The sequence below is a fragment of the Streptopelia decaocto genome (genome assembly GCF_964273445.1).
Source record: "Streptopelia decaocto genome assembly, chromosome: 22".
Classification (NCBI taxonomy): domain Eukaryota; kingdom Metazoa; phylum Chordata; class Aves; order Columbiformes; family Columbidae; genus Streptopelia; species Streptopelia decaocto.
In genome coordinates this window covers 5,275,643-5,345,161 of record NC_138677.1, presented here as the reverse complement: position 1 = coordinate 5,345,161, position 69,519 = coordinate 5,275,643, and the positions used below count along the sequence as shown (strand labels likewise).

Genomic DNA, 69,519 nt, shown 5'->3' with positions numbered 1-69,519 from the left:
AAATGAGGTATTTTAGAAACAGAATTTGTTTCCTTGATTTTTGTTTTCCCTAGTTCCATACAAGGAGGACTTTAGCAAGTCTATCAGGAGGACTTGAGCAAGTCTATTTCTGTTCAATACTCCTCAGCCAAAGGCGAGAATGGGTCTGTTCTCAACGAGCATGCGTTATCTTCTTTCTCCTGGTGAAGGTACGAAGCAGAGAAGACTCGCAGGCAGGGAGTGCAGCTCGATGTCGAGAACCTGCGCAAGGAGCTCGACGGCCTGACCATAGTGAAAACAGACCTGGAAATGGAAATCGAAGGCTTGAGAGAAGAGCACATCCTCAGGAGGAAAGACCACGAGGAGGTAGAAAACGTTCCACTTGGTAAAATCCTATCACACGAATCTTCACTACCGTGTAATTAACTTTGAGTAAGATCCACAATCTATAAATGGGATGGATGATTCAGAACCTAATCGTGTTTCTAAGGAAGCCAATAGGAGTCAGATGAGACACAAAGTTTGGGTACTACTTTACCAAGTAAACTGGGATTTCAGGAAGGATAACAAGTGGTTGTATTTATTTTCTCCCACTCTTTTCTAGTCACCTGCCCATCTGTCATACGTAGCTAATAACAACTTACGCATTCAACAGAAAACGTTCTCAGAAATACTTAGATACAAATACACAGATTTCAAGTCAACAGGAAATGTTGCTGGGTGCTGTTGAGTTTTATTTATCACAGACTTTCCCCTCAGCTCTGGATACACCAGTTCACAGCATCACAGAAACACGGAGGGGTTGCGGTTGAAGGGACCTCTCCAGGTCACCTTGGCCACCCTCCCAGCCCAATAGGGACACCCAGGGCAGGTTGACCACAACTGAACAGACCTCGAGTTCTGGAAGGATCCAAATTTAAAAGAACAGTTGGTGAAGTAAAGTAAAATCACTTATCCTTGCAAAAGCCTAAGCACAGTAATTATATTATAATAATAATTGTCAAAAAACATGCTGCTCTGAATCCTTCCGCAGCTCTACCGCAGTGGTGTCTGTTATTCCCACATATATAATACCACTGCTTGACACGGTGCTGTTGTCAGCTTGCGTGATCTGCTGTTGTTTTCAGTTATTACCTAATGCAGAACCAAACATCCTACTCAGTATCTGTGGGTTATTAAAATGGAGAATGGAAACACAAGGGTTCCACAGCAGTAGGTGAAGCTGTTTTGGGTTGACCCCTTCTGGCCAAGGACACCCCTAAAGAGCTGTAACACAGCAGCAACCAGCGGAGCCACCAGCGCGCCCAGTTGATCCCAGTTTGGAGGCCGTGATGTCATTCCCTGCAATGCTGCTTCGCCCGGGCGCTTTGGAAAATGGCACCTCGCACACAAGGCTGTGCTACACCAAAAGGAATGTTACCCTACCTGCTCGACTTGCCCTGTAATTATGTTGTTTACACAGTAATTATACGCTTTAATCCAATTATTGCTTTAACAATTACATAGAACTTTTACATTACTCTCCTGTAAACTTAGTTATAGTTCCATAAATATTAACATACAGGGTAAGAAAGATGAAATTACTGTTAGATTTTCATCAAAGGCTTTGGGTTCCTGATACATAAATCAATAAAAAAGGTTAGTGCTTCTTCATTAAGTCTGTATCTTCCAGAAACATTATATGAAAAGATCTTCCGATGGTTTTTACTAAGTTCTCTAGCACAGAGAAGCAGACATAAGTCACTGGTTTAAGTCACATCACAGTACTATCCATACATGAATATATGTAAAAATTAACCTACCATAAGGAAAAAATATTCGGGGTGTTGTGAGAGGATGGAACTGAAGAAAGCAGGAATTAAAACTTCCCACTTTCATACACAAGTTTGCTTGTTTCCTCTGCTAATATCTCAATAGGACATGGAAGCAAATCGCTCACAAGACTTCAAAGTCAATGTAAAAGTAAACGCGGCACCTCCCGAAGACTTAGCCAAGATTCTAGCAGAAATAAGAGAAGATTATGAAGCCATAATTGAAAAGAATCGTCAAAGCCTGGACAGCTGGTACAGAGAACAGGTAACAGCTGTTTTCTGCTCATTTCAAGCCCCCTGTTGCCGTCTATGAGTGGTCAGAGTCATTTAAGCTCTTCTCCTGGTTTTGGTTCCAGAGCACAGCGATGGCCCTGGCAGCAACGCCGAACCCCGAGCAGATCCAGCGCAACGAGAACGAGATCAAGGACCTCAGGCGCACTTTGCAGTCCCTGGACATCGAGCTGCAGGCGCAGATGAGCAAGGTACCTGTTGTCGGCATCTCTTGGCACTGTCCTTTCACATGTTCTCAGAAACCACCACGGACCAACTCTACATTTAAATCCACAGCCTAGCATAAATTTATTGTAGTTATTAAAGTATCAGTGAAATGGGAATTTGGACCATGCTTGGCTTTGCCAGAATATGCCAAGTAGATTCAGCAAGCAACCCCAAGGAGTGAAAAATATGTATCTCTCCTTAGAACAAAATAAGGGGAGAAGAAAAAGAAGAGATAGGATAGCTCACTGCAGGATCTAGAAAGAAAAAATGTCCAAGAAGACAGACAGGAATACAAATTTCATATTTACAACCCCTGCTATAACGCATGAAATATATGAAGTGTGAAAAACATTGGTAGGGAATCTTCAAAAATATTCCTCGGCTCTTGCACAGGTTAAAGCTCAAATACTCATGACTTGAAGACTTTGGAGCAATTCTGGGCAGTAAATGCAGAGCTGGCAAAAGAGCCAAGAGGTCCAGGAGCGCAGCTTCTGAGCAGACAGAACACACAGGGCTAAATCACTCCGGTTTTGCCTCTCATTATGCACACATGACACAGCTCCATGATCCTGCTGTCCTCACATGAATAGTCATGCACATGCATAAGTGTTTCAACTGCCATGGTCTTAATTTTGCAATCTTCTAGCTAGACACCCAATTTCCTGGCGTTTTTTTGCATTATATCTCCTCATAAATAGTAACCATGGTATTCTCTGCTCTGGCAGAAACACATGCTGGAAGACACCCTGGCTGACACTCGGAATTACTACGCTGTTGCGCTTCAGAACATGCAGCAGATCATCTCCAAATGTGAGGAAGAGCTGAGCCAGGTCCGGCACGACACCAAGCAGCAAAATAACCAATACAAGGTGCTTCTTGGGATCAAAACCCGGCTGGAGAAGGAAATCTCCACTTACCGCCTGCTGCTGGAAGGGAATGTTGACGGGTAAGAAAAAGCTGCCCGGACTGGAATAGATGAGAAGACAGTTCTCATATTTGGGTTGTTTATTTGTTTGTTTGTTTATGCTTAATGAAAGCTTGCGAGTTCCATACTACATCAAGGGTTGGTATTTTAATGTGATGGGTCATAATAAAAAGCCTGAGCCACTTAGTCTACAGAGAAACTTGTACCCATGTAATTTGGATCACCTAAATTAATATAACTTTTTATTAAAAAAAAAAAATCTACATTCCCACAGCATGCCTATCTCAGCAAAGGAAAAACGCCAATCTTAGCAAAATTCACAGTCATTTCCAGCCTTCAAAACAAGTTCCAGACCTAAAAGAAGCCTGGAGATGAGTTCAGATGATTTTTGGCCAGTCAGCTGCAGGTCACGGTGTGGACAGGACACCCCTCCGCTGACGGCTCTCGGCTTGGCCTGAAATCTCTGCATCTCTCTATCCTTATTCTTCTTATTATTCTCTTATATACAGAGTATGTCATAGAAAATCAGAAAAGGGAGGATTAGCAGCCTTTATAACTGGAAATCTCAGGGAGGCAGGACAGTATGGCACTGGGTCAAAGAGGTTCTCCTGCCCCTCTGCTCTGCCCTGGGGAGACCACACCTGGAATATTGTGTCCAGTTGTGGCCCCTCAGTTCCAGCAGGACAGGGAACTGCTGCAGAGAGTCCAGCGCAGCCACCAAGATGCTGCAGGGAGTGGAGCATCTCCCGTGTGAGGAAAGGCTGAGGGAGCTGGGGCTCTGGAGCTGGACAAGGACACTGAGGGGGGACTCATTCATGTTTACAGATCTGTAAACATGATATCATAGTAGCATGAGGTCTTCTTCAAATCAGTGAGAAGAAAGGGAGGAATAACTTCTTGAAATTAGTATAATAATTATTTTTTCTCTGTTTTATTATATTTACAGGACAGCAAGAAAATCTGAATCAAAAGCTACAGGTAAAAGTCCCTTATTTTGTTCTCTATAGTGACTCTTAATTATTGTCACTTCCAACCAAATTTTACTCAGAATAATTTTAATCCCACATTCATGAGCTATGAAGGGTTTGCACAGCAGTTAATTCTCGTGTAGGCCATATTTGAGAATAATTTCTGTGATTCATGGGCCTGGTGAAGGGCTGCACCTCGGAGAACATTCCTGCTGTGTCTGCCCATTTGTGGACTGTCTTCAGACTGCCCTGTTAGTCAAACACATTGTCCAAAGCTCAGACTCGAGCCTAAAGCTTTCATGGTCTATGAGGAGGCACAGAGACTAAGTGCGGTGACTAAAACAGTGTTAGGGCTGGAGAGTAAACAGAAAATCTGCATGTCTGCAAACTCCTATTCTGGCATGAGCATGACCTGCAGACATTCCGGATAGTGTGCTCTGAAGTTGGATTTGCATTGGCTGGGATGCAGCTGGATTATTCATCTGCCATGACCTGGGCAGGACACAGGGTGACAATAATGAGTATTGACTTAAAGGCGAACATGTAAAGATAAATCAGTCGAGGAGGCAGCTGGTAAATTAGTGTAAATGAAGCTTTCCCTGCATCATCTCGTCTCAGCATTGCTTCTTGTTTAATTAACCTGTTTTTTATTATGATTTCTCTCAGAAGGCGCTGCGCTGGCTAATCGGAAGATCAAAGCGATTGTCCATGACAGCGTGAACAGGCAGGTGGTATCATCCACCATCAACGAGATCCACCAGCAGGCGTGAAATCACAAGTTCTGCTGACGACTGGTTTTCTGCGCCACCACCAGCTGCACGTTGGTCTCCCCGTGTGTCAAATGGGGACACTACGGTGAACTCTCTCCTAAAATGATTTGCAGCCTAACAAGGAAAAATGCCATACAGAGCTAGGTGTAGCTAGTATGGTTATTTTAAAGAGCTTTTAGACATCAAAATGCCAAAGAAAAGCTATTCATTGAAAATGACTGGCTGAGCTGGTAATGTATGTATTAAGCACATCTCGCGGGGGCATGAATCTCTACCTGTGATTCATTTATTGCTCTGCAAATTAACTGTAATTTAAAGTGAATAATCTCTCAACTTTTCTCCTGGTCTTATGGCTCTCATCATATACCTCACTGCAGCCAATAAATTCTTTTCAACTACTCGTTCTGGTTGTCGGAATTTCCAATTTTGTTTTTTCTTACATATGCGGCAGCGTTACTGACATCGGTCAAGGCTGCAAAAGCCTCATTGTTGCAGGAGGGATAAAACTGGAAGGACACAAAAGAAGAAGAGAGTCGACACAAGTTAGAGTTGACATTTACATAAGCAAAACTATTCGATTTCCCTGTATACGACTTTTCAATGCCACTGTTTAAAACAGCATCAGCAGGACTGTTGTAAAGTCCACTTTGCTAACAGTCACCCTAGAAACACTTTACTCTTCAGCTTTAATTTTAACTGTCTTTACACACTCCTTCAAAGGTTATAAGTACTTTCCAGATACTGTAATTCTTTCTCAGTGACCCATTTAATTCAAAAAACCATTTGAGCTCAATCATTGACTCAGCAGGAGACCCGGCAGCAAAAAGATGATTTCCAGCAATACGCAAAGCTAAAAACTGAGCAAGAAAGAGAAATATCGCAGAAACACAGAATGTATCACAGAATGTGAGGGGTTGAAGGGCCCTGGAAAGCTCATCCAGTGCAATCCCCCCATGGAGCAGGAACACCCCGCTGAGGTTACACAGGAAGGTGTCCAGGCGGGTTGGAATGTCTGCACAGAAGGAGACTCCACAACCCCCCTGGGCAGCCTGGGCCAGGCTCTGCCACCCTCACCGGGAACAAGTTTCTTCTCATATTTAAGTGGAACCTCTTGTGTTCCAGTTTGCACCCATTGGCCCTTGTCCTGTCACTGGTTGTCACCAGAAGAGCCTGGCTCCATCCTCCTGACACTCCCCCTTTCCATATTGATCCCCAGGAATGAGTCCCCCCTCAGTGTCCTCTTGTCCAGCTCCAGAGCCCCAGCTCCCTCAGCCTTTCCTCACCCGGGAGATGCTCCACTCCCTCCAGCATCTTGGTGGCTGCGCTGGACTCTCTGCAGCAGTTCCCTGTCCTGCTGGAACTGAGGGGCCACAACTGGACACAAGATTCCAGGTGTGGTCTCCCCAGGGCAGAGCAGAGGGGCAGGAGAACCTCTCTGACCTACTGACCACCCCCTTCTAACCCACCCCAGGTACCATTGGCTTCCTGGCCACAAGGGCCCAGTGCTGGCTCATGGTCACTCTGCTGTCCCCAGGTCCCTTTCCCTACACTGCTCTCTAATAGGTCATTCTCCAACTTATACTGGAAGACTGTTTAGTCAAGGAAGACTGTAAAGCAGAAAGACAGACAGAATGGAGCATAATGACTGTCTGTACAGATTTACATTCCAAAGTCAACGTTTGCATATAAACCAGTGTGTTCAGGGCAGTCTCATATTCATGAGCAAAATTGTCATCGCACTCTTCCGTACCTACTCATAAGGGACATCCATACAGGATCCCTCTTGCCTGCTTTGCTTTGAAACAAGGCTCACAAAAGTGACAATTTCAAAGAAGATGCAGATTTAACATAAACAAAGTCCATCTCCATACAATGTTTTCTTACTGGCATGTTAGGACCAGTTCACTATTCCCCTTCCCTCCTCAACTCTCCACCCTTGTTGCAGAAAGAGATCCCAACAGCATTGAATGGATTACCTAATGGTTTCTTTAAATTGGGTAAAACTTGTAATACAGGATTAGTAACTCTTGGCTAATTAACGATGTCCTTCCTTATGGCTTACCAGATGCAACAAGACCTGGTATTTGCAGCATCTGGACAAAATGTGCCTGGGTTTGCTGAGAACAGTTTGCTGTGTTAGTTAAAGCTGTAGTTCTCTTATGAAATTTACAGGGCACAACCGCATTGCTGTGATACAAATAACTACAAAAACTTCTAAGCAGCCCCTTATTTCTAAATCAAAGTAGCTCTGCTTTGTGCGAAGCTTTGATTATGCTGATCTACGAGGAAAGACGGAAGAACGAATAGTTTAAGTGCTGTATAGACCACACGTGTCCTCATTTCACCGGCTTTCCTCATGTCCTGGTGTCCCCACATGCCTGTTGTATTCTATGGTAAAAATTGCTTATTTCTGGAGAGTTTTTCATGTTTTCAGAACAATATGTATAATTGCAGATTTTCTCTTTGTTGAACAGCTGATGAGCCTGTGTCACCGGCCATATGTTGTCATGTATCTACTGGTTATTCATTATTTCGGAATCTGTGTTCTGGTAGATAAGCCACGCATTTCTAAATGTATATAGGGTAGGTCTGCACCCTGAATAATAAACAATGATATTAATATTTACCCCTTGCATGCACTGTCAACATTACATTCTCACGACACGCTGAGAGATGAACTTAGGGAGATAATGAAAGGGGGAAGTATTATTTTATTGCTTGAGAAATTAGAAAAAGAGATGACACAACTTGCTCAAGGCTGCAAAGAAAGTCCCTGATAGCGACTAAATTAGAATTCATCACTTCACAGCTTCTACTTAGCACAGCTATTAGATAACAGAACTTCCGCGCAGTTACAGCAATTCCTTCTGTATCTGATTGCGCTGGAGAGAGAATTAGATGGATTCATCTCCAGTGCGAACTACTGGTCAAGACCCTACACATCCTTCCATATGTTCTTCAATCTACATGTGCCTATAGCCCTATTGAAGTTAGTCCTGTACAGAACACTATGTCTGAGTCTCTTTGGTGATTTTGTAATATTGGGGGAACTTTATTAAAGAAATGCTCCCCAACCTAGGAGACACTCATTGTACTAAAACTGCTTGAACTCTGCCAGCTGGTGTTTATTCTACTTCATTATTAAATATACACAGAAGAGCTGTTTCAACAACAAGGGAATGACTGACTCAGGCCCAAAGAAATCGCAACATCAAAAATTTGGAGTATCATAAAAAAATAACACACTCAAGCGAATATATTCTATTTCCCATAAATGGAATGGGACAGCAAAAAAGGATCAGTAGGAGATAATGTCATTTCTAAGTCTAAGTGAATGATGCAACGATAGTTTTGCAAACTAACAAGCCACAGGAACTCTCAGGCTATAAAAGGAGGCTGAAACCATCGGCATTCGCAAATCACTTCTGGTAGTTTCACCTGCCATTTAAGGAAGTCCTGCACTAAATAATCCTCCAACGTGATTTATAACAGACTTGACTGCACTCCAGAATGCGCGTGAGTCACAGCTCGTTTCACCTGTAGAAACGTTCAAACTTATTAAGGTGCATTACAATGGGCGCTTTGGTAGGTGAATTGTTGATCCTCTGGGAGAAGTTTGCAGTGAGGTAATGCAGTCACGGTCTGTGCTGTTCATCACACATTCTTTCTGGTGATGTGGCCACACGTTGGCACGTTTCTCTCTTATTTGTGAACAAGACATTCGTGCAAAATGCAAAATTTCTGCTTTCTGCCCGCCTTGTTAATACAGAGGCAAAAATAATCAAGTCATTTCAGCAGAAGGGAAAAATCTTGCTTTTATAACACTGCTAAAAACACCGTTTGCATGCTGTTATTGAAGCAGAGAGAATGGGCAGAAGAGCTGGTGAAATATTTCACAATGTCCACACCCTGACCTATAAAGGTTTCTAAAGTTTTGCCTGTTCCTGTGTATGAATCATTAGAAAAGGGAAGATCTATAAACAGGGAAGCAAGGAAAGAATAATGCTGGAGAGGCCAGCACCCCCCGTCCTCCCCACATCCCGAATTATACAGCAAGAGCACCCCAATTATTCACTCTACTCATCCATTTGGCTTTGTGAAATCACAAGTAATTTTTCACTATCTATTGCTTCCTTATAATTCCTTCCTCAGTAAGTTCTTTTGTTTCTCTTCACGTTGGATGCTTGTGATATTTCTAATTGTATGGCTGTGCTAAAACGACCTACTCGGGCCACATGTCTATGGGTTAGCATCAAAGAATCATTTGCAAAAATATCACATTAAACATAAGCGTCAAAATACAGTTTGGACATTCCTTATGGTAGGAGCTCAGAGCTGATGATGTACCAGACATGACCTAATGGTGAAACAGGCGTGTGGCGGCCGCTTCTGGACACCCTCATTTGCCTTTGCAAGGTCTGAATATGCATCAGAAGCTTAAAGGTACAAAACCATAACCCCAGCTGTGGTAAAACCACTTTCAATAACCATCTAGACTTCAGGGGTGACTTTTTTGTTGTTTCCCGGCGTCCTAAGCACAAGTCAATAGGAGTTAAGTTGATAGGCTGTTATTACGGTCTATAGAAAGCAACAAAAATTAGGAACATGTATTTCAGTTTAGATGAATAATAATTTGGAACAGACAGGGAAAAGAGGGGGAAAACAACCAAGCTGAAGTAGCTGCAGAAAATGAACCCACCACATTTTCATTCCTTATTAATGAGACCAATTATCAATTTTTGGAAGGCATTTTGCTGCTTCTTAGTCCATCTCACCACAGCACAGTCTCAATCCAAGACATCCTGCAAATGGACACGTTTCACTGGAAATAACTTTGTTGCTATGCAGGAAAAAATTGCTGTCTAAAAATTAAGACGCTTGAGCATCAGTCATAAAGGGGCGTGATTTGAAAGGATAATGAACATTCCTGTCCTCAAAAACTCCGCTTTCAAGATTTAGAAAGCCAGATAATACTTGTTGCCATTGCTTACAAACTCACCGCCATACACAACGCTAAACTCCTGTAATTACGGCTTGTGGCTGCAAAGCTAAACATTACCTTAAACATTTGGCCACGAGAGTTATGCGAAAAATTTCTCTTCTGGATATAGGACCAGAAAAGTGGGTAATACGTGAAATTTTGTTATGTAATGTGTGAATGGCATTAACCGCGTTCAGGTTCCAGCACGGATTTGCCCGTTGCGGCGCACAACAAGCAGATTTGCACATGTAACTCTCTTAAGACGGCGTGTGGTGGCCTCTAGTGACAAACAGGGATATTATACGGTTCTACACATGGTGTTTTCTGCTCCAAATAGCGACCAAGTGTGGGCTGAGCCCGACCCCAGGAACCGCTCGCTCCTCCTGCCCCCGTGCCCTGTGTGCAGCTCCAATTCCTAATTAGAAACTCCTAGTGAAGCTTTTGTATAATGGACATTCCTAAAAGCGCACAGCTTTCTCAAGAGATGTATTTCCATCCTCTTTTCATTACTTTTCAATACCTGACTGCCCGACACAGATCCTGAAGCTGGAGTTCTATCCCAGGTTTCTTCTCTTTACAAAGCCAACAACCTACACAAATAGGAATACATGCAACACAGTGTGAATGTACATAACTACTATAGCATATTACTGGTGTGCGCATATTTGCACGGGGCCATGAAAATTGTATTTGCCTACTGAATCATAAAAATGATTCAGTTCAGTAACTATTTCAGCATTATGGAACTGAAAAAAAACAGTGAGCTGAAATACCCCCCATCTTACTGGTTTTCTCATTCCACCGACACCTCGCTTACACATCATTTCTACAAGGGAAAAAGATCTGCCTGGTAGTCTTTGGGATTATATTAGAGCTGGTATTAATGATACTTTTAGGGTAGAAAAAAGAGAAGGTTCATTTGTATGGCCTGGAGCTGTTGTTGTTGGCACTGACATCTGATTCTACTCGAGGAGAGCAGCTAAGACAGGAAAGGCAGCTCCCGACTCTCATTTTCACCCTGTGGTTGGGGAAGGATGCAACCAACACATTGACTCCAGCATCACTCCAAGACCCGGAACACTTCTTTAACTACCATACTGTTTAATGTTTTAAATATACCTCTCTGGTCAAAAGCTCAAAAGAGAAAGAAATAAGATGGAGTGTTTTGATGATTAAGATATTTTCATTGGACAAAAGACATAAAGGGGAGGGAAATGAGGAAAAATATATATATACATGAGGAATCCCAGAATGTCAGGGGTTGGAAGGGACCTGGAAAGCTCATCCAGTGCAATCCCCCCGCCCGAGCACGACTCCCCCTTGGTGAAGCCATGTTGACTGCCCCAATGACCCTCTTCTCCCTGATATGCCTTGAGATGGCACCAAGGAGAAGTCGTTCCATCAGTTTCCCAGGAAGACAGCGTAAGATCTTATGCTGCAAATGTTCAGGGCTTCAATGAATCCACCTGAGCTCATTGTCTGGATCTTTTTCTTGTCTGATCACACTCAGCAAAGCACAAAACATCTTTACTCTTCAGGCAGTCTTCAAGGGCGTAGCATGCACATTAACACACGGTGCAAAGGTAGTTTAGTTTGTTTTCGGGGTGGAGAATTGTCCTAAGCACTTTTTTTTTTTTCACTCATTCAGAAAAATCTTAATTTAAAACCTGCTATTGGCTCACACCTACATGAAAAATTCACTTTTACTTTCCCCTCAAAGCTCATCTTACAACCCTTCCCTTGGTTGTAAACCAGTTGTATGGCACGAATTGGGAAGTAACTTCTCACAAACAGGTTAAGAAGGCTGGGAATGTCTCAGACACAGAAATACTGAATACTGGAAAATGGCTGGAATATTCAACAAGGAATTCCTCTTCCCTGAGTGCACTTTGTACAGTAGGAGTCCTTTCAGGACTGCGTTGTAAGAGATCTTTCACATTCAAATTATTACAACACAAAATACAAACTGAGATCAGCTACATAGTTATAGGGACTAATTAACAGGCATTGGATTTCACTGCTCGAACGGATCGTTGCTAGAGACTGAACTACAAGACTTGTCTTCATTTAACTCTCTAGGTCAGCATGTGTACCACCTAAAGGCAGCATAAATGCAGAACCAAAGCTGGGTGTGTCTTTTTTCCTTGGACTCTCAACACTGGTTACCACGACTGGTTAGTAAAGGTGAGTAATACTAAATGGCACGCACACGTTATCTTAACTCCGCACGACTTATCTTCATTACTCTCTAGTACACACTAAACTTCTGCCACACCAGTGGGGTTTCTTCATGAAATTGAACAGTTTATGAGCGTTGCCCTGAATGTTTTATTGCCAGTACACACCAACCACTCCATCCGCACACGTCACTGGAGGAACTATTGAGCATGAGTCGCCAACTGTCCCTACAGAGCATTCCCAGCTGAGTCAACTGCTGAACCAAAGTGTCAGCACCACTTCTTTAACACTGAGCAAAACTACGCTCATTGGGTAATACATTCTTAATGCAATTAGCTTTTGATATTTAAACTACGTAGCTGCTTTACCATATGGAGGTGGGATAGTTGTGACAACAAAGATTAGGAATTTGACCCCCCAAAGCCCATCTAGACCTTCCATGACATCTTTTTGCATCTAGAGGCAAACATGAAAGCCAACAAATAACCTTTGTCGTTTGCTCAGTAACAGAAAAGCTGCAAGTGATGCTTATCAAAAATATCATCAAGGTAACATGGAAACTGATTTTAATAAACACAAAGATGACAATGCAAAATATTTACGCTTAAATAGACCATCATATAACACAGTCAGAGAAACAGACACTGAAATATATCACCAAGACATGTAAATGTAGCAGGAACTCTTGCTGTATTCCTCTTACAGTTTTAAAGGTGTAAGGTCGGCCCTACCAACACAATTAACATGGTCTGACTATTTTTAACAAACAAAAGATGACCCACCTTGGGTTTCCATAGTGACAGACCAAACGATATGGCCACTGTACTTTGGTTTCAACGATCATAAATGTTATTCATTATCAGTTACACCCAAAGAAGGTCAAGGTCCAAAGACAATCCACAGCATCCTCCTGCAAAGAAGTCCTGCCCTGAATGCTGATCATGTTGGTTTGGAGGAGGCATATTTGCAGCATAGTTAGGTAGGACAGATGAACTCTTTACCTTGATCCAATATTATTTAGACTAATCTGTAGCACAGTAACTTTAAAAACTTACCAGTACTGATTCCACAATATCCCAGGTTAAGTGTCCTCAAAAACATGAAGATGCTTCCAACACACTTTTGTGCCCCATGCCCCTTTTATGCCCTTGGTGTCCCACCCAATTCCTTGCCCCAAGGTTGAAGATCAGTATGTAGAGCAGCTGTTTTCACTAATTCAATCAATGTGTTAATTGCTCTACCTGCCTGGCAGCACATGAATAATACACAGAAGTACTGTTGAGCACAATGCCCCAAGGACCTACACCCACGTGTGGTCCCATTGCCCATCTGCTGCCTGCAGCACCAGTAACCCCCAGCAACCAGTTTCTTACCTTGCTTCCCATTTTCCCTCTGCATTTCTGTATCAAAAGTATATACCAGAGTCAGTGCAGGAACCTCGGTACGATTAGAAGCAGGATGGTTGGGTTTCTTCATATGCTGAGCAAAGGCAGCTAACGAGCTGCTAACAAGCACAACATGGGTTTCAGGTGGCTGCAGGGAGGGGCAGAGCCTGCTGCTGCTGGATAACGATGTCAGCATCCCACCTGTGTGAGGTGTGAGCAGGTGCAGGGTCTGCTCTACATGGTCGCACAGCTTAAGGAGGAGATTGAGACGCTGAGGACCATCAGGGAGTGTGAAAAGGAAATGGACTGGTGGAGTAACTCCTTGGCGTGCCACTCAGAGAGGCTCCAGGGAGACACCCCAAAAGATGATGGACCCCTTGCCCTGTCGGGCAGAGGGAGAAGACCTGAGACAGCCCCTGCCCTGTCGCTGTCGGGCAGAGGTAGGGGACAGAAAAGATGGCGAGGGTTGGAAGCTGGTTCCAGTTCGGGGCCGTGGGCAATTCCCTCTCTACCTGCTTTGCTTCCCCAGGTGCCCCTCTGTAATAGGTTTGAGGCCCTGGATCTGGAAGAGGAGGTGGGTGAGGATGTGGTGCAAGGCCCACCTACGAGGTCACAGAGAAAGAGGCAGTTGACCCCACGCCTCAAGACCGCCTCAGATAAGAGAGAAAGAAGGGTAATTGTAGCAGGCAATTCCCTTCTGAGAGGGACGGAGGGCCCAGTCTGCAGAGTTGACCCTCATCGTAGAGAAATGTGCGGTCTACCTGGAGCTGGATCAGGGACATCACCAGGATGCTCCCAAACCTGGTGCACCCAATGGACTACTACTACTACTGTCTGATGCAAAGGGTGGAGGAGCCGACTAGGAGAGGTGCACTGCTGGACCTCATCCTCACTAACAAGGAGGGTCTGGTTGAAGCGGTAAAGGGTGAGGGCTGCCTTGGTTGCAGCGACCATGAGATGGTGAAGTTCAGGATCTCACGTGGCAGGAGCAGGATAGCAAGCAGAATTGCAACCCTGGATTTCAGCAAGGCAAACTTTGGCCTTTTCAGGCCATTGCTGGGGGAGATGCCATGGGCAAGGCTGCTTGAAGGTAAAGGAACCCAAGATAGCTGGTCAGTGTTCAGGGACTGTTTCTACTGGGCAAAAGATCAGAGCATCCCGACACGTAGGAAGTCAAGGAAGGGAGCCAGGAGAGCTGCACGGTTAAACAGGAACTGCTGGGGATGCTCAAGTGGAAGAGGAGAGTTTCTAGATCATGGAAGGAGGGGCTGGCCACTTGGGAGAATATCAGGCTGTTGTCAGAGGGTGTAGGAGGCAACTAGGAAAGCTCAGGCCTCCTTAGAATTAAACCTGGTGAGAGGGGTCAAGGACAATAGGAAGAGCTTTTTCCAACAAGTGGCAGATCAAACTAACAGCAGAGGCAATGTAGACACTGATGAACGAGGTGGGTGCCCTGGTGACAGAAGATCCAGAGAAGGCAGAGTTACTGAATGTTCTTTGTCTCTGTCTCCTCTGCTGGGGGTGTCCTGAGGATCCCGCACCGCTGAGGCCCAGAGGAGGGCAGGACAGTGGAGGAGTTTGCCTGGGTTGATGAGGACTGGGTTAGGGAGCAGTCAGGCAACCTGGACACCATAAATCCATGGGTCTGGATGGGATGCACCCGCGGGTGCTGAGGGAGCTGGCTGAGGTCATTGCTATAGAGAAGGTGGCTGCAGCTGTACTGTTATAAATGATTCAACAGTTCATTTGTGTTTTATTTGTTATTCAAAATAACAACAAAGCCAGCCAAACTACCTGGGGGCCTTTTCTCAAGCACAGACGAACAGATGAAAACCCTTTTACATTATTTGGAGCGTGGGGACAATATGGTGCATGCTATTTGTGCTGACACCAGGTCCACGATGTGTCAACAGAGGTGGGGTTTATAACCATTGTGCTTCCTCTTGGAAACAGGGTATAAAGGTTTACAGAGCACACACGGCTCCTCACACCGGCTGCTCGCGCTCTGTGTAAGTTTGGCTGCTGCACTTCAGAAGGCGAAGAAGACAAATGGCGTTTTCTACCCGAAGCTTCCAGCTGGGTGCAAGCACCCGCTTCCCACCTACTGCACCCAGCATCAGTGGTTTGACCTCCAGGAAAATGAGCATCCAAAGGCTCCAGGCACCCAGTGTCTATGGGGGGGCCGGCGGCTCCGGCACCCGTGTGTCCGCCAGCACTGGCTCCGGACAAGGCTTCGGTGGGAGCCTCCAGCTTAACGTTACCGGTAACGACGTTCTGCTCGCTGGTAATGAAAAGTCAACCATGCAAAATCTCAACGAGCGTTTGGCTTCGTATCTGGAGAAGGTGCGTTCTCTAGAAAAGGCGAACTCGCTGATTGAAAAGCAGATCAAGGAGTGGTATGCGAAGAACAACACAGACGTGAGGCAGGACTATAGCTCATACTTCAAAACAATTGAAGATCTCCAGAGTAAGGTAAGATATCATACAGCCATCAATAAATACACTAATTGCAATTATTGGGGAGATGCATAATAATCTATTGCAGAAAATGTACTTTTCCAAATTACAATTTCTCAGGCAAGAAAAATAAATGCTTTATTGCAATCCGATCCAAATTAGTGACAGATTTCACATGATTTGTAATATTAGATATATGTCTGCAGACGTGAGTAATGTCATACGTGCAAAATCTCTGAATCAAAAGTAATTTATTCTATTCTATTTGCCTTAGGTAATTTTAGTGAGTGAAAATACGGGTGGTAATTTACATATTTAAATATAGTCTAGCAGCTGTGGATTTCAGAGTGGTTTTTTAGGAAAGACTGCCAGCCAAATGCTCAGAAAAAATGGCAGATCACTACTTGAAATAGTCAACTACCACTATAAGCAATAAAATATCCCCACAGCCATCAGCTGACAAATGTGTCAGATTTACTCGTACTTTTCACCAGTTCTGTTTCCCATCCTCTAGAAGCCGATCCCTTCCAGAGACCAGTTCATTCCAACTATTTTATATACCTATTTTATGACCAGGTAATCTGCCTTTTGGAAAACCCTGATTCCTTCTATGTGCTTCAAAGGGAACTTAACTTAAACCTAGATGACTAGTTAAGCAAGATGAAGCCCACATGCAGGATTAATTTCCAGAAATGGATCAAGTGAGTGTTTACGTGCGAAGACCCATTGCTTTCCAACCATTCCTTTCTAGATCAGTGCTGCGCAGCTGGAGAACGCGAGGCTGGTCCTGCAGATCGACAACGCCAAACTGGCTGCTGACGATTTTAGACTGAAGTGAGTTACGTGATCCTTTCATCAATTCGCTTCCATGATCCTCTTATTGATGAAAGCTTCTAGTTATTAGTATCAAAGCTGAGAAGTAAACGTTTTCTAATCTGAAGTTTAATATAAAGAAGAATTTTACAAGTAAGGCTGTAGTTACCGATTGTAACATTTACGTCATCGGTCACATTTCCATGGTGACAAAACAAGCCTTGTTTTACAGGTATGAGAACGAACTCCTGCTCAGGCAAAGCGTTGAGAACGACATTAATGGACTGGTCCGAGTTCTCGATGACTTGACTTTGTCGAAAGCCGATCTGGAGTCGCAGATCGAGAGTGTGAATGAAGAACTGGCTTTTCTTAAGAGGAACCATGAGGAGGTGAGTGCAGCCAAATACTGTCACAGAGAGGGGTTTTTTTAAGTGATATATTTACAAGGTGATTAAGTTCTCTTGCCCCGAGGTGCTGTTTAAGAATGACTTCTATGTCTGTGGATGTTGAGCTTGCTAACACAGTCCTCATTGCTGCAGGACGTCGACAGGCTGCGCAAACAAGTGGGTGGGTCTGTTAACGTAGAGGTGGACGCCGCTCCAAGCATTGACCTTGCAACTATCATGGAAAACATGAGACGGCAATATGAAGAAATGGCAGAAAAGAACCGTCAAGAAGCCAAACAACAGTTTGAAAAGCAGGTGAGGTCGATTACCGAAGTGTCAGCACGAACCTCAGTCATGTGGAGTTGCGGTTTACGGTCCTTTCGCTTTTGCATTTCAGACCGAAGAACTGAACCAGGAAGTCGCAATCAACGTCGAACAGCTCCAGGTCCAAAGGAGAGAGGTCACCGAGCGGAGGCAGATCTTCCAGGGCCTGGAGCTGGAATTACAGTCCGTGCTTAACATGGTAAATAATACAGACTACTTGAAATAAAGACTATGTTTAGTAGATCATGCGGATAAATATACCGAGAGGCTTTTCAATCAAGATGCTATTTTAACACAAAAATGTATCCTCTTGGATAATGCATCTCTCTTCTTTCCATCGGCTGTAGAGGAAGTCCTTAGAAAACACCCTGGCTGAAACTGAAGCGCGTTACAGTTACCAGCTCGCCCAAATCCAGGAGGCAGTTGCCAATTTGGAGGCTCAACTGAGGCAACTGCGAGCTGACATGGAGGGTCAGAGTAATGAGTACAGTCTATTACTGGATATCAAGACTCGCTTGGAAATGGAGATCGCCACGTATCGCCGTCTGCTGGAAGGAGAGGACATCGGGTGAGGAGATACTTTGCTCGTTGGCTTAGTTCTGTACGACAGCAGCCAACATCATAAATACCATGAAAGTGTCAAATCTGCCACTTTCCAACCGGTTTGGGGTGGGGGGAGCCTGTTGCCCAGTTCTCAATTGTGTGTTAGACGCCATATATTTATATTCTTTTCATTTATAATTTGAACAGACATTTCCAAGCGGAAGAATCGGCAGCAGAGATTGAAAAAGGTACGTCACACCAACTCCCTTAGTCTTTGACGGCTGCCTGTTGAAATGTTACGGAACTAAGTGGCACTAAATTAATTCACGGTTCTATTTCATTACCAGAATCAAGTAAAATTAAGAAGATCAAGACGATAGTTGAAGAGGTGGTTGATGGCAGGGTCGTCTCCTCTGAGGTCAAGGAGATCGAAGAGAAGATGTGAATGGCACCAGCCGCTGAGCTTCTTGGAGCCCACGTCAAAACTAAGAGATTAAACTTTACGAGGAAGCCAATCTCATTCTCCCTAAAACCCAGAAGGGCTGAAAAATGCCAGACTATCCAATCTCAAACAATATTTTTCTTTTTGTAAGTTACAAACTACAAGATTTTGGGTTTACTTACATAAAGATCTTGATGCAAAAAGAGTCTGTTATAAATGTTGAACTCTATCACACAGTTCACTCCAACAGCTGGTGCCTTACATTGTCTCATACTTTCAACACATTAACAAAAGCCTTTAGAAGAGAGCTGCTATTTCTGAAACCTTGATGACACCTCATCAAAGCTCTATAAGAAAGAATTTACTAGGTACAGCTTATAGACTCAAATATGTTAGTTTGATTGCAATCCGAAGTTTAGTAATCTGTTTTTTCTCTTGTGTACTAGCAGATTTAGAGTAGATTTCTTTCCAAAAACACATTAAAATGTTGATTCAGTGCACCTCTTCTGAACTCGAACTCCCATTCGAATGTAATGCAGCTTCACTTCAGTAAACAATTATTTTAAAATAATTGTCACTTTTCATCTCATAATAAATCAAAGTGTAAAGTCAAAGAAGCCTGTTTATTATTATTCACTGTGAATGTTTTTATCACCAGGGGCTACAGCAAGCAAAGACATTTTATCAATAAGAATATGTTTTGCCTCCCAGTTTGGAAATGCAGATCTCCATTTCTGTTCCAGCTTCAGCGCTCACGGTGCATCCCCTTTCCCAACACAATCCAAACCTCCTTCAGGCCGAGGAGTCCAGAACTTCCTCTTGACACAAACACAGAAAACTCTTCCTGTTGAAATCCCACCTGTCCTGTGTCTTATTTACTGTACAGAAACACCCACCAAAGAAAATAATCCTTTGCTTTCACAAGTGTGAGTCACGTAGGAAGTCAAGGAAGGGAGCCAGGGGACCTGCGTGGTTAAACAGGGAACTGCTGGGGATGCTCAAGTGGAAGAGGAGAGTTTATAGACCATGGAAGGAGGGGCTGGGCACTTGGGAGAATATCAGGCTGTTGTCAGAGGGTGTAGGAGGCAACTAGGAAAGCTAAAGACTCCTTAGACAGCAGCGTAGGGGAAGGGGACCTGGGGGTCCTGGGGACAGCAGGGTGACCATGAGCCAGCACTGGGCCCTTGTGGCCAGGAAGCCAATGGGACCTGGGGTGGGTTAGAAGGGGGTGGTCAGTAGGTCAGAGAGGTTCTCCTGCCCCTCTGCTCTGCCCTGGGGAGACCACACCTGGAATCTTGTGTCCAGTTGTGGCCCCTCAGTTCCAGCAGGACAGGGAACTGCTGCAGAGAGTCCAGCGCAGCCACCAAGATGCTGGAGGGAGTGGAGCATCTCCCGTTTGAGGAAAGGCTGAGGGAGCTGGGGCTCTGGAGCTGGACAAGAGGACACTGAGGGGGGACTCATTCATGGGGATCAATATGGAAAGGGGGAGTGTCAGGAGGATGGAGCCAGGCTCTTCTGGTGACAACCAGTGACAGGACAAGGGGCAATGGGTGCAAACTGGAACACAGGAGGTTCCACTTAAATCTGAGAAGAAACTTGTTCCCGGTGAGGGTGGCAGAGCCTGGCCCAGGCTGCCCAGGGGGGCTGTGGAGTCTCCTTCTCTGCAGACATTCCAACCCGCCTGGACACCTTCCTGTGGAACCTCATCTGGGTGTTCCTGCTCCATGGGGGGATTGCACTGGATGAGCTTTCCAGGGCCCTTCCACCCCTGACACTCTGTGATCCGTGAATAACCTGTTCCCGTGCTGCACAGCTGCCTGGCAGCACGGCCACCGGTACAGGTGAACTGCTGGCAAGCTATCGCCTTCCCTACCCTTGAGACTGCATACACTGAGCAGCTGTAATCTCGTCCTTTGCTTTCTATTTCTTAACCTCACGTTTTTGAGGTTATATAAAATTAAAACCAACACCGTTTTAGTGCACCAAAACATTTCCACATCGCATATATTCATTTCAGCACATCATTTAGGTAAGCGACAGAGCTTTGCTTTTAGAAGCCGTGGGAAGGCTCTGACCTTCCAGCGCTCCCCAGAAATGCAGCTCTGCGGCTTTAAGGCGCTGCAGCAGCGGCTCGTCCCGGCGGCCGGGCCGCGGAGCCGGCGGAGGATGGGAGGAGGATGGGAGGAGGATGGAGCCGGCCCCGCTCCGGGCGCTCGGGGCACGGTATGAAACGCTCCGCACCAGAAATCAGATAAAGACCATCAGCACAGCAAGGACCCAGGTAATGACTCCATGCAGACACACACCTTCCCGAGGAAGGGGGCAACCCCTCTCTAGACAATTCCTCCCCCAGCCTCTATGAGGTACAGTATTTCCTTCGCAACGCAGCGGGTTATTGGGGAAGGGATTTGGATTTTACCGCAGTAAGATGCGAACTAGAAGACAGGGGAATAGGTCTCGTTTGGGGTATGACATTCACACTAAAGGAATGCTGTGTAATCTGGATGTTTTCCTGCACCTGCAGCAGCGATACTGTTGTGATTTTGTAAATGATGGCATATGCTGGAACATGGTAACCTTTAGCACCGTTTAGTTATCCCAGAGGAAGAGAATCTTGAACATCAAAGGCAACGTAAAGAATCTGTTTATATACAGAAAGCATTTTTAGCACATATGTAAAAGAAAACTGTACCTTTTCAGGATCTATTTTATATCGTTCACAGTAAAACTACGTTATACTCTTCAGCAAATATAATTTGTTCTTTCAGACAGATTGATTTAATGTTATCAACACTCAATGCTGCTGTTACAGATTTATATACAAAACATCTCTAAAACCCAACTGAACTCTGAAATGAATTGGCAAAACAATTTTTGGCCATCAAACATCAATAAAATCAGGGTGGAAATCAGGAATTATATCACCCTGTTGTACTTCTTAGGTACTGCAGAAATTCTGGAGGGTTTTTATAACCTCAGGCCAGACTCCTGCTGCAATCTGATCCACACAGCCACCCAGTGACACACGGCAGCTGTGAACTAGATAGTTAAGCTCATTTACTCTAGAGGTAAATATGGTCTGAATACAGCTGGTTAATTTGTATGGGAATCCCTCGACAAGAAATACATTAAAGATGCAGCCAACTACTTCCCATCAAACACAGCAGGACAAGGACTTCCCATCTCCACGGTACGTAAAATATCACCTCATCACGGTTAGCTTTAACAAATGTATATGTCTCTCAAATAATTCCAACTTGAGATTTTTATGTATCTATTTTATTTTCATTGTTTGACTATATATGTATATTTTTCTTCCTATGTCCTGTAGCTAGAAGAAGCTACAGTGAAAAGAATGGACAAAGATGCAGAAGCATTAAAGGCAGCCAGGGCAGAGCTGTGTGAAGCGAGACGGCAGTGGCACCACATGCAGATGGAAATTGAGTCTCTCCACGCTGTGGTAAGCACCGTAAAACACAACTGGAAATCTCCTGGCAAAAAGAAACCTTGTTTGCAGCTTATGTAACAATCACATCCGCTATAGGGCAGAAATACAACCCACAGAAAGCAGCACAGCTTTGCGTGGACTTTCAGCTGGTCACGCAGAGCACGCACCAACCAGAGACGACACAGCTGGTTCCTCCCGTTTACGAGTGTCGCCTGTTTGGATTCAGGATCTGCCATTCAAAATACACGTTTGCATGTTTTCACACCCGCCAAACGTGTATTTGCGTGATGCCCCCTCATCGAGTTCACAGTCGTTCTGCCTACCCAATTCACATCAGGTTTAGAACTCCTTTTGAACGTGCGGACCCAAGTTATCAGTTCACTCATGGTAAAACACGTCCCCAATTTACTGAATTCAGCAATGCGGGTAAGCTACAAGAGCACCCAGACCGTGTGGTTTTCATATGGTACTGAGCTAGCTATAATTTTAACCATATAGGTAAACCCAGAGATCTGCAAAATCAATGGCAGTGTATTGCTGGTACAACAGAAGGCTGCGCTTTTTTATCTTAAATTATTACAGGTTTTACTGGAAAATTTCTCAGCAAAAGTGTGATCTTGAAAGCTTTGCTCCTGCTCCTAAAGAATATTCTTAAAAGAACTGATGTAAAAATACAGATTGTTAATGAAAAGTACGTATAACATCTTCACACGTGCACTTTCTGGATCTGAAAATGTGCGTTGAATTCCACAGGAGAAGGGTTTGGAGCGTTCATTGCGAGCCACCGAGCAGCAGTACCACACGCAGCTACAGCAGTTAGAGGCTGAGATTGAATGCTTAGAGAAAGAGCTGCTGGAAGTGAGAAGAGGGATTGAGAAACAGCTCCAGGAACACGAAATTCTCCTGAACACGAGGATGAAGCTGGAGGAGGAGATAGCAACGTATCGCAGCCTGCTTGAGCAGGAAGAGAGCAGGTACTTGTTGTTTAAAGTACTCAAATTTATCTTCCATTTCAGTAATTCAGTATGACTAGGAGACTGTGATCATTTCTATTTTGGCAGGTTTCGTTGCTCTGTGCCCGGCAGGAAGGACGACAAGCAGCCCACCACCAGTAAAATCGCCTTTACGCTGCCTTCAGGTGAGTTTTTAGACACTTCCCCCTTGGGGAATCGTGGCCCTAAAGGGTGTTCCTAACTACTGACTAATTACTGGATATGCCAAAGGGATCTTCTTCCAATGCCACAGGAGGAAAAACAGCTCTGGGTCCTGTGCCCTGACCTCACTCCTCTGCATTTTCCTTTATAGATGGTGTGAAGAAGCGTGAAATGGAGAAGGTGGAGCTGATGACAAAACAAGCCGTCCTTGACGGAAATATTATGAAGGAAAGTGCTGAAGCTCATGGCACTGTACAGTAAGATAAACATGTATTTAACCAAATAACAGCTGAAAGCAAATGGTGGGCATTATATTTCAGTGGCTTGGAGTTTTCCTTTATTTAATGTCTGTTATATCATGGCTATACAGCCAAGAAGCTCCAGAATAACAATGACTGTTCTTCAAGTCATATTGAATATCATGATGATGCTTCTGAGAGAGGTTCTCCTGCCCCTCTGCTCTGCCCTGGGGAGACCACACCTGGAATCTTGTGTCCAGTTGTGGCCCCTCAGTTCCAGCAGGACAGGGAACTGCTGCAGAGAGTCCAGCGCAGCCACCAAGATGCTGGAGGGAGTGGAGCATCTCCCGTGTGAGGAAAGGCTGAGGGAGCTGGGGCTCTGGAGCTGGAGAAGGAGACTGAGGGGGGACTCATTCCTGGGGATCAATATGGAAAGGGGGAGTGTCAGGAGGATGGAGCCAGGCTCTTCTGGTGACAACCAGTGACAGGACAAGGGGCAATGGGTGCAAACTGGAACACAGGAGGTTCCACTTAAATATGAAAAGAAACTTGTTCCTGGTGAGGGTGGCAGAGCCTGGCCCAGGCTGCCCAGGGGGTTGTGGAGTCTCCTTCTCTGCAGACATTCCAACCCGCCTGGACACCTTCCTGTGGAACCTCATCTGGGTGTTCCTGCTCCATGGGGGGATTGCACTGGATGAGCTTTCCAGGGCCCTTCCAACCCCTGACATTCTGGGATTCTGTGGCACATATTGAGAGACTTAAATCAATAGGATTTGAGTGCCTAAACATTATTAAATGAGATGAGTTTTCAAGTCTCCGCATTTTACTTCTGCCCTTATTTTCTTTTTTAATTTAAGGTAGGTCGGCATCCTGAGGTTTGGATCTGAACCAGATTTTTCTCCTCCCTATTTTGAGGGCTTTCAGATGCAGGAATTCACTCCCTAGGGAGGTTTCTTGCAAACTTTTTGAGCTGGGATTCCAAACTTTCCCCTTGGAAACAAACTGCCGGCCGTGTTTGGAGCAGTGGTTTGTATCCATGTCTACTTAAAAGTGCAAAACCAGGCACACAATGAACCCTCAGCCTTTATTTTGCTTTTCTGGAGAACAAACCTGTGACAAAAAAAAGGGAATTCTAGTGTCTCAGCGCTCATCTAAAGTAACCTGACACTTTATTATGCAGTTACTCTTACTTTAAAGCAGTGCTGAAGACAGATATTTCATATTGCCTGAAGGATCATAAAAACATTTCCTTTATTGTTTCAGGACAGAAAAAGTGGATGAAGTTATTAAAGAATGGGAAGGTTCTTTCTTTAAGGACAACCCTCGCTTGAGGAAAAAGTCTGTCTCATTGCGCTTTGATCTCCACCTGGCAGCGGCGGACGAAGGGTGTTTGCACACGAGGAAGAAAGCTCTGCCCGACATCGAGCTCCGGCTGGTGATGAGGCGATCCTGCAGTATTCCTTCCATCAAACCTTAACCTACGGCAAATTCACCCAAAGCTCTGGAAACAAACTCTAGATGGACTTCCATGGCCTCCTATCTTGCTACAACTACAAAATCTTACTAAGTACTTTGATTAATACAATAAGAGCATACAAGCCGTTCAAAAGAAAGGGGGAAGAGCGAGGGAGTTAAGGTGCCAAGAAACCTGACTTCTACTGGTTTTATACTCTGGGTGCAGCCCTTTAATTTTCTCATTCTTGCTGTTGTTTTGTAGGATTTCACCAAAAATTAAATGATAACTTTATACTTTGACATATTATGCCTTTGTAAAAGAGAACTTGTTTTCTCTTTCTGGAAATGAGAACTGCGTATTTCATTCTCTTCATTATTCGATATTGCCTATACATAATGACTGATGAATCCTTGCAATTTATATCACGACTGTCATACTTCTTGAAGGGTATTTTAAAAGAACACTTTCTAACAGCAAAAACTACATACAAAGATGCTCTTAAAACACATCAACTGTTAACAAAGAATTTCCTTTGAAACACAGCTGGTATTTTTCAATGAATTTCTTTAGCCAACAACTGAGCAAAAGTGTCTTTCCCTTACCCATGCTCTTCATCTAGCACACAGGTCACTATTGTGCCAGGGTACAACTGCTGTAGCTTCCAATTAAGTGGACAAAGCAAGGGCTACAAATTCAAAGTAAAATTCTACCATACCCATTAAATACTCCCGACTACTCCTTAAAGTAACTCTGGGCAAATACAAAGTACAGCAGATGATCTTGCATCTGTACGCAGGAAAAACAGAAAGACAAGCTCAGACGTGCTGCTTTATATCACCAAGAGAGAAATTCCAACGATTACGAGGACTTTTAAGAGGGATGGATGTCACCAACTCCCACTGGAACCACCGGCATTGCAGGGGCTCGGAATCTTGATAAACCACGTACCATATTTGCTGGATTCACAGCAGCATGTAAAAGGTTAATTTCAGTGTCGGTATTTGCCTCATTACTCACGGCATGTGTTACAAAAACCGATACCACAAATTCTTTCAGTGTTAAGTTACGCTTTTCTCTTCCGTTAACGGTAAGAACAATGCATTTATATTGCCCACAGTTCTATATCTACTGTATGAAGCTGGTTAATTATCATTAACCCTAATACTGATCTGGTGTTGTTAATATGTGGGTATTTGGCCTCCTGAATGTATTAGCCTGCTCTAGTATTTTCACTATGCAGCTTTTTTTTTGTGCTTATACTATGCAGCTTTTTTTGTGCTTCTACTCGGTACATTTTACAATACTTGAATTTAAACTAAGTTTTAATCGCTTTAAGGCACTTTAAACAGGGAAATGAATTTACCAAAGTAAATGATAGTACTACAATAAAAAGGTATTGAAATTGAGTTTGCCCATGCATATTTTATGAGTTTTAATGTGTATGTATGTCTTGAAAGGAAGGACGTAGCAAAGAAATACAAAATAGATGTTGTAGGTAAGAAAATCTGTAGCAGTGCAACCAAGTCTTTTCTAAGCTCTGCTCTATGATTACATACACAAAAAATCCCTAAAAATCTTTATAACATGTGAGTGTCCTCCTGCTACAAAAATTACACTTCTTCTGGTAAATACAGTGACCCTGACTAAATCTAAATGGATGAGGAGCGAGTTGAGAGTAAAAGGGCAAGAGGGAGGACCCGGGGAACTCTAGACCGGTCAGCCTCACCTCCACCCCTGGGAAACCGATGGAACATCTTCTCCTTGGTGCCATCTCAAGGCGTATCAGGGATAAGAGGGTCATTAGGGGCAGTCAGCATGGCTTCACCAAGGGGAAGTCGTGCTTGACCAACCTCATTGACTGTTATGAGGACATAACAAGATGGATGGATGATGGCAGAGCGGTGGACGTGATCTCCCTTGGCTTGAGTGAGGCATTGACACCGTCTGCACAGCATCCTCACAGCTGAACTGAGGGAGTGCGGCTGGACAAAACACCCAACAAAACGGCAAATATTGATCAGGAGCAACAGTCCTAAATGAAGAATAAAGGGAGACATAATACTTCAGAGTTTGTTGAGTCCTTTTATTAGTCGAGAAAACAGGAAAATGATGTTAGAATAGCAAAATTATTTTATCTATTAATTACTAAAAATTACAAAAAAGCATATCTAATTAAATGCCTAATGTGTGCACCATATTTCTAGTTATTGAACAAAGAATTGATGATAAGGAACATCATGAAAATAATACAAGTCATAGTAGTAGATTGAAGCAGAAAATATATTGCATGCCTGCTAAGAATGAAAATGCAGGCTTTGTTTCATGTAAAAGAATCTTAGTAAAAAGCCAACCTATTTCTATCACTTCATACAAAAGGACAAAATTATTTATCCATTTGGCTTTGAAAGAAATATGGAGTGAATGGATCCTTTGCAGTATCAGATTGTGCCTTTATATCTTCTCTTCGACTTCCTTAACGTGGGATGCAACAACTTTTCCATCTACCACTTCTTCGACAATTGTCTTGATCTTCCTAGTTTTGCTGGGATCTAAACATCATAAATGGAACAAAAAAATGTTTATCAAAGTTTTAAAAATTATAAAAGAGAGCAGCACGTGTACGTGGTCAGTTACATCCTTTTCACAGAATCCCAGAATGTCAGGGGTTGGAAGGGCCCTGGAAAGCTCATCCAGTGCAATCCCCCCATGGAGCAGGAACACCCAGATGAGGTTACACAGGAAGGTGTCCAGGCGGGTTGGAATGTCTGCACAGAAGGAGACCCCACAACCTCCACTACCAGATTCAAGACTCTACACTTGCCCTTGTTATATTTCATTACATTTTTCCCTGCCCAGCTCTCCAGCCTGTCCAGGTCTCTGATGGCAGCACAGCTTCCAGTGTCACCACTCCTCCCAGCTTGGTGTCATCAGCAAACTTGCTCACAGTCACTCTATTCCCTCATCCAAATCATTGACGAATATATTGAATAATACCGGCCCCAGCACTGCCCCCTGAGGCTCTGCACTGGATCCAGGCCTCAACTGGACTCTGCCCCGTTGACCACGACTCTCTGGCTTCTTCCCTTCAGCCAGTTCGCAGTCACCTCACTCCCCGCTCATCCAGCCCGCACTCCCTCAGTTCAGCTGTGAGGATGCTCTGGGAGACTGTGTCAAATATTTTTTCCTTTCAAACTGGCTTCTTTTATGATGTAGTTAAACAGAATAGCATGTATTATTGTATTTATAAGAGTGACTTTAGAAACAACATTTTATTCAATCAGGTTGTACTTACCCTGAGAAGAATCCAGTGATTGTGTTTGTGATTTGGACCCTGACAAGGATGAGCTTTCAAGTGTAACTCCCTGTCCTGCACTCCTAGAAGTGAATCAGACAGACAATTTTGCAGAATGTTTGTCAGGATCGGGAGAAATCGTAATATTCTAAATACTAAGCAGCATGCTTCATTCTCCTCAGGTAGAGCAGGTCTGGATTATTGCAGAATCGTATGTGCCTTACTGTCTTTTGGTGAGCGTCCCACTTGTTTCGACCCCTTTTTTCCTGGAAAGGATATTGCTACAAAACAATAAAACAAAGGAGGGATTTTCCGGAAATGAGCTGCTTACACAAACTCGCCATCCAGCAGGCGACGGTAGGTTTCAATCTCCATTTCCAGACGAGTCTTGATGTCCAGGAGCTGTTGGTACTCCGCGTTCTGGCGCTCCATGTCAGCCCTGACCTGAACCAGCTGGGACTCCAGGTTCCCGATCTGCAGCTGGATTTGTGAGAGCTGAGCGCAGTAACCTCCTTCCGTCTCTGCCAAAGTGTCCTCCAGGGATTTTTTCTGTGTAAGAAGGGTATTATGTTACATAAACACGCCAGCAGAAAGGCTCATCTGCTTTATAACATGCTACTTGCAATCCAATCATATATATCACTGCTATTTTGGAACTTAATACAGGAATTTAATAGGAAATGCAAATCTGAAATCCTGTAGGGTAGTATAAGATCTAACAACACTTGAAGTTGGAAAAGGACTAGTTAGCAGCTTCCTCGGAACACACCATGGCAAGCTGAGACTGGAGTTCAATTTCCAGGCTCTGAAGAGTCCGCTTTAAATCCGTGATCTCGCTCTTTCCCGACTGAAGCTGCTCAGTGTTGGTGGAGATTTCCCTTTTCAGCTCCCCGCTCTGCAACGACAAGGAAGAATAGAGTGCGGTTTTACTATTGCGAATATTGAACTCATTTTTACACGCATTTCGCTGCGTTTGCTGTTGGTACCTTTTCGTTGAACCACGCTTCGGCCTCCTTACGATTTTGCTCGGCAATGACCTCGTACTGGCCCCTCATGTCATTCAGAAGCTTGGTCAGGTCCGTTCCTGGGGCAGCATCCATTTCAACGCTGACTTCGCCAAATGCGCTGCTTTGGATGCCCTGAAGCTCCTGGAGAGATTGAAAATATAGGAAAGGTTCTCTTAATAAAAGGCAAAATAGCTCTACCTAAAACATATGTCAAGAAATATATGCGATATACACTCTGTATCAACAAGAATCCATAGATTGTGTGCGTGGTTCTTTCACTCTTTCATTTAGTAAACCCAGAAAAGACGAGCAAAGAAAGCAAATAATGAAACTAAGGAACTGCCACTGGCATAAATACAGGAATAATTTGATATTTCGCTTCCTCGTTACGAATTCACGAAGGAAAAAAAGAGTAACCTCTTCGTGATTCTTCTTGAGATAGGCCAGTTCTTCGTTCAGGCTTTCAATCTGCATCTCCAGATCAGCTCTCGTCAGGGTGAGCTCATCCAGAACCCTGCGCAGGCCGTTGATATCGGCCTCCACGCTCTGCCGAAGAGCCACTTCGTTCTCATATCTGCAAAGAAAGCCATTGAATAGGATTTTTACCCGCTTAACGAGGGCAAATGCAAACCATTATGGTGTGCTTGTATAGCTTTTACTATGAAATCTCAATACACACAATTATAATACTAATAATTATGTTAAAGCATTCTATAATGGAAGTGATTTGTGAAAGGAAAGTATTTTTTTCCTTAAAATACCAGTGATACAATACTAAGATATACTCACTTCAGTCTGAAATCGTCAGCAGCCAGTCTGGCGTTATCGATCTGCAGAATGATTCTTGCGTTGTCGATAGTTGCGTTAATGATCTGGAACGCAAACGATGTCCAGGGAATTATTATACGGCCAAACAGCGTTGCAGCTCAATATAGCTATTTACATATCTGTAACCCTAAATATGATTATAATATTAAATATGATTCGTTAGACTCTTGTATATTGAACTATGAAAATATGTAGGACAGATTTTCGGCTTCTGCAAATGCTTCACTTACTGGTGGGATCCCAGTTCTCAGTCTATGCCTAGGTAGTCTATAGCTCTCTAGACCTCGCCTAGGGGTCTGCCTATTTCAGGAACTGAGTTTGAGATATAAGAAAGTCTATGAGAGTTTGTAGAGCTGGATTCCATCGCTGCCTTCTCCTTTATTCAAATTAGACCAAGTCATACAGCGTTGTATAATACAGCTACAGAACCACTGTTAATATAGAGGAAAAATTCAACCCACAACACCAATGCAATGTGACAGAGGATTATTACAAGCATTAGTACTGTAAAATCAATTTGCTCTTGGTTTCTGAAAGAAATTTGTTATTTTTATCCAAAATATTATGAGGCGAATTACAAACATAAAGATACATTAAGTACATTGCTACCTTGTTTCGAAGATCTTCAATTATAGGGTAATATTTGCTGTAGTCATTCCCAGAGGCAGGGATAGAAGTGCCAGGGCCGTTTTTCTCATACCACTCGCGGATTTTGCGCTCCAGCTCAGTGTTGGAATCCTCCAGAGACCGCACTTTGTCCAGATAAGCGGCCAGACGGTCGTTGAGGTTCTGCATTGTCTCTTTTTTTGAGCCAGAAAGAAGGCCGCCATCCCCAGCACCGACAGCGCCAAAACCACCTCCGAAACCAGCTCCTGAGCCACTGCCAAAGCCACCTCCAAAACCAGAGCCTGAGCTGCTGCCAAAACCGCTTCCTAAACCTCCACCAAAGCCACTGCCTAAGCCACTTCCATAGCCACTGCCTAAACCACCGCCAAAGCCTCCACCAAAGCTGCTGCTTAAGCTGCTCCCAAAGCCTCCACCTGAGCTACTCCCGAACCCTCCACTGAAGCCAGAGCCTGAACCGAGCAGGGAAACGGCACCAAAACCTCCGCCAGATCCGCCACCAAACCCAAGCCCGCTGCCACCAAAGCCTCCTCCGCCGGAACTGGACATCCGCAGCGATCCCCCGCCAAGCCCGCTCCGAGAAGAGAATTGCCGGGATCCACCGCTTGTGCGCACGGAAAGGGCCATGGTGCTCAAGTACCCAACGCCGAGCCAGGCAGATCGACAACAGTCCAACCCTTATATAGGGAACGTGACGGGTGTTTCAGGATTAGTCCCCTCCTCCTAGGAAGGTCTTTAATTCTTCCTCTCCCTCTTGTTTGGTGGGAAGTCACTTTAATGTGTCCTGGCCGAACTAAATGATCTGTGCCAACGGGAGCGGAAATCTGGTGCCCTCCAGGTGTTTGCTGAGTGAGGGGAAATGGGTGGAGTAGAGCTGAGACATCACTGATAAGGTTTTGCCAAGTGCAATGGAGCGCAAAAATTTCTTTTCGCATTTAAATCCCTTCTAAATAATTTTTTTTGTCAGTACATATTCATTGCTTTCTTGGTTTGGGGCTATTATTACAGAAGGATGTTTAACTCGGTGGAATGATGCCTTTCATGTCATACTTCCCGCTGTGTGTGTCAGAAATGTGTTTCTATTCATAATAATTTTCTGGTGTGAAACTCTGCTGGATTAGTGCTCTCTCTATGTGGAATAAGAAATAAGAAAAGTGATCAACAAAAGAGTATGAAGAGGCATATCACAGAATCCCAGAGTGTCAGGGGTTGAAGGGCCCTGGAAAGCTCACCCAGTGCAATCCCCCCATGGAGCAGGAACACCCAGATGAGGTTACACAGGAAGGTGTCCAGGCGGGTTGGAATGTCTGCAGAGAAGGAGACTCCACAACCCCCCTGGGCAGCCTGGGCCAGGCTCTGCCACCCTCACCAGGAAGAAGTTTCTTCTCAGATTTAAGTGGAACCTCCTGTGTTCCAGTTTGAACCCATTGCCCCTTGTCCTGTCACTGGTTGTCACCACAAGAGCCTGGCTCCATCCTCCTGACACTCCCCCTTTCCATATTGATCCCCAGGAATGAGTCCCCCCTCAGTGTCCTCTTGTCCAGCTCCAGAGCCCCAGCTCCCTCAGCCTTTCCTCACACGGGAGATGCTCCACTCCCTTCAGCATCTTGGTGGCTGCGCTGGACTCTCTCCAGCAGTTCCCTGTCCTGCTGGAACTGAGGGGCCACAACTGGACACAAGATTCCAGGTGTGGTCTCCCCAGGGCAGAGCAGAGGGGCAGGAGAACCTCTCTGACCTACTGACCACCCCCTTCTAACCCAGCCCAGGTCCCATTGGCTTCCTGGCCACAAGGGCCCAGTGCTGGCTCATGGTCACCCTGCTGTCCCCAGGACCCCCAGGTCCCTTTCCCCTACGCTGCTCTCTAACAGGTCATTCCCCAACTTATACTAGAACCTGGGGTTGTTCCTGCCCAGATGCAAGTCTCTACACTTTTCATTATGTCAGTAAAAAATAAGAATTCACTAAGTAGAATGCATTTTTAGGCTGCAAATGAGAATGCGCATCAGTACAACGAGAAAAAAAAGGCAGTGAACTTTTACAAGACGCTCATCTTTTTAAGAGTCAAAGTATTAGACCACTTTAAAGTCTCCTTGTATGCAAAAGGCTCCCTTGTTCTTGGCTCTGTCCGCTGGCACGTGTAAAAGGATCCTGTGTTCTGGTTTGATGTTTCTTAGCTGGCTGGTTTTCAGCTGACCTGCACCAAGATGAGAAAGTTTTCTTGTCCACTGTCTTTTTAAAGTGTTATTATGCCAGTTTTATGTGCTTCTAAAACCAAAATAATGACAGTGCTTTTCATTGATTGTATGAGAACAGTCACATAATAAAAACAAGAGGACTCCATCAAACAAGCATAAGATATTATATTTTAGGGCAGTATAAGCATGAATAGGAAGAGCCTATGTATTTAAACAAATAAGAACTTGAAATGCGGTGGTGGAGGCTGCGGGTGTCCAGCGGGGACAACCCCACCCGCGCGATGCGTGGGGAGGGCGGGAACACCCCACACCGCGCGGGGCGGGGCCTCCTCCCCGGTACGGGCGGGGCGGGGCCGCACCTCGCACGTAGCGCCCGGATCTTTACCCTCTGCGTTCCGCAGATTCGCCACAAACTCTTCCGGCCCCCGCCCTCCCGGAGGGGCGCGGAAAAGGCATCGGCCCGGCGGGGGCTCCGGGGCGAGGAGGGCAGGGGATTCCCCTCCGCCTTGAATGCCGGGCCCGCCGCCGGGAGGCTGGGGGAGGTCGGGGGCGGTGTGTCGAAAGTGCGGAGCGCGCAGGCGCCGTCCCTCGCTGCCAGCCCGGCCTGCTGAGGAACAAAGGGAGCGCGGCCGGAGCGGGTGAGTCGGGGCGGGAGCGCTCGCTCGGGCCGCCCGGCCGGCCTGGCCCAGCCGCGGCCCGGGGAGCAGCCGAGCTGGGGGGGGTGAGGGGGTTTGGCGCTTTCCCCGTTAGCGGCCGCGGGGCCTGAGGGGGCCGCGGCCTCCGCGGGCGGTCCCGGAGCTCGGCCGGGCCGAGGGCCCCGCTGCGGGGATCGTTTCCTCAGGAAGGCGCGGAGGGAGCCGCGGGGCCGCCCTCCCGCCCCGGCTCCCCCTGAACCCGCGTCCTGAGGAGGATTCGTGCGAGGCCGAAGCTCAGCGCGTTATTACCGGGTGTTTCAAAAGGAGTTTCGGCCTCTGTGGAAACTTCCGTGGAGTTATTTGAAGAGAAAAGTAGATAAAGCATCTCTTTGTGGTAGCGCTTTTTCCATACACACCGATGGGCTCGTTGCTAAAAGGTTAAAAACGTTTATTCGCGTCCCATGGCCTGTGATGGTGCTGCTGTTGGGTTCAGTGATTCGAGACACTATTTAATTTGGTCATTCATGCATTCATACCAGTTTTCTGAAACAGGGTAAAATCTTGGGGTATGTTCTTTTTATTTCTTAAGGCAAAAAAATACATATAGTTTTAATATGAAGGTACTAAACCCGAGTGTTATTTCACAGCTATTTAAGGCCAGATTACTTGGAAAGTACATTCATTTTTCAAAGAGATAACACTTCTGTTTTGAGAAACTCTTGTCTTTATTTCAAAATTGGCAAACTTTTGAATAATTAATGGTAAATATAATAATTGAAGTTTCAAAGATTTGGGGAAGCAAAGGCCTAACACTTACTAGCGTGGTATTCTTTTGTCTTTCAGAAGTACAAATATAATGTCAGGTGGCTGAAAATTTGCCTGTCAAAATGTCAAGTAAGTTTTCAGATTTTTCTTCCTTTAATTTGGTTAATTAAAGATCCGGTTCAGCAGAACCTGTTTGTGAGATATTCCTATTATTCCTTGCACAAAAAGGAATGATACGAAGTGTAGCTGTTTCTGACCAAACTCTTTGGCCTTAAATCCTGCTGTGGCTGATTTCTGGCATGTAGTTCTCGTAGGAAATCCAAATATCACAGATTCTTCTAAATCCTGCTTACTACATTTTAGCTTACCCTCTTTTTAATTGATGTGCATATAAACCCTTTTCATATTCTTCAGTCTTACGCCTAAATAAAAGGCTAGAAACACAGCAGTAGCGTGGCCTTAATTTCTTTCTTTTCTTTCTCTTGTGTCCTTTGCTTTACACTCCTCAGTGGCAAAACACAAAGTCTTTGAGAGTAGGATTTCTGTCTTGTTTTCGTAAATTGCTTAAAAACGCCACAGCAGATGCCTTGTAAAGAACTTGTTCCAATTTTCAAAAAAAAAAAATTGCTTACATTTATATCTTAACAGAAAGGCCATCTTATGCCCCACCTCCTACCCCAGCTCCTGCAACTGTAAGTATAGTGATTTTTCTCATTAACACAGCGCTGGTAATACAGCCTTTAATAACTTACCAGAGCAATAATTACGGAGTTGCATCACCTTCCTGTATTGGAAACACAAACTAGTCGTATTTCGTTATTAATATGATATGCGTTGTTTAAATTAATTCCTTCTTTTTTTTTAAGCAGTCTGTGAAAGAGAAGCTGAATAAAGTTGCTAGACTCTGCAGATATGTAATTTTCTGTAAGCAGTCAGTTGGTCTGAAATTATATTCACGATGGGTTGCAACATTACACTGGAATATTTAAGAACAAACTGATATATTTAATTCTAAAACTTCCCACTCCACTCGTGCCCAAATCATGGGCAGACAGTGCATTTTTTTGTGCATTTCTGTTGTACGCAGCCGGTTTTCAGAGGAATGCAGGAATCCGCAGCAATTCTGTTCTATCGGGTCAGGGTAATAAAACACTCATGATGCCAGTCGGATTCAAATTTCTTGAAATCAGTGGTAGTTTGGAGTCTATGGCATGAGAAATATTGTACTTTTTAGTAAAATGGTTTGGAGTGACATCAAGGAAAACATGAACAGCAGCTCTGAATCAATGTCCAGGTGCATCCTTGCATGTGAAAAAGGTGCTGAAACACCACTGTGTGTGGGCAGGAAAGCATTTGGAAGCAAACGCACCTATTCCATAGTGTTCGCATTCCTAATTATCTTACATTTTAGGAGTAATATAGTCACACAAGAAAATACAAATCTTTTGTACAGAAAGATGAGCGAAGATGCCACAGTGAATTTTTTTCATCCGTCTGGGATGAAAACCACAGGATGAGGTTTAGATGAGCTGCAATCCTTCAAATTTAGTGTGCCACACTTTATATTTAAAGCGGCTTGAAAAGCACATAACGTATAAATAGAAGTTCTGCTCTTATAAAGTTACATAAATAAAACTTTATTTGCATAGTTTCAGAGTTTTCATTTTGCTCACAACTTAATAGATTTGTGCCAGCGTTAGAAGGAACGCGGTGGCATCGCTGACAACGGGATTCCTGCATCGAGCGCTGTCCACGTTTGGTCCCTTCGGATACAGATGTGGTTAAATGGTTTATATCGTGTGGTACATCCTTTAGTCAAGTTATAGAAGCCTGCAGAAGGGCACACGAAACACATTTTGAAACTGGAACTAGTGACGTGCATTACCCGTCTTTCAAGCATCTTCTGGATGACTTATGTTCTATACAGTCCTTGAGGTGATGGTCTGTGCTCTGTTAATGCAAGTGATAAAAACAGACAAATAACCTGCTTGTTCTTCCACAGCTGGTTCCAGTTGCTACGGTCAACAAAACACCAGTAGTTCTCACCACTTTGGTGTGATAGCTGGAGTAAAAACTCTCCGTGTAATGCAAGGTAGTTTCTGGTAACATTTAAATCCTTCCTTGCAGAAATAAAGAATTGAGCAGACAGAGATTACAATTGTTATCTGATTTTATTGAAGAGGTGTAGTTCAGCACAGTCAAAACCTGTTGCTATGGCGATACAGAACTTCAGTAAAATGGCATCTTATTAAATAGTGAATGTGTACGTCTTGATCACAGGCGTACACGTTGACTGCTGTCATGACTGAGGTTAAAAAGATTGGCAATAAAAGATGTGTTTGAAGGCTGACTGTTAAAGGATAATTTTACTCTGTGTGTTTAGAAATAAACTAACTACAGCATGTCTACCTGTACTTGAAAACTTCACAAGTTAATGTAGATTAATTTTACAGGTTATTTTTGCTCAGTATTTCTAATTGTCGTGCTTTGGTTCTTGGAGTCCCGAACGTAGCTGTGGAATTTTTGTGACTGTGACCTAGAGTGGGTCCAGTCAGCGAATCACTTTAAAAGACCATTGCAAGGCATGTTTCTTATTAGGGCCAAGGTGCTGCTAAAGAGTGGGACACTGCAGGTGACACTTAGATACCTAGAAATGCTATGGGATATTGGGAATCCTCATGGAGTTATGGGACAGCCACAGTCAGGACTTGATCACAATTGCTGTTAAATAGTTGATACTTTTTTCTTTTTCCCAACAAAATTGACTTAGGAAGTGGCAGATAATGGGAAAAGACAAGAGAAATTTATGTGAGGAAGGGAATACAGTGAACCCTCTGCTACTTGATTGTGTGTGGATGATGGGTAAGAAGGGATTGTAAAGAAATTACGTTCTTTATGTTACTAAGGTTAGAACGAACTGATCTACTGTCAAGAATGAATGAAGGTGTTGGTTAACTTCTGAAATTGTCTTGGATTCCGTGATCTGTTCGGACTAGTCTGTAGTTTCTCACCTGTAGGTTTGATTGCAGAGGTTCCTCAACTCAGTCTGCAGCCTCACAACAGGAGATGTCTGTGAACTGTCTGCTCTCCCAGCTTTCTAATCCCACTTCCCCAAAATAGTGACATTTTGCAAACAACGGGGAAAGTCTTCAGATGTTGCTGGTGGTACATAGTGCTTTGAGAGAACTTTTTCTTTTCCTGTTTATTGATAATGTAATATTTGTTGGAAGGGCAGAAGGATGGGAAAACGAGCAGATGGGGATTTTCATTGGTGTAGGAAATGTTGATACTGGGAATTTCTGCCCAATTACCATGTTTTGTGTTGCCTTGTAAGTTCAACCCTTTGGGTGTAAGAGTCTTTCTGAATTACTTGGCGGCTTATGTTGGAAAACTTCATTGGCTGTGAGCTGGATCTATAGAATACTTGGTGAAATGAGTTACACACTTAAAAGAAATCAAATCACTGACTTCAGACAAATTTGTAGTGACACGTTTGCTTATAAATCCTGTTCTTTAATAGGTTTATACTGGAGTAAGTTTTGTGTGTTGAGAAGATATCAACTGCTACACCTCATTTGCTTGTTTAAATTCTGGTTGCTTTTGCATGCCATATTGCAGTTCATTTTCATTTCTGTGTTTTCCTCGTTTGAGCTCATTTCTCATTCGTGTTTTTGTCTCATTTGTTTCCATCAGCAAATGCCCAGCACCCCAGGGTTTGTGGGATACAATCCATACAGCCATCTGGCCTACAACAACTACAGGCTGGGAGGGAACCCGGGCACCAACAGCCGGGTCACGGTAGGAGAATCAACTATTACATCATCCGGCAAACAACAGGAATTGACCAAAAATGGCTTTAGAGTCAGGTTCTTCTGAGTCTCGGCTGCTGCCACTTCTTTATCAAAAGAAAAAACCCTGATTCTTATTCCTCACCTCTTCCCCCCTTCCCTTTCACTCTGAAACCTTTTGCAGGAAAATTGATTTCTACTCCGCAGAGAAAAGACAATGTGGTAATTGTGTACGATGCAGAACTCCACAAAGACAGTTCGTGGTCTTCAGTGGCCGCCGCATGTTTAGGGCAAAGTTCTGTAGTGTGGGTACAAATTCTTGGAGGGAGGGAACTGCTCATTTGATTGAGGGTTATTGGCACAAAAATAAGGACGGATATTTTGCAAACTGGAGATCATTGGTAGTAGTTGCATCATCCTATTGAGCCATGCAAGAGATGCAAGCCTTTATTTTGCTTTCCAGTCTTAGTCTGGTAATAACTGCAAAGTCCCAAGTTTTTTTTCAACAGAAGTGTGATGATAATAAAACAGAATCCTTTCAGATCTTTTGTACTCTGTCAACGTGTGGAAAATGGATGTTACATTCGTTTTTCATGGAGTACTTAAAATGAGGTAAAGTCAAGTGATGAGGGAGGGGGCAGCTTCTTGCCAAGATCAAGTCCTGAGCATTGGATGCAGTTAGGAAACAAAACCAGACTGTGGGAGTGTATCATGTTCGTAACTAGCACAACACAAATAGAGTAAATCCCCGATTTTTTTTAAGTTCCTTTAATTCTCATAGCTTCAGGGTTTTTCATGTAAAACATACGACTAGTTTGGAACATGAATAGAGGGAATAGAAAAATTCAGTCTGTAAACAATTGGCTCCAGGACTGGTGCTACAGGCAGCGCTTTGGGTTCTTTGATAACGGCTGGTTTTACAAGACACCAGTCCACACAGTGATACGTGGGAAAGGTTTATCTCACAGGGGCAAAAGGATGCTGGGAGAGGAGATCATGATCTAGTGGCAGTTACAGAGACATGGTGGGACAGCACACACGACTGGAATGTGGCCATGGATGGCTGTGTCCTTTTCAGGAAAGACAGGCCAGCCAGGTGAGGTGGTGGAGTTGCTCTTTACGTGAGAGAGCAACTACAATGTATTGAGTATTGTCCAGGCACGGATGAGGAGCGAGTTGAGAGTCTATGGGTGAGAGTTAAGGGGCAGGCTGGCAAGGGTGATACTATTGTGGGTGTCTATTACAGGCCACCAGATCAGGGTGAGGAAGCTGATGAGGCCTCTCCAGACAGCTGAGAGCAGCCTCACAGTCACAGGCCCTGGTTGTGGTGGGGATTTTAACTTCCCTGGTGGTTGTTGGCAGGACTGCTCGGCCGGCAGCCACAGCGTAGGAGGTTCCTCCAGTGCCCTGACAAGAACTTTGTGATGCAAAGGGTGGAGGAGCCGACTGGAAGAGGTGCACTGCTGGACCTCATCCTCAGTGACAAGGAGGGTCTGGTTGAAGCGGTAAAGGTTGAGGGCTGCCTTGGTTGCAGCGACCGTGAGATGGTGGAGTTCAGGATCTCCTGTGGCAGGAGCAGGATAGCAAGCAGAATTGCAACCCTGGATTTCAGCAGGGCAAACTTTGGCCTTTTCAGGCCATTGCTGGGGGAAATGCCATGGGCAAGGCTGCTTGAAGGTAAAGGGGCCCAAGATAGTTGGTCAGTGTCCAGGGACTGTTTCTGCTGGGCACAAGATCAAGATATCAAGATTTCACAAGGAACAAATACACGGTTATTTGAAAGAAGTTCATCTGGTTTGTTAAAATGCTTCTAGAAAAGACCTTCCTTAGACAAGCTGGAACTTGACGGAACGTATACTTTTTTTCCTTATACGAGTTAGATTTTGTCTGAGAACTTTCATTGTTTCTGTATGTCATAAGCATACACAGCCTTCTCTGCCATGCATATATCAATATATGTATGGTGTCTTTAAATTCCTGTTAATTTAAAAGCATTAAACAACTTCCGTTAATGTTTTCAAATCCATCTGTATGTGTATATCTGTATACATTTTGGTAATGCATATGCCTCATGTACATTATTTATACACAATTCTGTATGCATTGTTTCATGGAGCTCCATAAATTCAGCAAAACAAAAAGTATCAAGAGGAAAAATTTGAAAGCTGAATATTGAACATGAGTCTTCTTGGTCAAATCAAAGTATTTATCTATGGCCCCAGTCTTGACAAATCTTGGAACTGCTTTATATGACAATACTCCAGATTAATCTAACGGAGCTGCTCACATGTGTAAGTGCTTGAAGAGCGGAGGTTTTCGGAACCTGCAGCTGACGGGGACTGTAACATCACCGCAGGGTTTTGGGAGAAAACCCTGATGGGTGTTTTGTAGACTGAGGGGATGCAGCAACTTCCCATCAGCAACAGTTGGTGCTCAGTGTCCTCTTGTTCAGTGCGAGCAATGTGCACAAACCGAAAGCAATATCAGGGCACAGAATGATATTACAGGCTAATTGGTACAATTAAGTACAGCTTGGGTACCAATAATGCCCACTTTGACAGATCAGTTGCACAGGGTGGTTTTCTTTTTACAATTAGTAGTTTAATTGGCTCCAAATTTTGCAGACAAGTATCTTGCTAAAATTATTTGAAAGTGAAAATACATCTCTAACCTTACGATCTTAAACTTTCTCCTTTTTCACCTGTAGAGTAGCCGCATTAAATTTGTCAAAACAGGTAAAATGAATTGCTCATCAGAAGGGAGAAAACAACATGCTGTAATTGGGGTTTCCATGTCGATTTCTAAGCTGGGTATTTCAGTTTTAAGAATATGGAGCCCTTTTGAAGATTTCTCTAGTTACTGCTCTGTGAACTTGCAGATAAAAGGACAAAGTTAAATTGGAAAAATAATACTGCGAGGAGCAGCTGTAGTTAGTGCCTGTTCACAGCTTGGGTAATTTGGGGTGATGTTGCTTGCTTCTCTTGGGGTGTGTGTGGTTGGTTTGTGTTAATGGCACAAGACTGAGTGTTCTCCAAAAGTCGTGTGTGTTAAAACTGTCTAGTGATCACATTAACAACTGGATTTATTCGGTTCTTTTATAGGCTTCCTCTGGTATTACCATTCCAAAGCCCCCCAAACCCCCAGACAAGCCCCTGATGCCCTACATGAGGTACAGCCGGAAGGTGGGTATACAGTGTCAAACAAGTAATAACTAAAGCTAGTGTTCCTATGTGCTAACAATTAATTGCTATTATCTTAGTTTCAGCTTCTAAACTTTTACTTCTAACAGCCTGCACATTCTTTAAGGGAACTGTAAAGTACAGATGCATTGCCCTGCAGAATAAAGGCAGCAGTAGTCTGTTCAGACAGTTGCCAATTTCTGGGGGGAAAAGTTTTCTCTAAAATGATAATTCCTACCGCTGTCTCTGCTGACAAGGATCCACCCTGCCACATTCAGAAGTGCCTGTGACTTACTGCCACAACTTTTTAATATAAAGGAAGTATTCCTTGCGGTATACTGGGCTTGGTACAGTGCTGTAGCTGGACTGAAGAGTAGCGATGAGTGGACTTTGCATGTTCTTCACCACCCTAGCCTGTGGCAACGTTTGCTTCGCTATTCTGTGAACTGGTTGACAGAAAGTAGGAGACTCTTGTGGAGTCTGGAATCTGATGGGGCATGGGGAGGGCATGTCAGCCTGTCTGAAGCGGGGGAGCCAGAAGGAGATTCTTCCACTTCTGGTACAGTATCTTTACCAGCCTGTCTGTCTTAGGCAAAAACCATCAAGTCAAGTGGCGCAGCAAGAAATAACACTGGCAGCTCTCTCCTTTGGTGTTTTTTTTCCCTATAAAGTTAGGAACTTTTTTTGGTGGAGTCAGAACTTGTTGGAACTCAAATTGATCAGCAAGACTGAAAAGTATTTTGCAATGTTCCATTCTGATCTGAAAAGCTCAGTGCTCTTTATCGTAATCTACTGCTGGATGTGTGTACTCAGTAGCCATTTTTTTTCCCCGAGATGCAGCGATGTGCATTTAAGAAGAGAATTATGAGGGTTAAAGGCAATATTCTCATGAAACCAAAGCCGTTTCAGTAGATGGCTTCCTGCTGACTTCCTGCCCCAGAAAATAATCCAGATAGTTTAGCCAGGCTCATTCCTAACTTAATCCTGTTTTTCATGGTGATTCCAGAAAGAACTCTGAGATGACAATATAAAATGTTTAATTTGGAAGTATTTAGATATCATTAGTAAAGCTCCAGCTGTTTCTGTTAAGGTCTGGGACCAAGTGAAGGCGTCCAATCCTGATTTGAAGTTATGGGAAATTGGCAAGATTATTGGAGGAATGTGGCGAGATCTCACTGATGAAGAGAAGCAAGAGTATTTGAATGAATATGAAGCTGAAAAGGTAAATGGAAGAAATCTGGGATGTTTATTACAGCTGATTCTTCTAGGAACTGGTCTGAGAAGAAAAATTCATCTTACCCATGCAGTGGTGTATGAGGCATTGACGAGAGCCTGTATGTAACTTAAATGGAAGTATGTCCTAAATAACTGTACATCAACTGTGACTGGTCAGTTTTTAGACCTAATTCAGAATGAAGTATTTATTAATTGAGTGTCGATTTTAACTGTTTAATGAATGGATTTGATTGTACAACATCAGTATTGAAAAGATTGTCTCAACACCCAAAATCCTCTTTCAAAACTGGTGCTCTGCAACTACTGCTGTTGTCATGAACGTGTTCGTAAGAGACTTCCAGTCACGTAGGGTTTGGTTTTCATGGTGTAATCTGGTGTCACTCCACGCTATGGCATATACTGTTTTGTTTCTTAATAGCAAAACTACCGCTTTTAGGGTTTTCTTGTGGGTTTGTTTGGGTTTTATTGACCTTCGTGACAAGATGACGGCTCCCCCGTGTGTCTCGGTTGGTAAGTGCTGAGGACCTTTACAAGACACTTATTGTGATTTTAAGGTACAAGCGGAGAATTGTCCGGCTGCTGTGTTGTGCTTAAACCCGGCAGGCACCCGAGGCTCGGTACAACCTGGTCACGTCTAAGCTGGTTTTATTCCAGGGCAATAGAGAAGTTCTGCAAAGCCGGACGCTCTTAGTTGGGAAAAAACCAAAAATAATCAAGGAATTCTATTTAACTTGGTAACACTGTTTAGATTGTAAGCTCCTTGGGGCAGGGGCCATCCTGTTGATATTTTACAGTGTCTAGGTGGAAGGATCCCAGTTCTGATCATAAAGCAAACAAGCTGTTTAGGTACTTTTGACAATATTGTAGATAATACCTTATTTTTCACGGAAAGTATCTTAAATCACTGTACAAAACCTAGAGTTGGCAGGTTTTAAAAGCGAGATTAAAGAAAGCGATTCGAAGGGGAAAATACTTCAAAGAAGGTGAAAATAGTGATGCGGTGGCGGTACCAGAGGAAACGCTGGTCTGGCTGCAGCATTCTGGGTCAGCCCAGTGGGGGACGCAGCAGAGAACGGAAAAATCATAAGTTATTTTGAAAACTGGTTCATGACACACTGGACTAAGGAACGAGAAGAAATCAGAAGCAAAGATCTAGTTAGAGCTCCAGAGGATTATAGAGAATATTTTAAGTTAACTCGTTTTAATAAATTATCAAAGTTAGTTTGATAACTGCCTCGTTCTGAGGTGTTTGGTTTTTAAATCTCAAAAACCAAAGCTATTGTAAGACTTTTGAGGTATTACAGCTGAAATGTACCTCAAAGCCCAGCTAGTGGTTGTAAAACATGAGTGACTCTGGGAGAAGTTCTCATTGGTAAAAAGAAACCCTGAGGGAATATTTGTGTATCAGCCCGATGATTCCCAAGAGCGTTGGCTGGGTAACTGCACTCGGAGTTACACCGGCCGCGGTTTTGTGGAGTCCGAAATGGTCCAGTGGTGCGATCAAACCGTGTTGGTCACGTTTCAGATCGAGTACAACGAGTCCATGAAGGCCTACCATAACTCTCCCGCGTACCTCGCCTACATCAACGCGAAAAGCCGCGCCGAGGCCGCCTTGGAAGAAGAAAGCCGGCAGAGACAGTCGCGCATGGAGAAGGGCGAGCCCTACATGAGCATCCAGCCGGCCGAAGATCCCGACGGTAAGCGCAGAGGGATTTGCGTGAGACGGTCTCGTTACAGGACCAACACGATAGAGAAACGGCCGCCGGACGTGGAAGATACCAGCGTGCAACTTGCACAACGTTTTAATGTGATTTCCTTTCTGGTTTGGTGCCTTTAACACCGATTTTTCATGATCACAGAATCGACTGGGTTGGAAAAGACCTCAGAGATCATCAAGTCCAACCCTTGGTCCAACTCCAGTCCGTTTACTACATCATGGCAGCAGAACTGAACACAATACTCCAGGTGTGGCGTCCCCAATGCAGAGCACAGGGGAAGGATCACTGCCCTTGTCCCGCTGACCACGCTCTTTTGGATACAGGACAGGACACCATTGGCCTTCTTGGCCACCTGGGCACACTGTTGGCTCATGTTGAGCTTCCTGTCCATTAGTCCCCCAGGTCCCTTTCTGCCCGACTGCTCTCCAGCCACTCTGTGCCCAGCCTGGAGCGCTGCAGGGGGTTGTTGTGGCCAAAGTGCCGCCACTTGGCCTTGTTGAGCTTCACCCCATTGGAATCAGCCCGTTTTTCCAGTCTATCCAGATCACGTCTTATTTTGTACATCAAACAGCTGACTTTGCCTTGTTTCCAAAAGTTAAGGTGACAAGCCGGTGGCAAAAGTTATTCCAGCCCTTAATTATGTGTGAAGTAATGGGTTCAGAGCAAATCAGTGTGCAAACAGCCCCATAATGGCTAGAATACATGCGTTACAAAAGGCTTAGATGCCCGATTTAATCCAGCTTGAATGGAATCTTGTGTTTTATTACCAGAAGCGCATAATTCTGACAGGCAGAGTTCTGGTGCGATTCAGGGCACCTGGACTTCAAATATGTTCAACAACTGTCACTTGAGATTCTTTAGAGAATAAGTTAACCTTGCTGTTGAGAAAATTCTGCCAGTTTATTGGAGTGCGAGGAAACGCTCCCCACCCAGTGGGAAAACTCGTACGCCTCATGTCTGCTTTTAAATTCACAACCAAATACTTGTTGAAACCTGAGGGTGGAAAATGTTTGGAGTTACACCCTTTTTTTTAATTCCCCCTTGTACAGCACACCCTTGAGATAAAGCTCACGCCAAACAGCGCGAGGTAACTGCAAAATGTGTGTAAATAGGTGTAATGTTCCATTAACTGGCGTTCTGGGACTGCAAAGTCCGCCTGGGTCGAGGGAGCTCGGGCAGAACCAGCTGCTCTGGGCCCTGAGCTGCGTTGTTCCCATCCGGGACAGACCAGAGTGACACAGATGTGTCTGTCCCAAATGTCAGAGCTGTGCCAGGGTACCTTATCCTTTTATTTCCCATTTCCCAGTTCTGTATTTGTCCGTATGAACTTTGCGACATGACAGCAACGGGCCTTAGGGTTCTTATGTTATTTTTCATTAGCGGTAACAGTGTCATTGGTCATTTTGTGGTATTAAAGCGGTTGCGCTCTGGACTCTCGTTCCAGACTACGACGATGGATTTTCCATGAAGCACACGGCCACAGCTCGTTTCCAGAGGAACCACCGTCTCATCAGCGAGATCCTGAGCGAGAGCGTGGTGCCCGACGTCCGCTCTGTCGTCACTACGGCCAGGATGCAAGTTCTGAAACGCCAGGTTCAGTCCTTAATGGTTCATCAGGTAAAGATAAACGCTACGAGGGCAGCTAAACCGTAACGGGCTTGGGCCGCGCGCCAGGTCTCGGATCGTTTGATCGCCTACATGACTGTTCTTGTTGGGTGTCAATGTTCTGTGCGCTCCAGTAGCTCAGCTCTGGGTTTTCTTGGAAGTTGCAAGACGTGAGACTTCGCCTTTTGTGCTTTTTGTAAATTGAGAATCGTGTTAAACTCATGAGGTCATGAGCTCAACATTTGTGCGGCTTTTTAATTAACAGAAGAAGATTTGAGGGAGGGGGTGGTATCCCCTTCTTTCCTTTGAATTGTTATCTTCCTGCATTCATTAATGTGTGTGTATATGTACCTATGGGGTGTATCATATGAAACAAAATGCCTGTTTTATGCTGGAAGACTCACTTCAAGCACAGACCGTTTGTAACATGCCTGTGCAATCCTGACCTACTGCAGACACTCATTTATTGTTCATACTTTGCAAGATGAGCCTCTGAGTTCTTGAGTACTAGAGCAAGGGAAGCGTAAGGGTGTTTATATACTATATGGGTATATTTTTAAGTATTGGTCAAAGTATTTTTGTGCGTAGCTGTAAACCTTGTCCGGTTCTTCGCATGACTCCATAGTAATGTTCTTGCCATTTGATTCATTTCCAGCGTAAACTGGAAGCGGAGCTGCTGCAAATCGAGGAGCGTCACCAGGAGAAGAAGAGGAAGTTCTTGGAAAGCACAGAATCCTTTAACAACGAGCTTAAAAGGGTAAAACTCCCACGTTTCCTCCATTTACCGTGCGGAATCCGCCAGTTCCCCGTTTGTACGAGTGCTTTAACCGCTTCCGTTTGGTTCTGCGCTCCGTTAATCATAATTACGTGCCTGATGATGCATTGTCCTAGCGTGCAGTGTCCTAAACCACGGAGCGTTTGTGCTGTTTCACGCTCCTTCCGTGACCTTTAGTGGTGACGTTCAGCCAGTGCGGTTCCAAAAGTGCCTCAGGCTGGACTGGTTGAGCTCACTCGAGACCAGCTCCAGGATGGCGGAGACGACACTGCTCCGTCCTCGCTTGCTTCACGTTACAACATTTAGGTTGCTTCTTTACCCCTTTCTTTCTTTAATGTGCTTGTATCTCCCTAACCGAGCAGTAAAAGCTTTCCCGTTGTTTTGCATTGCCAGTTATGCAGTTTGAAGGTGGAAGTGGACATGGAGAAAATCGTGGCTGAAATCGCCCAAGCCGAGGAGCAGGCTCGCAAGAGGCAGGAGGAGAGGGAGAAGGAAGCGGCGGAGCAGGCCGAGCGCAGCCAGAACGCGGCGGCCGAGGAGGAGCAGGCGGCCGGCAAGGCGGAGGAGAAGAAGGAGGAGGAGAGCGCGCCGGCGGAGACGGGTGAGTGTCGAGCACCGGGGGCGGCGCTGCCGGGTCTCCGTGACGGCCCCGCTCAGCGGGACGCCCCGCTTTTGCTGTTAGTAGGAAGAAAGGCTTAAGAACAACGTTCACAATCGTGAACTCCATCAGGTCTTTGCTTTCTTTGTGTTAAATGGAAAAGATACCACAAAGCCCCGTGTGATGCTTCGTATGTGATCTGCTCATGGGGAAAAATATGTTTCCTAAACTTCACTCACCTTTCAGCCGGGAGCAACTAGGAGGGATGATGGGTTTGCATCTGGCAAGGACGATAGAACAACACGTCTTCCCATGCTGCTGTGCAGCTTTTTCTTCTGTATTTGTAATCGCACAACCTAAATAAATGTCAGTGACACTGAGAAATCTCTTGCAGAAGAGCCGCACCCAGAAGAGAGCACAGAAACCCAGCAGAACGGCGAAGAAGGAACATCCACCCCCGACGACAAGGAGAGCGGCCAGGAAGGGGGGGACAGCACCGCGGAGGAGGGAACCAGCGACAGCAACACCGGCTCCGAGAGCAACAGCGCGACCGTGGAGGAGCCGCCCGCAGACCCCGGCACGGAGGACGGCGAGAAGAAAGAATAAATACTGACTCGTTTCATGTGTCTCTTTTTTAATGAAGTACCGGTTTGATTTAAAATGTGCTACGTGGTTTTTGTATCTCCCTCGACTGTATCACTTGTCTCCAAAGGATATTGGGTTTAATAACTTGTCAGATGTCAGCACAGGGACTTCAAGGGTCTGTAGGGGCAAAGGATCTGACACCAGACAGGAAAAACAAGATGTAGAGATCGTATTGCTTGGGATTCCTTCTCTAGAAAAGCATCGGTTTGGGGTTTTATATCAGAAATTGTGCCTTTTCCCTTTCCTCTGGTTCCGTGGCTGCAGTGACAGCGTCTTTCCCAAAGGCCCTTGTGTGATGTGCGTCCCCTCTGCCCCAGCTCAGCGGAACGTGACATCTGCTACCAGGGAGTGACACGAGGCTGAACAAACGTGGTTAATATAAGAGCACTTGCTTTGTAGAGAGGCCGGGGTGTCACCGAGCTGTCCTGGGGACAACCCTGAGCAACCCAAACCAAACCCCGGGAGCCTTTGTGCTGTCCCCGCTGCGCCAGCTCTTCCCACACGGCCCCTGCCCAGTTCTTGGTGTTTAAAGATAGCCCGTCCTCAGCAGCGCTCCGCAATGGGCTGGAAGACACGGCTTTGGGCTGGTTTGGCGTCATCTTTTTCTCTTATAGAGCAGCCGTTAACTTCATGTTCCGTGTGCAGCGTTGCAGGAGCTCCATTTCCAAAGGGCTGAGCGTAGGTTTGAACTAAATGATTTATCTGAGGGGTTATTTCTGTGACGTGGGATTCTTCTCACCAACTCTTTGCTGTTCTTTACCAATTAACTAATTAATTTGCTACCAAGGCATCCCAGTATGACCTCAGCCAGAGAAAAGGCAAATACAGAGCAAGGGAGTGTTCACACACGTACGTGTGCTCTGGACAGTCACGAATAAGGCACAAATAGTAAAAAAGAGCAGTTTTGCTCCCCATGACCTTTCAAACCCCTGGGAGCTCTACAGATGTACCGAAAATGCCCCATTTTGCCCTCCTGGAGTAAAACACGCGGAGTTACAACACGAGATACAAGCCGTCCCGTGACTTCACAGCTCTAGGAGAACACATGATGCAGGTGCTTCAATGAACCAGGATGTTTTTAGGGAACAGTGGGTATATCGGATGGTAACGTTTTTTAAATCCTTTTGGTCTTTTTTTTTAAATGGTCTAAAACTAATAAAACCCAACACATTTTGGTTTTGTAAGCTGACAGTGGTCTGGTTCTTGTCTTTTAAGGTACCGCCTGGATGTGATTCAGAGCTTTCATCAGCTTTCCCAAGCGCAGAAAAGGATAAAACGTGTTCTCCTCATCTTTGAAGGAAAAGTAGGAGCTCTGATGCTAATGTGAGTTTTGGCAAAGCTGGACACGAACCGAATACTTTTAGGAGGAAATGGAAACTGTGGCTGCTGCTTCATGTGAGTTTGAAGCATTTGAAGCAGTGAAACCCGCCTAAAAATTCAATTCAAATTCTAAATTCCAGTTTCTTGAAGAGCGGGCAAGTTGCTCAAGCACTTGCAGTTGTACTTCAATTGCGCTTTAGGAGCTTCTGCTTCCAGCAATTAAAATAATTGGTTTCAGAAAAACACATCTTGAGGCGCTTACAAGGGGGGGAGTCACCTAGTGACCCACTTCGGTTTTACAGCTCGTAACGAACTGCGCCAAAAAGCTCGTAATTAAAAAGGAGGGTTGGTTGTTCTGCGAACTCGCTCTGAGGAAACTCGCATCACCAAAAACAACAGACGCTGGTTGAAATACAACGTGAAAATTGAGATTTGCAAGTTCCTTCGGTTAGAGATTGGGGTAAAACAGAACCCGGGGAAGCAGACACGTAGACACTTGTTGCAGCAACAAGGTGGGTTTGCCAATAATTAACACTTTCAGATCTTCAAAACTGGAGAAAAAACTCGCACAGCCCTTCATAGAAAGACCTGAATTCCCATTTCTCCTGAAACCCTCCCCACAAGGGCTTTATTTGACTTGCAGAATAACCAGCGCTGAGTTTTCTTCACCTAGAGCACAGACTCTTGCACACAGGAGCTCGGGTGCAACAGGAGAAGCCAAACCTTGGCTGCTGCAACAGCTTCTATCTGTGCAATGGCCGGGGGTTGTACAGGCCGATTGTGCTTTTCATCTGCTCCATACTCTCGAGTTATATGTAAATAACAGTAATTATTGGCAAAGCCGGGTGTGTTGCAGCGCGGGGTGTGGACCCGTGTGGGTAGGTGTGATCTCCAAGGGTGAAACAGCTTCTCCAAGCACGTGAGAACCTCCTGAAATGCCCAGTGGGCAACGTGTGAGCCCCTGCCCCACCCCTGTGGTGCCCACGGGCGGCACGAGCATCAGGGATCCCCCACGGACCCCCCAGAAACTCACTCTGTATGATCTCAGCCCGGGAGCCTGGGGAGGCCTCCAGCTGATGATCTACCAAGCTCTGATGGAGCTGTTAATTGGAGCCACCTGGACATCCTGAGCAGGACAGGAAACCTCCCACAGGAAGGTGGAGCAGATCAAGCTCAGCAGCTCCAGCAGGAGGCAGCTCTGGGTCTTCTGGGGGCTTTGTCTGGCAAGTTCTTGGGGTTCCATCTTCCCCCGGCTGTGCTGGGTGTGGGGACACTGGGGTGTCAGAGCCGGCGGGTCCTTCACACGCACAAAGGATCAACGAGGAAACGAAGAGGCAAATCCAAATCATCGTGTTGCGGTAAGGGAGTTGTTTTCTTTGGTTTGTTTTTCCCTTCGAGAGAAAAAGAGGCTGTTTTTGAGAGTCTGACTCATGCTCTGTGAGCTCTGACATCATTGGTTTGTTCTTTAGGTAAAAATCAAGCAGGCAAAGGTTCCCTTCTCTACGGGGTAGTTCTCAAAAATATGCTTTTATCTCACCACAAAAATAGGAGGAGTTATGAAGAAGCCTGGGTTAAAAAACTGCTCTTAAAGCTTTTTTGGATATTTTTTCGCATTAATATAATTAACAGATTTTATCACCCCTGACCTACAAAACTGAAATACAGTAACAGGTACATGGAGCAGGCCCGAAGGTGTTAGAATATAAACTGGGCACCTTGTGAGATTGTTCACCAGCAATTCAACCGGCAAAGGGCTTCACTCCCAGTGAAACCGCTGCTCTTCGCCTCTTAGGAGCTTTACGCTCCTCAATACCCTTTGAGGGGACTAAGCCAAGGACGGGACGGGTCTGCTGCCCAGACGTTGTGTGTTTGTGCGGCAGCTTAAACTCAACAATAAAATAAAAGCTTCTGGAGAACGTAAACAGGGTCAGAGTGTCACGTTGTGCTGAGGCCCAGCAGAGCAGAGCTGAGAAGAGCCTGCGTTGACTGGGGGGTCAGGGGAGCGGGTCCGGAGCCCTGGGAGGGGAGGGACCCCCGGACACACACGTTTGGGTGGCAGGAAAGCTGGGGGGAGGAGGCTCAGAGGGCCGTGGTGATGAGTGGGGTGTCTTCCTCGGCAGGCTTTGCCTTTTGGTTTTAAATCTATTTGGGATTTTTTTGTCTCAGTTTATCAAAAGCCACTTGGCAATGCCTTCAGACTGGCCATCGAGCTACAAACCTTGTGCTGACACAGCGCCGTTAAAACTGTCTTTGCTCCCTCTCCTTCCATCCTCCCACGAGCGTTCCCAGCACTCCTGATTGCTGGAATAGCGAGCAAAACCCTCCTCGCGGTGGATTCGGGGTGAGAAGGGGTGCGGGTCTGGGCCCGCGGAGGCGCGGGAGCTGGAGCCGGCGCTGCCACCAGGAGTCCCTCAAACCCTGCTGAGAGATTGGAGAGACTGTCATTCAACAACCCGCGGCTGCCAGGAGCCGCGCTGGCTCTGGATTGGCCCCTCGGCTGTGCTGTCTGTCTGTCCTCGCTGACTCCAACCCAGACAGAAACGCAGCTGCGGGTGCTCTGACTCCAGCTTTAAGCTCTCCCGATATAAACTGCAGCCTTGCGGAGTGTTTAATTGCGCTGTGTTTAATCACATCAGACACGCGGAGCCGTAATTCCCTCCCATTCCCCCCGCGAGCCCCAATTCCACCCCAGACCCATCGCAGCCGTGACTTTGTGCCCTAAGGAACCTGCGACACTTGCTGGAGGTTTTTAACGCTTAATCAAGTGCTTTGACTCCTGGATCCGCAGCCTCCCCTGTGTACACACGGTGTTATTGATGGTGATTCTTGCAAATCTCTCCCCAGTGCGATTTTGATGGTAACCAAGCAGAGATGGAGAGCCCTTTGAGCCGGGATCCGCTCTGGCCGGGTCTGTGTCTCGCTGTTTTTGTTCTCAGTTCCCTTCTTTCACTTTGATGCTCTTTTCCCCCCGCCCCGGTCTTCAAGGGGTTTTTTTGAAGTGGTTTTGCAGTTATTGGGCTGGTGTCTTATTTTGTTGTAAGTTATCACGTACAGCTTCGCTGGTGACTTACAGAAGTCTATAGTTTCTGTAAACATGTAGTTTCAATTTACCTTTTTCACTCAATTCTATTAAAAAGGCAAGAAAAAGCCATTTCAATCCTGGCGCCCATTCTAGGGGGGGTGGGGGAGAAGCCAAACCAGCAAGAGTGACGGTAACAACGGCAAACAAGTGAAAAATTACTATATATCATTTCTTAAGCCCAGGGTTGAAGAACAACAGATTTGTCATAGACAGGACTGGATGAGCTCCTGGGGAAACCACTGATGGGATTATTCCACTTCTATCCCCAGCCTTGTTTCAAAGGCCACAAGGGATGGGTGTTACACCTTGCACGTTCCGAATACGACAACGAGGGCTCACAGGAGGACGTTTGCGGTGCGGTCGGCAGACGCCGGAACCCTCAATTCTTTCAGAAGCCAAAACGCTGTTTCTTTATGTCCCTGAACAATTCATTTCTCCCTAACGTGTGGTGTCCTGTGGGAACTTCCCAGCCGTCTGCCCGCCTGTGCGGGAACAAAGCGCCAGGAGCTTTCAAAACCCTCTCTAGATATGAACTGTGGTTCCTTTAACGTGTCAGGAGCTTCTCTTTGTATTTTTTATCTCCTCTCCTTTCCCCACCTGCTCTTCTGGGGTGACCACTAGCTCTTCCATGTCAGTTCAGGGCAGGAGGGGTCGGTTTGTTCATTGCAGGCCCCTCTATATACAAGAGCAACAAGACTGGTGAAGGGACCTGAACACGAGACCTATGGGGAGAGGCTGAGGGAGCTGGGCTTGTTTAGTCTGGAGAAGAGGAGGCTCAGAGCTGAGCTCAGCACTCTCTAGAACTACCTGAAGGGCAGTTCTAGCCAGGGGGGGATTGGGCTCTTCTCCCAGGCATCAGCAATAGGACAAGGGGCCATGGGCTTCAACTCTGCCAGGGGAAATTGAGGCTGGATATTAGGAATCAATTCTTTGCAGAGAGAGTGGTCAGGATTGGAATGGCTGCCCAGGGAGGTGCTGGACTCACCGGCCCTGGGGGTTTTTAAACTGAGATTGGACAAGGCACTTAGTGCCATGATCTAGTCAATGGACTGGAGTTGGACCAAGGGCTGGACTGGATGATCTCTGAGGTCTTTTCCAACCCAGTCGATTCTGTGATTCTGTTTAAAAAGGAGCTGGTGGTGTGGACAGAGTGGAGCAGATCTCACCTGTGGCCGGAGGGGACAGAGGAACAGCAGCACACGCGGTCAGCAGCTGATGACCCAGCTTGTCCCCTGCACCGCAGCGGTGACACCAGAGCATCCGCGCTTCTGCCAGCCTGACCTGTCCCCACTCGGGTCTCTGGGTACGTTTCCTTCGTCACAGCTCGATTCGTGGACTGCGGGTTGAGGAAGCTGCTTTAGCGCAGAGCAAATGCCAACCTGCTAGAAGTGCCTTTTGTTTTTCCCCCCTCAAAAAAGAACCGGAGCGAAAGGCCATCGCCCGAGATGTGACGCCGGGACGGAGCGGGTGCATTCCCAGCGATACCAGCAGCGCGTCCTTCCCTCCTGCGGCTGACCAACAGGCAACGTGGGCAACTGCGCGACCCTGATAGCGCCTGCCTGCTGCTCTGATTGCTTCCTCTGCTGGGAGGATAAGGATCTTTCAATAACCTCACAGTGAGATCACAATCATGAGATTTTTATTCAGGGAATCCCCTACAACCACTCTAAGAACCGCTCTCAGTGAGGAATCCCAGCTTGGTACCGCTCTTAATGTCAGGAATTTACTCGCCATTTCACTTCTGCTATTTTGTTTGCTTGAGAAACGAGCGTGTTAAAGCCCCCACGCAGTAAACCTGCTGACTTCAAGATACCAACTTGTCCTGCGTCCCTCCCAAATGCCAGCTCAGGAGCTCGAGAGCTGAGGGGTGTTTGGGCAGGAGGCAAAACTGGGGGTGGGAGATCCCGAGTGTCTCGGTTTGGCATTGCCGGGCAAAGCAAAACAGCGGGGGAGGCGTCAGGGTCTGTCCTCGACGTCAGGGGGGGACGTTACTGGGAAGTGGGCAGTGGAGGAAGGTTCAACTCACCAGTGCTTCTGTCTGGGCAACTGGCTTCCTGCAGCCAAGGGGAGAAACCCCTCCTGGTGCTTTGGATCAACGAAAGAGCAGAACAGCAGAGCTGAGAGCAGGAGACGTAGCTGGGGTTTCCATCCGTGTCCTGTGGGCGCAGGGAAGAGGACGGGTCAGCGGTTTCCCAGGGACCTACAATAGCTGGATGTGAACTGTGGTGCTTTTACTGGTCTGCAAAACCCCCTTCAGTGCTCAGCGTGAAGCTGCAGGACCTCACTTTTCCTACCTGAAACCACTTGTGCCGTGTGAGCTGATCCCCGAAGCGGTGCCGGGGGTTCCTGTGCACCCGTGGGCGCAGCCGCACGGACCCTCCACCTGCTGGGAAACCGATAGTTCAGAGTCTGTTCCCATCTCAATTCACTTAAAGCAAAATCAGTGGAAAACACAGGGAGGCTTTGAATTCAGGATGTAAAAACATCTTGTGTTTTGCTTTTCTCAGAATGAATTACACCTTGCTAAAGTGCTCACGAGTTCTGCTTTCTCAGATCACACGTGCTGGCCGGTCAGCACCTCCTGGGAGACAGCGGCTCCTTCACCTTGGCGTGTCTGTGTGTCTCGGCGGAAGGACAGACTGCAAAAAGCCCAATTTCACACCCAGGACACGAATGTGAGATACAGGAACTAAATTCCCATGAGACGTTTCACTGCTGAACTAGTTGCAATTCACTGTCAGCTCAATTAACGATTACATGTTTCAACTCAGTTGAGCAAACACAACGTTTCAGTTCAAGAACTGAGATCTTTCTTTCTGAGCTCGTTTCCTGTGGAATTTATTAGGAACCGAACTTTCTTTTGACAAGTTATATTGATGAACAACCGCCACCCAGCTCCAGCGCTGCAGCCCAAGCGATGGATTGGAATCACTGATTTCCACTCTTCCGGCAGTGAAGGTGAGCAGACGTTCTCACGTAAGACTCAAAACACCAGGTAACTTGATTTTTTAATTTTATTTTTTAATAGTTAATTTATCTTTAGGGTAACAAATGTGTTCTAGAGAGCAAACAGCCCGGTGCGGCTCTCTCGGGCAGAGCTCAGGCCTGGCACCGTTGAGAAATGTGATGTTTGCTCATGCAGGATCAGATTTCTCTCAATGACGGCACGAGTCTTAAAGGGAATCTGTCAAAGAGACAGAATCAGTAAGGCATGAAACAGACTGCAAATATACACAATCGAATTAAGCAAAGCTTTAATAAATGTTTTGAGAACTCCCCAGGTACGAAACATGACTGTACAAGAAGCCTGAGTGTCATAAAGACAGAGCAAGGTGTTTATTTTAAAATATTCCCATTCTTTTTTTTAAGGGAAACAATTTGCTTGAATTGGCTCTGAAAACACACAACTTGGCACAGGCCAAAGATCTGAAGTTAAAGCTTGGGAGTACGTGCAGAAAACAAACTGCGAACCACCTGCCTTTCTCTTGTTGGGATGGATCCTCCACAGCGCGAGCACCGAGGAAACCTGGTGATGGTGCGGATCTCTGCGCACCCACCGCTCCACGGGCAGCACCGCGACTGTTCGAAGGCTTCACACCCACCATTTCTGTGTATTCTGCCTGTACCTGCGAGAAGCCTTTCATCTCTAGTGCTTCTTGGCGGAAGTGGTGAGAAGATAAAGCTCTGAGGCAGCGTACCTGCGTGGATCATCGATGAACCAAAGGAGAACAGAGCAATAAACAGTGTCACAGAGATGTGAGCTGGACCTGCTTACTGAGATAAGCCAAACCGAGCGTGCTGAGAAGCCAGGGGTGTGTAGTTAGAGGGTGCTAAGGAAAGTGCAGGTCACCTTGTGTGAAAGGTGAAAATGCTGAGAGTCTCCAAGCCCCCGACTTTGGGTAAGGACGGTGGATCCAGATCCTGCACGTTTTGGGGAAGATGGTGGATGTTGATATCTGGTAACACACAAACAGTCAAAAACAGAAAGAGGGGGGAGTCCCCTACTCGCCTGAGCTGCTGATGATTTAGAGAGGATGCTGTGAGCATGTGGGAGACGGGCAAAGCCACGCTGGGAGTCCTGCACACTGAGGTTTTTCATGTGGGGGTTGAACACTTTTCCTAAGAGGGTCTGGTGGAGGGGACAGGGACAAGGACAGGGACAGGGGACACGGATCCCCCATCCCGCAGCACTGCGCTCTGCTGGATGCTCTGGCAGATGAAGCAGATCTGCTGTGGAGAGGAGAGAGAACACTAAAGGAGACTTTCCTCCCGTTCCTTCACCACAACTTCTTGTGTGTCGGTGCAAAAGCAGAAGCCGCTTCATTCTACCGAGTATCACTGAAGTGTGTGTGCGCAGCCCTCAGCCGCGTGTGCTGAGGAAGCGCCCGAGCGCAGCGTGGCACACGGCGACTCCTGCGCTGCCGAGAGGAGGAGGAGGGTCTGCGAAATGTCAGTGACATCAGGCTGTGTCATGAGCTTCTCGCTGAGGTGCAGGAAGTATAAAAGACAGCGTCCCCAAGAGGGTCCCCGGCGTGCTGAGGCTGCGCGGGAACGTACGATGCTCCTGTTCACCTTGTGACTTCATCTCGGTTTGAAACGCGACCATGGATGGTGGTGAGTACCCGTTCTGCAGCCTCGCTCTTTGCCTTCAGCTTTCTAATAATGCCCAAAGTCATGCCCTGTGACACAGGGATGAAACATTTGTAACAGAGTACTTAAACGATATAAAATGCTTTCATCTTCCTCATATTTACTATTCAAAAAAGAAGCAAATATCTCTTTTACAAGCTCAAAAAACTAAAATCGGAAACAATCACACATAGAAAATAGGTTTGGAGGCAATTTCAAAGGGTTATTTTGTCCCAAAGCAAACAAGCTCTTGTCACATATTTGTAACTTTTCTTCTATATCCTTATTTTTTTAATTTAAAAAAAAGAAAGCTCTCTCTTCGGCAACATTTTAATTCAGTGAACAAATCAAGGAATTAAGAGCAAGCGTATCTGAGTTTGTTGCCTACGGCTGTGCAGCCTTTTGCAAATTGTTTCTATTAATTAATATCTTCACCGCTGCAAAAATTATGGTTTTGTGCTTGCTGAGCACTGAACAGCCCCGAGTCGGCGCACTCGGAGGGGTCTCTGTTCCTGTGGATCACCCCACACAAAGCTCACGGAGAAGAGCCGGTGAGCGAACCCTCTTCTCTGTGGTCCATGACATTGCATTGGGCCAGGAGGTTTGGTTTGGTTTTTTTCTGAAAGGTTGAAACTTTCTTGTGCCATTTGTTCTTGTTCTTCCACCCCCCGTGCTTTGCAGGATGGTGAATAGGTGGGTGGCTGTAGGATGGGATGGCTCTGCGGGTGGGAGATGTGGCAGATCAGCTGCAGGCGCTTCTTTCTGCTGAGACTGTACGATTTACTCCTTCTTTACTTGTTTTAATTTTTTATTGGTCAAATATTTGCAAACACTCACCCCAGTGTGACTGAGGGAGTGCAGGGAAGCAAATGGAATAGCTCAGGTGAGTAAATTGGTTTATAACCAGGTTAACCAAACTTGGTTTACAACACAACCACCCCCTCTCCGTGCTCCCTGGCACGGTCAGAGCTGTAGTAAGGATGCTGAGAGCAATGGGACAGTCATAGTTCATCGCAGTAAAGCCCTGTTCCAGCTGTAATGAACTGAGCTTTGTAACAGGATGAAATGGGAGGCATCGCTGCCTTTTCTCTGTGACATTTTCAAATCAGGGCTTTTCCTTGTATTTCAGAGGAATATTCCAAAACAAATACTTCACAGCACAGCAAGATGCAAATTATTATTGCTTCTTTTTTTTTTTAAAGCAGTGATGTAGGAAACGTGACCGTTGACTTCAGAATGAATCTTTTAATGTGCTTATCTCTGCTTATCTTGTCTTTTGATTCACTATTTCCTAAAAGGGGAGGAGGCAGATAACAATTAACTTTCTTCTGTAACAGATCTGTGAACACAGGTAATCAAAGTATGACTTGGTTTCACTGGCTCTGATCACTCCTGAAATGATGGTACTTTTCCTCTGCCAGTTGTGAGCAGTCAAGGGGAAAGAGAACGGGCACAGAGCTGGTAACTGCCAATAGTCGTTAGTTCGTTTAAGTATGATTAATTTTTCCCAGAAAGATACGGTTCTTTCCCCAAAAGCCTCCTATACCGATCACAAGAGGCACCAGAAACCGGTACATGTTTAAAGATACAAGCAGCACGTTACTCGCTGCCTACACATGTGCTAAGGTGCTCAAAGACTGAAACTTTTGCGGTTCTGGCCAACAGAAAAACATTCTCTCACCACAAAGGTTTGGCCGGAGCAGGTTTGCTCGGCTTTGCCAGCATTCCCAGCCCTTGCCTTTTCCTCTGCGCATTCCCCAGCAGCAGCAGAGAGGAGCAGCTGCCCTGCTGGGAAGGAACTGACCTTGTCCTTTGTTCTGCAGGATTTTGTTGGTCCAGTTTTAACCATCCCGCACAGTTGAGTTTCAGCTCCTCTGGGTAGACTTTCTGCTACCAAAAATTTCTTGCTCTTTCTTACTATTCTGGGCACATCGGGGGGATTCACGGCTACTACGGCTTTTTATCTTACCCAAGATTGGCTGCTGATGCTGAGGAAGATTTAGATGAATAGGATGGGATCATCTGTCCAAACTTAAGCACTCACCCTTCTGCCATAGCACAGAATGAACTGCACCTCAATGCCCCCCCCATGACAACTTAACCATGCCTTAAAAACACCCATTTCTCTCCCTGCGCTATGGAGGGAACCTAAACACCAAACCAGGCGTCAAGGGAGTTCAGTGGATGAATCCCAACCCTCGTGCTCGCTCTATGGAGGAAGATTTTCAAAGCTGCTGCCATCCCCAGCCCCTTCCCTCTTCACACAGGGCGATTCTCCTTCCCCAGGGCCCGCAAACTGGTTTGTGCTGTTGAGAACTGCAGCAAACCAGCGCAGCGCCAGCCCAGGGCTGCGGGGGCTTTATCAGGTGTCTTGACTCATTCGCTGTAATGGGTTTCTGTTGTCTTTTTATAAATGAGGTTTCTAGTTCAACTGTTTGTGGGGATTTTTGAGAGAGGGTTTTTTTTTCTTCATGTTTTGAGGAACAAAACTTTAGGAAAATACCCACAGCAGAGAACTGCCAGAGGAAAAGAAGAAAAATGATGATAAAAAGTAAAGAAAGGTACCTAAAATTTGCCATTAAACTCCAGAGCGTGTCTCATTTCCTCTCTGCAACTCATTTCTTCTGCTCCCTGGGACCCCTACGAGCACTGCAGGGAGAAGCGAGTTTCATCCACTCTGCCCAAAAACGGTGTGGTTTGAGGACTCGCTCAAACTGGTGTGGGAGGCCCAGGAGGACACACTGCGGCTCCGCTTCTGCCTTTGCAAATGCGTAAGCTGGGGTGTGGGGACAGAAAGAAGGGAAGAAACAGTGCACGCTTTTTCTATATTGAAAATCATTTGACATTTAAGACACCTGAAACAGCAACTGAGAGGGGAAAAAAAAGTGTGAAGATGTTCAAAGGAATGATACTTAGCTGAACTGTTTCAGGATCGTTAGTTGAGTCACTTTAGCAGTTCTACTTCGTTAGACACGTCAGAGTATATCAATTAAAAACCAGAAGAGCAGCTCAGCAGGGCTGTGCACTCGTGACACTCGGGTTAAAGAGGGGCTGGGGTCCTGGGGTTTGAAGGGGCGATGGTACCGCGGCGGGGCTGGCGGTGCCGGTGCAGCAGCCTGGCACCAGGCGGCACCACGTCCTTTGCATGATGCTGAAACTGCCAGCAAGTGATGCCGAGAGCAAGGCGCTGATGGAACCGGCTTTAGGTTGGTGTCTTCCCTCCGTGGACTGAGAGCGACTCTTCTCCTCCTCCTTCTCTTTCTAGAGATTCTAGGAATTAATTGCTTTTGGGGCATCAGCCCCTTGCGCAACATCTCTGAGAGGGTCAGGAGAGGTAATTGTTACCCACCAACAGGCACAGGCAGACAAAAGCATCAGCTCCAGGAGTTCCTAGGAAATCAGGCTGTTGCGAAGGTGGAAGAGGAAAGACACCACTGGCTGGGTTTTCACAGAGGTCAGGGACCTCCTGCCTGTGTCCCAGGCAGAGAGGGCAATTACAGGCTAGACTTGCTTAAATTCACCCAGTAGGTTTAAGCAGTTTGGGCTTTTGGTGTATTTCCTGTGTGTAATATGCAAAAGCTTGAAGGGAGAGACAGCTACACCAGATGCTCACCAAACCTCTTCCTGCAGTCTGGGACTGGTCAGAGCGAAAGCCATGGGACACACAGAAAATAGAACAGAGCCAGAAGCATTCAGCTGAGCCTCCCCACTTACTCCTCAAACCCAGCCTTGGTGTCCCCTGCTCCTGACTATGAACTGCACTAACTGCACTATTAGACTATCCAGCTGCACAAGTATGAAAGATGAAAATAAGGGAGGAAGGCAAGGAACGAACTTCTATGAGAGACAGTGGGAAGCTCACAGACAGGCTGTGGGGCTGAGACATTGAGTTTTTTCACATGTGGCTGAGGATCTCTCACCCACACATCAGCATTCGCATACAAACAAGCACCTCCAACCAGAGATACCCAAGTAACTGTTTCTGTTATTAGTGATGCTGTTGCACATGATCAAGCGGGGATAGCGGCGCAACGGTTGGAGTTACCTGAAGTAGTGGAGGTTCTTCATCCTGGCCCAGCGTGATACCGCAACTGGCAGAGCAGAGAAGGTGCGAAGTAGCTCTGCAAAGAAACAGAACAGAGCTGCGTACACCAGAGCGCTAAGCACAAGAGAAGCAAAGGAATCAGACAAATTTATGAACAAACAGGTTTATCCACAGGGAGAAAGCCATGCTTTCTAGAAGAAACAGGCAGCTGAAAGCCAAAGGCGGGAGATGCCTCTGCCCCAGCCTCACTCGGTGATCCCGGACCAGAAAATCAGCAGGAAAGTGAAGGACTGTGCCACAGGGAACAAGGCAGTGCCCACAGAGACATCCTGGGATGAGCAGTGTGATGCTCCCAACAGCTGATGCCTCATCTCCCTCAAGGATGTACACAGCTGGTTGTGCCAGAGCGGAGGCGAGGGCTTTCTCACCATTGCCAGATCACCTTCCAGCTTGAGCGACTTTTAGTTGCAACTGCCTGAGGTAGATGTTGGTGATGTGCTTTAAATAGAGCAGAGAGAAAGCTTTCACTGGCCTCTATGCCTCTGCTAACCACAGCAGGAAGAACTGTTTGTCTGAGATTGCTCTCACCACTATCACATCTGGCTCTGAATTTCATTTTTCCTCCCAGCTGTCAGCATCCTGTATCTCCACATCCAAAGGCAGCAGAAACCTGTTCTGACATTTAGAGACAAGCAATAAATTTCAGGCAGTTTCAGTCACACGCGTCCTGCAGGCAGCAGAGCTTTCCTGTTCTGCAGCCCCATCACGGCGCTGTCAGGGAACAGCTGGGCCAAATTTATTGCCCGCACAGCTGTATGTTTTTACCTGGGTTGAGCACGCTACACCCTGCTGACTGTAGGAGAAAAAGTAATGTATAAAATAAACATTGTTATACTGTGCATGAGTTAGCAATCAGCCTTTACAGATGAAACTGGAGGGGCCAGACCACCAAGACTCAATCTGTGCTCTGCCAGTAACTTGTTATGTGCCCTGAGTTATCCTGTTAGCATCTTCATTGGGTTTCTAGTTTACCCAGCTGTGGGGAGCTCTGCAGGGTTGAGAATGCCATGGTCAAGTACACTACTGCTTTTTCAAAGTGAGCATCATGTGGAAACCCCCACCCAACTGCTAACACTGTCTCCTTCTTCTACAGGTAAACAGTTAAAGGTCATCCTTGTTTTCAGCCTTCCTCTAATTTTTCAGGTAAGATGTTAAAAAAAACATTGTTGAAATGCAGCTGCCTTTGTGTTGTGGGTAAAGAGAGAGCTCAAAAGCTTTGACAGGCAAAAATCAGCCGCCCACAGGCCTGCGGAGACGCGTGGGACACGGCGCTCAGCGAGGATCCAGCCTGCGGGGAGGTGGGCGGTGAGACAGCAGAGCAGTGCTAGAAGCCACAGGGAAAACAAACAAACAGAACAAAAGCAAGGAGAGAAACAATGACACACACAGCAATTTTAAGATGGCCCAGGATGTTAGAATCAAGTCCCTTTCTAGCACCAAAATGAGCATTTTCAGGAAAGGTGAGAGCATCCTGCACTGTGTGCTTGTGAAAAGCCGGCTCGTGGCTCTGGAAAAACCTGGTCAAAGCGCTGGGCTTTAACAGAGGTCAGTCTTGAAGCGCTGACATGCTCAAGGAGGAAGAGTTCAGCATCTTCCTCCACCTACTCCTGCTCAGAGCAAATCTGAAGCGGGAAGGAGAACCCAAATCACCAAGCTGTGCTGTGACCCACTCCTGAACCGCGGGCCCCACGCTCCCACAACCACAGCAGCAGCCTCCACCACCCCCCGGCCCCCAGCTCCCCGAGAGCCTCAGCACAGCAGGGAGAGTTTTGCAGCCTGTTTCTTTTCCCTTTCACTTCTGGCAGTCTGCCTCCACATAGCAGGCAGGATGTGGTGAACGCCAAGGCTGCCTGAGATGGAGAGCGCGCGAAGATACTGAGTGATAACAGGCAGAGGTATCCAGGGGAAACCTTTCATCTCTGTGCGATGGGGAGAAGGTACTGGAGACTAATAAGTCACACAAAAAGCAGGGCACGGATACCACAAGCTCGCTCTGCCCTGTAGGTTACAGCAGCGTGAGAAGATGAAACAAGAAAATCAGAACTTAAATCAGGGGCCCGGGCCTGAATGAGACATTGGCAACGTGTCCACACCATCGCGGTAACAGTTTCCTGCTTCACTCGCTGCTTTTCCTCCTGATCTCATTGACACCTCTATTAATTAAGCAGCGAAAACAGCCCAGGGAGGCTTTGTCTTCACATGAAAGCCTTCACCTGGGGGGCAGGGTGGCAGCCGGGCCAGGACACCAGTGCTCTCTGTGAGAAGGGGACAGGAGCAGCAGAAATATCTCAGATGGGAGAAGGGAGGGAATACCGCAGGTAGAAAAATGTCTCATGAGTAGAGTCAGTCAAGAGGAAATGTCGCCCCTGCCGAGAAAAAGCGAACACTGAAGGATGTATTATCTTTCCCATTTTATCTGACGGCTGACTGTGCGCGTACAGCTGTCTGTGGGTCCCAAAACCTCCTGGAAAGCAGCCACACATCTGAGAGTCTGCAGGTGTCACTCTGGCTGAGCACTAAACATTTCTCGTGGAATTCCCACTTTGAGCTCCAGAAAAACCCCAAACTCTACACACTTAGGGGAAAGTTTTTCAGCCACGAGACCTTGCCAACCCTGTTCACGACGCTGGCACGAGCCAGCGCTTGGGAACTCCCTGGGACTTCTCTGCAGTGTGTGGCTGGTAACTCCTGCCTGCTCTACAGAGCAGCACCAGGCTCCCCTCCCGACACGGAGGGGCACAGGACCTGTCCCAACGCGCTCTTCTTTTCTTCCTTCTTCTAGTTCTGTGCCGGGAACAACGTTACCGATGACTATGACAACACCACCATCGACTACACCATGTTCGAGACCCTGTGTGAGAAGGAGGAAGTCCGTAACTTCCGCGCCGCCTTCCTCCCGGCCATGTACTCGCTCATCTGCTTCACGGGGCTGCTGGGCAACGGGCTGGTGATGCTCACCTACATCTACTTCAAGAGGCTCAAGACCATGACGGACATCTATTTGCTGAACCTGGCTCTGGCAGACATCCTCTTCCTGCTCACCCTCCCGTTTTGGGCCACAAGTGCAGCCATGCACTGGCTTTTTGGGGAGTTTGCCTGCAAAGCCGTCTACTGCATCTGCAAAATGAGTTTCTTCAGCGGGATGCTGCTCCTCCTCTCCATCAGCATCGACAGGTACTTTGCCATTGTTCAGGCGGCCTCCGCCCACCGCTTCCGTCCCCGGATGATATTCATTAGCAAGGTCACGTGTGTCCTCATTTGGCTCCTGGCCTTCATCCTTTCGATCCCTGAGCTGGTTCACAGCGGCGTAAATAACCTGGACACCTATCCCCGTTGTTCCATTATCGCTAATGACTTGCAGACCTTCAACACTGGCATCAAAGTGTCCCAAATGGTTTTTGGCTTCCTAGTTCCCCTGCTGGTCATGTCTGTCTGCTACCTCATCATCATCAAAACATTACTCCAGGCCCGCAACTTTGAGAAGAATAAAGCCATCAAGGTCATCATTGCCGTGGTAATTGTCTTCGTGGTCTTCCAGCTGCCCTACAACAGCGTCATGCTGGCCAAGACCATCTCAGCCTTCAACCACACCAGCTCGTGTGAGGAGAGCAAGCAGCTCGACGTGGCGGATGACGTGACCTACACTCTGGCCTGCTTCCGATGCTGCCTCAATCCCTTCCTCTACGCCTTCATCGGCGTCAAATTCCGCAACGACCTCTTCAAGCTTCTGAAGGAGCTGGGCTGCCTGAGCCAGGAGCGCCTCTGGCAGCTCTCCACCTGCCGCGACAGCAAGCGGTTTTCCTTGGCCATGGAGACAGAGACAACCACCACCTTCTCGCCGTGAGCCCAGCTCCAGGCGGGCTCTGACCAAGCTGAAGGCTGGAGCGGTTTCGTACCCTTCCTCTATTCTGAATTACTGGCAGAGCAAGACTTGCCACTACTGTAGGAAAGGCAGCTGCAAGAGGGAAACCCAGGAGCCTCCCCGTGTTTCAGACAATGAGCACTGCCAGCCAATACTCCCGTGGATGGAGAGACTTCAATAAAACTGAGACTAATAGCAAAGCAAGGGAGAGAGAGGTGGGTGAGTCTAGACTTTATCGTGCCATTTCACCTTTTAGGACTTTCCTAGTCAAAATGAGAAATACTCATTTCCCTAAAAGCGACAAATAAACAGACATTTGTGCAACAGAATTGCTTATTTGAGAGCTGAACTTCCAAGAGCATCATCCTTGCCTTAACAAGACCACCTGTTGCTCTTCCACACCCACAAAAATGATCCTGGCTGCACTGACTCAGTCTTCGAGACTCTCAAATTCAGGATATAGTTGTGCCCGCGGTCCAGCCACTTCAGTCTGTCACTATCTGAAGCTTCCTTGTACCTGGCTTTATCAGCTGCTGTGGACACAGTCTGCTGGTTTTCACATACGCGTGGGGGCCTTCTCTGCTATTGCTTGCTGACCTCAAGAGATAAACAAGAATGTGGGTTTTCTTCTCCCTTCCCAATCAACGTCTCTTTCTAGAAGGACTTTAGCAGCTGGCTTTCGAGTCAGATATGTATTTCACTCATAAGCTACTGAAAACGTGTTTTGCATTCATACTGTCAGTGCTAATAAAGATGCCATTCACCGCAGTTTGATTTAAACGCAAAGGACAGTCGCATGTTGAAGATTACTGCCAGGGTCATGTACTTGAAAGGAACACGGCAGCTGAACATCAGATTATTGTCATGTAAAATAAGACCTTGAAAAGAAGCCCAGAATGTAATGCCAGTTGGTGCATTTACTACAAGAGCGAAGATTCCTCCCGACAGATGAATACCCTGGGAACTGCTGTCGTGGGACACCTGAATGTCAGCTGGGGAGGAGCTGCTGCAATTGTTTGTGCATCTGTTACTGGCGATGCGCACGCTCTAATCTCCCAGCACAGCTCTGCGTCAGAGGCGAAAGCTTTCGGCCACAAACTGCTCTTGATGCTGGGCAGGAGTGGGCTAACTGAGCAGTTCTGTGGCAACCATACGGCATGTTCCAGTGGTCGTACAGAGCCACGCAGAGCAAAACACACCTACTAAAAAGACATTTACGCCTTTTTCCAATACCACCCACGGATCCATTAGGAGTGATACAGGGAACTCTCTGGATCAAAGGTCAAAAACCATTGCTTTAGAGACAGGAGAATTAAAATCAACCTTAAAAGGAAAGAATTCAATTAGCTGGTTTTGAAACAATGTTGCCAGTTATGTAACTGGCTGCCATTATAATTAAATTCTTCATAAACCATTTGGCTCTGGGGTACAGGATTTTGCCAAGAGCTGGGATTCAGGAAGAAAGCACATTCTGCTCTGCATTACCCGTCTATGCTGAAGTACAATCCCATCCAACCATTTAACACATTTTCTTTTATAATACCCATGTAACATGTACAGAAGTGCTGCTTCTCCGTCATGCAAAACTGGGGGTTACGACTGACACTGAATAATCATTTGTTCTTGGTTTGTCTTTACTTAGACAAGACACTCAGCTAACAAGACATTGCCAGAGCAAGGAATACCCATCCCACAGAGCCTTTTTAGTTTTCTCCATCAGTAACAGTATGTTCTTTATGTATATTCATATATGTAAAGCTGCTTTACACAGGAAAAGTTAAATACATACATGAATGTACCCTGAAAATACACTGCTTTAACTAAACCTTTTTATGCAAAATACATTCACCTAACTTATTCTAGCAAGGAAAATTGCTTCACCAAAACATCAATTGGACTCATCTCCTGTTTGATAAAAGCAATTGCCCTTCTACAAACCGAGAAGTCTCCAGGTCTTTGTGGACTAGATGTATTCTAAATAGGAAAACATGCAGCTGCTTCTACACAAATCAGATACTAAAAGCATCACCTGGGACAGCTGCATCTGGTGCCTCCTCAACACGACAGCAGTGATTGCAGAGTGCACGGGGTTGTTTTTAATTAATGGACTGAACAAATCTGTCACTTACTTAGCTGAATGATGTCAACATTGGCCTAACATGAGGTTCCCCACTGAAGTCTGAAAACTGACTGTATTTTGCTATTTGTGGAAAATAAATTATAACAATTTAAAAAATACCTTTGTTTTTCCAATGTCTGTATCTTGTATATATCTAGTAGTTCACATCGCATCCTTCCGGTCCTGTCAAGAACTGTTTATTGATCAACGTAGCTTCACATCAGTACTGCCCTGCAGGAAAAATACCATGTAAAATAAACTACATAGAAGAAAAGTTGGTTTGCTTGACCTGTTGATGAATTATACAGTAAATAGGGGATCGACAGATTAAGTAGTAGCATTTAACTATTAATCCAGCTGCAACCCAATTGCAACCATGGAATAAAAGAAAAAGGAACCTCAAAGAAAACCAGAAGACAGAAGCTGAATGGTCAGGTGTCAAACTAGGACCATTTCTGCTGTTGCTAAACAATGCAAGACTCATGGTTTCTCCCTCGAGAGAAAGTATTAGGCCAGTTTCAGCATCCAGCACAGAGGTTCAAGCAGCAATGAGACCACAGCACCACAACACAACTTGAGATAATAACAGTCTAAACCTAAGGCTCCTTAAATAAACACCAGGTCTCGCTTACCACAACTAGGTCAGAAGTCTCAACTGCCCCGAGTCCGAGGAGCCTGTTTGCACAAGAGCCTGCTGAAACAGGAGCTCTGAACCAGAGTGCGCAACACACCAAACAGAACTTGGGTTTTGTAGACAGCTGCCTGGCTTTTAACAATTCCCCACACTTCTCAGGGGTGACTGCGAACTCAGCTTTTAAACAGGAAAGTTCCCAAATGGTAGGAAAACAAACTCCAGTAAAACTCAGCCTACCAAGCAACCATCCAAGGTCACACCTGAGGCCATAAATATCCCAGCCATATCACACAGCTTCTATTTCAGCAAAAAAGGTGCATTCCTAAGATGATTTAACCCATTTTAGTACCTCTCACCAGCAAGACAGAGAAAGAAGTTTCCTTTTACAGTTCACTGGGAGGCTGGGAGCAATCTCAGTCAATTAAAAGTCAATTAATAAAGCCTAGCCCTTGGTACAGAAAGGGACCACAGGTCTGCAATAAACTACATAAAAGCAGGAGAGATGTGCCACCTGGTCATAACCAAGTGGACTCCAGGTGGTTCCTGCAACCCCCTTCTCCATGTCATTGTGGGAAACCCCTCAATCACTCAGGAGCCGTGGACTCCTCATTGCTCCAAAGTATCAATGTTAATCATTTCTCTTTTCCTGCTGGCTTTTTATGTAATCACATGTGTATTTTTAAATTACAGTTTAAGACCCCTCAGTGCCAAATGGATCTGGACTAAGCAGGAGGAATTAGGGGGAGGTAAACTAGAATGAGGCCTCACTAAACGTGGTTGCTCCCATCCACCTCAGAGCAGACGCTGGTTTGTCCTCGCCCTTCTCGTGCTGTCCCAGGCGCTGCTTCCCACCACTTGCTGCTGAATGAGCTGATTAATGTGATGGTGAAGGGGAAGCTTCTCCAGGCACGGCTGTGGTTTCTGATGTGCCACCTGGGTAGCTGCGGGAGGGAAGTCCTTGTCACCCCAAGAAAGAATGAGCTGGAGTTGAGGCAAACAAACCCTAAAAATAATGCACGTGGGTGATGAGGAAGGGTGGTGGCAGGCTGCAGAAATCAGAATAGCTGAGAGTGGGCTACGGTTTCCTCTCCCCACACCTTCTTTTACATGGAAAAAGAACCCAAACTCCTTTTCTGGGGGTGGAGGTGTCAGATCTTGGGGGACAACTTCTTGCATGGCCAGTGATCTTCCTCCATCAGCAGAGCTGCCCTGCCTGGGGTCACCTCCCACAGGGGCACCAACCCCAAAACGGGCGAGTGCTGCGTTTCCTCCCCTCACCAGGGGATTTCTCCCCTCCTACCTGAGCCACTGTAAGATGCATCTGGAGAAACTTAAGTCTCAGGATCTCAGCTGCCCCTGGTTTGTAGCATCACAAGAAGCTTCATGACCTCAAAGTGAGGAGACCAAAGGGCCTGACCAGACTGAAAAGTAGAAACTTTTGAATGGATTTGAAGGCAGGAGCAGCTCAGAGCATACTGTTGGCACAAAGGACAGGACAAGAACGTGCAGATGGAATATAAGGAAAAATAACAAGATAAACAGCATCACGCTGCATTTAGTGCCAGCAGAACAATCCATGGCTTGACCTTACCCTCCCTACAGCCCCCGGTGTGGTCAGAGTATGCCTCGGGGGCTGGAAAAGAGAACGGACATGTAATATAATGACTAACCCTCTAATTTCGGATGTGGCTGACCATAAAAACAGAAGATACACAAAGGGACAGGATCTTAATAGGGTTTTGCTGAGTTCTTCTTAGACACACTTCCCAGAGTGGGCAGTTTATGCCTTGCGGTGATCCGTATTAATAGCCAAATGCACAGCACAAAGAAAGATGGAAAAAGATGAAAAAAAAAGAAGGACTAGAAAAAGATTACATAGCAATATTTGCTCTCTATTGAGCCTTTCCCTCCATGAATGCCCCTTCATGATGGTATGAACCTCCAGACTGGCACTGAGTGATTCCACTCAAAGGACGCGCGACCAAGGCAGCTGTGATGTTTGCACGTTTCCAGTAGCGGTACCGCAAGGGGAACAGCAGCTCTGTCTGATCCAACAGCTAAAACTTCGGACAAGAATTAGAAAATAAGGGTTGTAAGCCTAGCTCTGCCTCTCGGTGACCC

The 69,519-nt window shown here is 45.9% G+C and overlaps 6 protein-coding genes and 1 long non-coding RNA gene across 8 annotated transcripts in view; 5 read left to right on the top strand and 2 right to left on the bottom strand.

The window, feature by feature from the left end:
* Window positions 1-5,290, top strand: part of KRT23 (keratin 23) — a 9,577-nt gene extending 4,287 nt beyond the window's left edge. Inside the window, exons 3-8 of the mRNA XM_082070734.1 lie at window positions 189-345; window positions 1,897-2,055; window positions 2,147-2,272; window positions 3,014-3,234; window positions 4,160-4,191; window positions 4,851-5,290. Of these exons, the coding sequence (XP_081926860.1) occupies window positions 189-345; window positions 1,897-2,055; window positions 2,147-2,272; window positions 3,014-3,234; window positions 4,160-4,191; window positions 4,851-4,951 (796 nt within the window). The 3' untranslated portion in view covers window positions 4,952-5,290. The remainder of the gene's footprint in view (window positions 1-188; window positions 346-1,896; window positions 2,056-2,146; window positions 2,273-3,013; window positions 3,235-4,159; window positions 4,192-4,850) is intronic.
* Window positions 5,291-15,544: 10,254 nt separating this feature from the next.
* LOC309449062 (keratin, type I cytoskeletal 20-like) lies at window positions 15,545-18,575 on the top strand (the record flags this gene model as incomplete). Its single annotated transcript, XM_082070973.1, has 8 exons — window positions 15,545-15,967; window positions 16,704-16,786; window positions 16,998-17,154; window positions 17,305-17,466; window positions 17,549-17,674; window positions 17,823-18,043; window positions 18,226-18,266; window positions 18,366-18,575. 8 exons carry the CDS (start codon window positions 15,545-15,547, stop codon window positions 18,461-18,463), a joined length of 1,311 nt encoding a protein of 436 aa, XP_081927099.1. The 3' UTR covers window positions 18,464-18,575.
* Window positions 18,576-20,645: 2,070 nt separating this feature from the next.
* KRT222 (keratin 222) lies at window positions 20,646-26,102 on the top strand. Of its 2 annotated transcripts, none has more exons than XM_082070735.1 (6): window positions 20,646-20,741; window positions 21,792-21,920; window positions 22,662-22,882; window positions 22,970-23,046; window positions 23,214-23,319; window positions 24,565-26,102. In XM_082070735.1, the coding sequence occupies exons 1-6, from the start codon at window positions 20,649-20,651 to the stop codon at window positions 24,776-24,778; spliced, it is 840 nt and encodes a 279-aa protein (XP_081926861.1). In that variant the 5' UTR covers window positions 20,646-20,648; the 3' UTR covers window positions 24,779-26,102. The 2 variants fall into 2 exon arrangements, with proteins under 2 accessions (XP_081926861.1, XP_081926862.1); XM_082070736.1 differs by lacking the exon at window positions 20,646-20,741 and adding an exon at window positions 20,778-20,823.
* Window positions 26,103-26,843: 741 nt separating this feature from the next.
* LOC309448872 (keratin, type I cytoskeletal 12-like) lies at window positions 26,844-31,135 on the bottom strand (the record flags this gene model as incomplete). The annotated part of the gene is made up of 8 exons (XM_082070717.1): window positions 26,844-27,306; window positions 28,050-28,132; window positions 28,381-28,598; window positions 28,819-28,944; window positions 29,036-29,197; window positions 29,474-29,630; window positions 29,846-29,928; window positions 30,494-31,135. 8 exons carry the CDS (start codon window positions 31,133-31,135, stop codon window positions 27,209-27,211), a joined length of 1,569 nt encoding a protein of 522 aa, XP_081926843.1. The 3' UTR covers window positions 26,844-27,208.
* Window positions 31,136-33,109: 1,974 nt separating this feature from the next.
* On the top strand, window positions 33,110-48,836 carry SMARCE1 (SWI/SNF related BAF chromatin remodeling complex subunit E1). Its single transcript, XM_082070729.1, has 11 exons — window positions 33,110-33,341; window positions 34,182-34,232; window positions 34,752-34,795; window positions 37,797-37,901; window positions 40,993-41,073; window positions 42,161-42,292; window positions 43,832-44,003; window positions 45,469-45,641; window positions 46,285-46,386; window positions 46,798-47,005; window positions 47,397-48,836. Exons 2-11 carry the CDS (start codon window positions 34,226-34,228, stop codon window positions 47,606-47,608), a joined length of 1,236 nt encoding a protein of 411 aa, XP_081926855.1. The 5' UTR covers window positions 33,110-33,341; window positions 34,182-34,225; the 3' UTR covers window positions 47,609-48,836.
* A 6,834-nt stretch (window positions 48,837-55,670) lies between these two features.
* On the bottom strand, window positions 55,671-66,996 carry LOC309448884. The gene is made up of 3 exons (XR_014185873.1): window positions 66,885-66,996; window positions 60,724-60,799; window positions 55,671-56,005 (listed from the first exon to the last, which is right to left on the bottom strand). It is a non-coding gene; the product is annotated as an uncharacterized lncRNA (long non-coding RNA).
* Window positions 56,222-66,849, top strand: CCR7 (C-C motif chemokine receptor 7). Its single transcript, XM_082070730.1, has 3 exons — window positions 56,222-56,663; window positions 61,877-61,926; window positions 63,566-66,849. The coding sequence occupies exons 1-3, from the start codon at window positions 56,654-56,656 to the stop codon at window positions 64,625-64,627; spliced, it is 1,122 nt and encodes a 373-aa protein (XP_081926856.1). The 5' UTR covers window positions 56,222-56,653; the 3' UTR covers window positions 64,628-66,849.
* Window positions 66,997-69,519: the final 2,523 nt, after the last annotated feature.

What these genes read in the sequence shown, in the direction of transcription:
- KRT222 (XM_082070735.1), top strand. Translation starts at nt 20,649, where the DNA reads ATGGAGCCGGCCCCGCTCCGGGCGCTCGGGGCACGGTATGAAACGCTC. An exon ending in TTGAGTCTCTCCACGCTGTG is followed by an intron (nt 21,921 to 22,661) that starts GTAAGCACCGTA and finishes TGAATTCCACAG; the next exon opens with GAGAAGGGTTTGGAGCGTTC. An exon ending in GAAGCTCATGGCACTGTACA is followed by an intron (nt 23,320 to 24,564) that starts GTAAGATAAACA and finishes TTATTGTTTCAG; the next exon opens with GACAGAAAAAGTGGATGAAG.
- SMARCE1 (XM_082070729.1), top strand. An exon ending in AGTCCTTAATGGTTCATCAG is followed by an intron (nt 45,642 to 46,284) that starts GTAAAGATAAAC and finishes ATTCATTTCCAG; the next exon opens with CGTAAACTGGAAGCGGAGCT. An exon ending in GAGCGCGCCGGCGGAGACGG is followed by an intron (nt 47,006 to 47,396) that starts GTGAGTGTCGAG and finishes AATCTCTTGCAG; the next exon opens with AAGAGCCGCACCCAGAAGAG.
- CCR7 (XM_082070730.1), top strand. An exon ending in GCCTTCCTCTAATTTTTCAG is followed by an intron (nt 61,927 to 63,565) that starts GTAAGATGTTAA and finishes TCCTTCTTCTAG; the next exon opens with TTCTGTGCCGGGAACAACGT.